Consider the following 72089-nt stretch of genomic DNA (forward strand, 5'->3'; position numbering starts at 1 on the left):
TTGAGCTCATATTGAGACAATGTTGAGATCTCTTCTGAAACTCTACAGGCGACACAATCTCTTAAAAATTCAATTCAGTGCAAGTTTATTTCTATAGCACTTTTCACTCTACAAATCGTTGCAAAGCAGCTTTACAGAAAATATTACGTTTCTACATTACATTTAGGAGTAGGTTATTATTGGCAGAAATATATAGTAAGAATCATGCAGTTAGTTACAAGTTACACCTAATCAAACAGACGGTGAACACTATTAACTCCATGATCAAAATGTTGCGATTAAACAGATTAAAAGGTGTTTCTGCAGTGATGCCATTGAAGAACAGTGCATTTTGTAACCATTTTTGGTTACCCAAAAAACCTTTCAGCGAACAGTTCTTAAATGATCCATTTTGAAGAACATTTTTAAAAACCTTAAACACCTTTTTCCAGTATAAAGAAGTTTTCCTGCATTTGAAAGCTTCCATTGATGGACAAGGCTCTTTATGGAACCATTGAAGCCAATAAAGAACCTTCATTTAAAATTTAAATTAAATTAAATGTATGCATTTAGCAGACGCTTTTATCCAAAGCGGCTATCAATCATGTGTTCCCGGGGAATCGAACCCACAACCTTGCGCTTGATACGCAATGCTCTACCACTTGAGCTACAGGAACACTAGGAGTGTTTTTAGGAGTGCAATGAGGACAATCCTCTGAGATTTTGCATTAGAGGTCTCCATTTGTTTTCAGTGCAGTGTAGGAGAAACATTAAAGACATTAGAGAGATCTAATTAGGGATTTTTCTCGACTCTCGATGCGTTTGGAAAGCTTAGGAACCTGTTTGAAAAGGGCAGGGCGATTTTACAAAGGTTATTGTGAACGAGAGTGTGAGACCAGCACCGTGTGATTGGGTGTTTCCCATCAGTCGTCATTACCCACAATGCACTTTGGCCCTATTGTTGTTTCATGAGGGTGCTGAATCATCTTTAGTCATCTGTATTTGAAGTCATTCATTTCGACTCCGGACAGGACGGGATCAGAAATGACACAGTCCAGTTCAAAACAAATAAAACAATAACATTCAGTATATAGGGATCTGAATGGAAGTGAACGGAGTGAAGCGGATCGCCGGCCCGCCTTAACCGAACCAGACAGATGGAAAGAAGACTATATTACCCATCATGCACCAGATTAGATCAGACTAGACCGACTACCTGAACTAAACAAGACTCAAATGGAAAAGCCCTTAGATAAAGCCCAGTGAGCAGATCTAACAGTAAATGAAGGAGAAAAGCAGCCTCCTTTGCACTCAGGAGACCAGCGCACAAAAACAGGAAGTAGCTCTGCCTGCACTTCCTTACAGACATCAGCATCTGTCCAAAACAACACGAGCGAAGCTCACTCGGCCTTCGAAGTCAACATCCATGTTCATCTGCTTTAATTCTGCTTATATCACTTACGTTATCAGGGTTATTCTGAGAAACTGAAATATCAAACAACATTGGAAAAACTAATTGATTTAAATGAATACAAATCACAGCAAAAAGTCATTTTCCTAAAACAGTACATAAAAAAATACTCTTAAAACAAGATGAATTTATTTGAGCCGCAAACTTGTATAAGATAATACAATTATGTATTCAGAGATGTATGCTAGATTTATGCTTAAAACAGGGGGGGGGGGGGTATTGCTAGTCGGATAACAAAAAAAAAACTAGTAAAATAATAAATAAAATAAATAACAAATTGTAAAATATCTTGTTTGAAGATAATAGGGTATTAAGTAATAACAAATAATAATAATAATAAAATAAATGAATGAATAGCAAATCTGCCTTATTTAAGAATCATAAATAATAATAAAAATAATAATGAATAGTAAATTTACCTCAATAAAGGATGTTAAAGATGTGAAAATAATAAATAGCAAATCCACCTTGTTTAACAATGTTAAATCATAAATAAATCTACTTTTAATGATATTAAACAGTAATATGTACAAAGTACAGATTTTTTGCATTTATCATTTATTCAATGGCATTTAAACTAAACCTGCGAACTGTGGTAAAAACAAACCTACAGTTGACTGGATCAAGAAAAAAAGACTAGAATGAAGGAAGCTGAAAAACAATGATTGATGACGTCAGACAGGTTCAGAGGCGGTTTGTTCTTCATAATACCATGATGATTCACTGACATTAAGACCAGCAGCAACACCAATTAAGAGAGTAAACAGAGCCGTTTTTGATGTTGACTTTACACTCGTGACATAAGCGCTAATCAACATGCAGCGAATGTTGCGTCTGCACCCGTCCCAAACAGTTCGAGCACAAATAGGTCCAAGAGCCCCATTTCCAGGTCAAACAAACAGCATGTGAGAGCCCAGACCGGCCTTATCAAAGCACACAGAGATAAAAAGCTATTCACAAACACACACTCGCAGACATTTAATCACAAAGGAAGTGGGCTACAGGACACAACAATGTCAACAGAGCGAGAATCCAGCCAGCAGCGCGGTGGGAAACAAACTCTGCTGACGTAACTTTGGAGGACACACAGAACAGCACGACTGGTTTTTGGGGGGGGACGAGAAGCAAACAAGTGAAAAACAACAGAAGCTTTTGTGCCGTTCTGAGGCCCATGAAGGGCCGCTCTCTCATGCTAGAAATTCACTTTTTATTAAGGGTCACTTCATTTTTAGGGGTATTTTTTTACCTTCATGAAAATATTTTTCATGAGAATCTGACAGCTATGCATGAAATATAATACTACTTAAATTATTTTTTTTAAGAATTTTATTTTAAAATATAATTTTCTGTTAAAAATATAATTTATTTCTGTGATGCTCCGCTGTATTTTCAGCATCATTCCTCCAGCCTTCAGTGTCACATGATCTTCAGAAATCAGAATAATATGCTGATTTGCTGCTCGAGAAATATTTCTGTGATACATTTTTTCCAGGATTCTTTAATGAATAAAAAGTTCAAAAGAACAGCATTTATTAGCATTCATATCAATGTCTTAACTGTCACATTTGTACAATTTAATGCATCCTTGCTGAATAAAAGTATTGATTTATTTCTGTATTTTCAATCTCACTTACCCCAAGCTTCTGAATATATCACAGTTTTCACAAAAGTATTGTGCAGCACAACTGTTTTCAACACTGATAATAATCAGAAATGTTTCTTGAGCAGTAAATCATCATATTTTCATCCTTTCTGAAGATCATGTGACAGTGAAGACTAGAGGAATGATGCTGAAAATACAACTGTGCAACACAGAAATAAATTATATTTTAACAGAGATTCACACAGAAAACAGCTGTTTTAAATTGTAAAAATATTTCACAATTTTACTGTATTTTTGATCAAATAAATGCAGCCCTGCTGAGCAGAAGAGACTTCTTTCAAAACATTTGACCAGCAGTGTATATTATGAAATATCATTCTGACTATGGGGGCATTTTCAGTGTCATTTTTGCCCTAAGCCCTGATTACATTTACTTTCAGCAAGAAAAAAGTTAAAAAAAACAGTAATTTTGGGACAGATGGTATAAGAGGCCAGAAAATCAGAGCAGCTGAACAAAAGCAACAGGAACTGAAGATCCTCTTGATCAAGGATGAACTGTTTTCTTATATAAAGTAGAGATGGTTCATATTCTGCATCCATTATTCTCTGTATTGACATCTGTAAGGTCATCCAGGGACTCAAACGGCACATTCACATGCTGCACAAATAGAGAAGACAGCCGATTCTGCTGCAGTGAACTAAACAGATCACTGAGACAATGAAAGTGAAGTGAGATTTTCCCCACAGCGCTGACGTAATGCTGCCATTCTGGCATCTTTTCTCCACGAGCTCAGTGTGACATCTCTAGACGGCTAATAATAAAGCACAAGCATTCTTAGCATAGATGCTACAGCGTTTGGAGGGAATGGTGAACTCAAGTGGCCTAAATGACTAAAGAGATTCATATTTTCAAGTTCATTCAAAGTTTAAAGGATATGATTGCGTGAAGATTCAGACTGATTACTGGCACACTGTTCAAATGCATTCACCGTTTATCTGACAGAGACACTGATGGACAGTTCAAATTCAGCACAAGGCATGTTAAGTTTCCTACGAGCAAAGAAAACGAAGAAAATAAAAAACATACAAACTGCTTTAGTGACTTGTATCCTGAACCACCAAAAAAAATTAATAAAAATAAAATAAGATTGTCAATGCCTCAGAAAAGTAAATAAATAAATATAGTAAATAAATGCATTAAAATATTTTTAATAATTTACATTTTAAATAAACGAAAATATATTTATGTATTTATATATTTATGTATTCAAATATTTATATTTATTTAAATTTTAAATAAACATATTTACTTAAATATTTATATTAAGTGTCATGATACGAATATGAGCATTACAAATATATAGCGTTATACATACACAGCAATTAATCATTTTAGTGCTGTTAAACGATTAATCGCGATTAATTGCATTCAAAATAAACGTTTTTGTTAACATAATTTGTTTGTGTTGTGTATATTTATTATTTATATATTAATACATGCACATACAGTATATATTTTGTATTTATTTATATGCATATGAATATTAATTAATTTTATAAACAACATTTTTCTTAAATATTTACATGCATGAGTATTTATATTTACATAATATATTACACACACACACATTATGTAAACTAAAACTTTGGTGCAATTAAACATTTGACAGCACTAATAATTTCATATAGATATATATAATAAGTGTGTGTATTTAAGCACATACCCATCTTCTGAAGTCATATGTTGCTGAGATCATTTAAAAGCATACAGAGATCACTGATTTTAATGAGATGCAAAGCAAGAGACCTGAAATAGAGTGCACAAGTCATATAGACCGCTTCTGCATTGTAAGTTTTGTCATTCTAACCTGAAAAGTGTAGTTAAAAAGTGATTTTATAGTTGCTAGAAGGACCTTTTTAGGCAACTTTATCTCACACAACCAAAAAGATGAGCAGAAATAACCCCAGCAAGTCAGAGGCCTGAAAATCAGACTATTATAAGCCGGCTCATTATTAGCATTAGATAGCAATAATATTGCTATTACAAGCTAAAGCGCTCATTAATTCCTAATCTCAGGCACAATTAAAGGGTTTGATATTCCTCTGCATCTCTCCCCCTCGCCGCCTCGGCTCCTTTTTCTGCCGTCGTTCTGCTCGCTAAGAGAAAGACAAAGCCACTCTGAGAGGTGCTGGATTGTGGGAGGAGAAATCTTCTCTCTCTTCATCTCTGCACTTAATGCAATCGCCGGCGTTTGACTGACAAGCATAACCAAAACAGAGCGATGCAAATAGCAGCAGGCTTTGCGCCCAGCACTTTTTTCGGCCCGTGCACAGGCGCGTTATTAAAATAACCCCACTTTTCAATGTGGCTTAATAAGCTACGGATGTTAGCAGAACAAATGTACTCCGCACCATCCGGGCCTATCCTTCGTTAGCCGAAATCTCCGAGACTGGCACGAGATACGGGCTCAAAACGGATAAAGACTACGCAAATTTAGCAGCATGCCCACACGCTCCTGTTATTTATTTAATACGCGGTCTCTTTCCCCTCTCTTTTCTCAACGATTCACACTTTTCCCAGCATTTCCAAGCCAAGTTGCATGGCAACAGACTAGCTGTAGTTAGCAGACCCCCCTTCACCCTCCTGCTCGACTTTCCAACAGCGCAAAACTGCAACACAATTCAGGCGAAAGTGCAGGAACCGAGGGGTAAAGGAAGGGAGGGTGGCATGCAAATGATCGAACCCTAAACAACACTCAAGTCTAAAGAAAACAATAGCAGGCATTGAAACTAGTGAACGCCATCTCTGCCCTCAATCTGTGCATTCGGATCACGACTGCAATGCATTTGAACACAAACGCATGCTGGAAAAAGCATGCACGGTGTTGGAAACTTCCTGAACGCACCTCCAGGGTCAAGGTCATTTTTTTTTGTCTGCAATTATTTATTTATTTGCTGCTGCCGCAGGAAACATTCATCAGAGGAGGAATTCAAATCAGCTCCTGCATGCAACCCAAATGCAAACCAGGGTGTAATAAAAAGTCACGTTTTATAAAACGCACACTTTAACAATACAAATCTAAGGAAGGCTGCAGGTGCGGCGTCCATATTGCACAAATTATGCATGAGCGTGTTTGTGCAGAAAACAAGCCCAATGCCATCGTGCGGCATCTCAAAACCAAACATCTGCCACAACAATCAAACTCACATCACAACGCAAAATTCTCACAGACTGTGCATGTCACACACACACACACACACCTGAAGTTTGCAGGTCGAGTTTTCTCCACACACACATGCATTGCATATTTAAACCAAGCTTATAATTACTCAGCGGGCCGTTACACAAAACGACCCCTGGCAAAAACACAAGGTTGGGTTGCATCGACATACTTGAGCCAGAGAAATGTCCGCTTCCCAGGGACGTCGGTCCATTCTTCCCGCTGCTGACAGGAGGGGAAAACATCTACAAAACAATCATGACAAAACATTAAAAACTTTCATAACCCACCTTGAATCAAAGAACATAAAACACACACTGGTTAAAAGCATTTCAAACATGCTAATCACAGCATAATGCATTGCTTAAGATCATAAATGCATGCAATTTCATGTTATTAACCTACGTTAAACTCAAATATGATCCGACTGCAATGTCGAAACCTAGCCAAATTGCATATAATCAAGTGTCCTGAGAGCAGAAGCTAGCCTGACTGTCACTTCAGCCTCTGTCTGTCTGAATAGAGTCGCTGCACACAGACAGCTGGAATATTTTTGGATCTGTGGCTTCATAAAAACACATTTCCTGAGTGAAAACTTCCCAAAAGCATTTCTCACAGGATGCACATTTAGCTCTTTTTTTTTTTTTTTACTGAACCAGATGAACCCCTAGAATCTACTCTAATCTTACGTTCCCTGTCAAAAATCATTCTGATGGAATTCCTATCAGAATTTGGAAGAAATCCTAATGGGATCAATCTAGAATTCGTCAACAGAATTGCATTAGGAGTGACTCCAAAATTATATTGACGAGAAATTCCATTAGAATCATTTTTTTTTTTTTACGGTTCAACACAACATATATATGTATCTAGTAAAGAAAAGGGAAAAAAGCACAAGAAAAGACTGAATAAAGTGGGATATACTACCATTGGTGTGGGGAACATTTTCAAATCGCTGTTTCGCATCTATAAGACAACAGAATTACTAATGCAACATCACATCTATCAAATCCACACAAGCTTTTGCAACTTTCTTAGATTTCAAATGCAATTTACGCGGCGCAAAAGTCATCTTACAAGACTTCTACTGAATCATTTGCGCGCACAGAAACACAATGAAATGTGACAAAACGAAACAAAGTGTGATCATTGACCTCCGGCGTGCAGAAACGCGAAGTGACTTACCGCGCTGAAATCCAGCAAATCGCTCAGTTCTTTATCCGTCCCTAACGCGGCCATTCTCTGATGATGATGGTGATGATGATGATGGTGATGCATTTTTTAGAAATATCACATAAACCTAAAAACATGGAAACAGATCGCAATGAGAAAACACCCGATCAGGAGGAGCGTGTCTGATCTTCAGAAACACACACACAAACACACGCGCGCGCACACACACACACACACACACGGACCCACGGAACGATCGAGTCCCAAAAAATCCACTCTGCGTGAAAAAGATACTGTTGTTCAGTGCAACATTTTGGCAGAAGGTGAAGCGGACGCGCAGGTGTCCAGTGGCGCAAACGCGAACAAAGTCTCTCCAAGTGTCCCTCTGGCTTCAACAATCCCGCTCGAGACACGCGTTCGCTAACGGAGGGAGAATGTGGATTAAATAAACACGCAGATCAGCCTGTGATGCGCTTCTCTCGGCTCCTGGAGTGTTTTATAGACAGAACGGTGAAGTAGCGTTCCTCCGGATCAGTGCGCGCTTACAGACATCTACTGCACGAGCGCTCCGAGCAGACACGGCGCGCGAGGAAAAACACAACTTTGACTGCCTCGAGCTTACAGTAGACGCTTGCTTCGAGATACAAGAGTTTTAGTAAATGTTCAATATTTGTGCGCGCAACGTGGAGAACAAGTGACAGCTGAAATACGCGAAGAGTCAGCTTTTGGTCACTTCAGTTTTTTTCTGCAAGGAGAAAAAACGTTTTAAAACACTTTTGATCTTCACATAAAATTGAGGGGGAAAATAAATTAAGGGGAAAAGAAAATGGAAAGACAAAAAAGATTTTTAATTACTGTTATCATCTTTCGAAATGAAAAAAAAATTTACTCATCATAAAAAAATTACTGATATATATATATATATATATATATATATATATATATATATATATATGAGAGAAAAACGGTTTTAATCACCTTTTGTGAAGTTTGAATGAAAAAGAAATAAAGAAATAAATAAATCAAGGGGGAAAAAAATAAAAAGAGATGAATAGAGACATAACACTTTTGACCTTTCAGGATGTTTACATATAAAATATATATAAATAGAAAATAAATCATTTAATAAAGCGGGGAAAAAAGAAAAAGAAGTGTAAAGAGTAAAATCTTATTGAACAGGGGGATAAAAACGTTTTTAATCATATTTGACCTTTAAAATCAAAAAATACAAAATTCATTAAAAAAAAAAAAAAATATATATATATATATATATATATATATATATATATATATATATATATATATATATATATATATATATAAAGATAAAAAGATAAAAGTAATTTAATTAATTTGACCCTTAGGCTTGATGTTAAGCTTCAGCGCTCATGCATATGCACATAACTAGTAATATGCAGGTAAAAATGGTCTTCTAACATGATTTTAGCTGTTAGGGAACAAGGAGGCCTCGGCTGATCTTTCCTCCTCGAACGCTTCATGCAAACACAAAACACTGCAGCATTTTCCCAAACACCTGTAGTGCTGCAACAGATTGTTTTGTATGAGTGGAGACGAATGGAGGGGTTTCCCCCCAATGAATGTGCAAAGTCACATTGCAGAAAAATACATATCAACTAAAACTGCAGTTTATGATGGACACAGTTTGACTGAAACACAAAGGATAAATGGGAGATCAGAATCTGTAGCTCACACAGTATTGATTCATCTGGGTCAACAGATCAGTTCATTTCTTCATCTCGGCCTGTGTGCGTTAAATGCATCGTTGTGCTTTCATAACAAGGGTTTAATATGGTTGCATTGGTGGAAGACGCACACGGGCCTTATGAAACCCTGCAGAAAAGTCTCTTAAAGAGGTCTGATGTGTCACTGTGTCACTCTTTTAAACTCCTGATGCTGTTCAGGTGGGTCAGGAAACTGATCTGTGACTCAAACAGCATCACTTCCTGTTTGAATGCAGCGCCTCCTGGTGGTTTTGCAGATTCTGAAGTTGCACTGTAGCTAAAATTGAAGCTTTTAAGTTCTAAATTGACAAAATATGGAAAAGTGACCGTGCATATCCACAGCTAGATTTCTTTGTTGCATCTCTGATGGATAATATCGAAAAGCAAAATCATCTGGTCATTTTTGTGCAGCATGATCTGAACATCATATGACCTGAATTTGACAAACTGTTTAACAGTATAATAAATTATTTATAATAAATGGTAAACTTTATAGAAGGAGTGCAAGGGAAAAACACATCCAGGTGTGACTCAAAAATAGTGATTGAAAAGCTAATAATGGAAATCAGGGCCGATGTATAATATTGCAGTGTGAAAGGATTTTAGTGGCAGATCACTAAATTGGTTATTTTCAGGTCAAAGGCATCATTCTCCGTTGACATATTTTAAAAAGCTATATATTTTTGATTAATACGATACAAATATATAAAATAAATATTATATAGAAATCTCTCTCTCTCTATATATATATATTTTATCACATTATAGTAGAGGTTTTACTGGAATACAATTTTTATGTTATTTAAAAGTATGAAATTGATTGTTTCATTATCATAGGGCCAAATACATCCTTCTCCACTGACATTCGATTTAAAACTCAAATTTAACTTATAAAATAGAAATATACATCAAATATATGATTACATAAAAATATAAATAAATACTAATATTTCATTATGTTCTAGTTCTTAAAGCATGGAACTGCTCTTTTTCCCCAGTTGTTCAGAAGCATGTGAACTACAGGATCAGAGCAGGTTATCCTGTAGCATTAATAACCATAAGAACAGTACAGTATGAAGCATGAGCAGAGCCACAGGGAAGAGCAGATGTGATCCAAAGCAACGGGCTGCAGCTGTGGAAACAAAGAGCCGTGTGGAAACCGATGGTGAAACTTCACAAAGATTCCTCCCCGATCATGCAAAAATACCACAATAATCAATACGGGCAAACAGAGCCGATCTGGCTTCAGTCTGGAGTTACGAGAACTCAGAGGGGTCTGCATGTAAATCAGCTCAGGGGTGCACGAGCAACAATCGATTTCTGTCAGCTCTGTGCACTCAAACACAAACCAGACCAAGTGTGTTTAAATCTGTTGCATGATAAATCCAAATCGTTATACGCATGTAATCATGAAGAGTGAGGATAGCAATGCTTTCCCATCTCATCCATTACTGACATGTATTTTGGTAGAATTTTGACAAAATCCTCCAAATAATGACTTGAAGGAATAGGTCACACAAAAATAAACATTTGCATAAAATGTGCTCACCCTGCAGTTCATTCAAGATGAGGATGAGTTTGTTTCTTCATCAGATTTGGAGAAATGTAGCATTGCATCAGTGTCTCATCAATGGATGCTCTGCAGTGAATGGGTGCCGTCAGAATGAGAGTCCAAACAGCTGATAAAAACATCACAATAATCCACAGCACTCCAGTCCATCTATTAACGTCTCAAGCAGAAACAAATGCATCATGAAGACTTTTTTAATTAAAATCCATAGTTCAAAATAACACTTCCTGCAGTGAAAAAGTGGTCTGGGTTGCATAACCAAACAGCATCGTAAGCCTTAATTGATCATAGCTTTATCGGTTTCAATGGCTCTGTGATGTACTTAAGCTTACAATGCTTTCAGCAATGCTACATTTCTCCAAACCTGATGAAGAAACAAATTCATCCTCATCTTGAATGAACTGCAGGGTGAGCACATTTTTGGCAAATGTCATTTCTCGGTGAACTGTCTCTTTAAATTCGAGTCTGTTCCTCAAATAAAGCATGATATGAGTTCAGAACTGCTTCTTTACAGCTATACCTTTTTAATTATTTATTTATTTATTTTTTGTAAGACATGATGGTGAATGAATACTGGTTTTGCTTGAACTATCCCTTTAAGCAAAACCAATAAAGCAAGTTCCTCCTGAGGAGATGAAGATTAATGCATAAGTCTCTTTCTGAAGCACACAATGCTAAAACATCTTAATTCAGACACAATGAGGATGCACACTAAGCCTTTAAGCCCGCGACTCTCGATGTCTGGAGACATGGCAAAGCAGATTTGAGATGTCCTTTATTATCTGCACTTGTTCAGGAGCAGATCTACATGTGATGTTGATGTGTAGCTTGAAGGTCTCTTGTGTTTGAGGGGTTAAAGCTCAGACAGCCAGCGCTGATCCGCGGCCGCAGATTTAATCAAGGATCAAATGGATCTCTTCCTCGTTAGAGTCAGGCCGGCAGGGTCTATCTGGGTCAGTGGAATTACTGAGGGAAGTGTTTGGATATCATACATGGATATTAGTGATTAGATGGGAAAGGATTGGAAACACATGATGGACAGAAACCAGAGAACGACATTCAGTCTGAGCTTGGTCTATCGATGCGTTCGGCAGACGATCTTCAGAAGAGTCTGGAGACGCATGCTTGAGTTTATATTGAGATCTCTTACTTGGGATTGCAGATCTTAACTGTGTTTGAAGATCAGAGACACAGTTGAGATCTCTTCTGAAACAAAACCCATGTGAGATTACTGAGAGGTTTTTTTCTAAGGAGATAAACTAATTAAGCAAAAGTCTCAATTTCTTGTACATTCAGTTTCATTCCATTTTAGGACATTTCACAACTTAATTGTATACTCTCTCTCTCTCTCTCTCTCTATATATATATACAAATACTGCTTTAATTTCTTTTTTATTTTAAAAACAATTTAAATATTTTTATATTGAATTTTTACAAATAAATAATTTACAAAAAATAGCTTTATTTCAAAAAGCAATAATATAAAATACATATATATTGGAGGTGAGAGAGAGAGCTGTTCTGAAGAAAGGACATTCTGTCCCAAAAGTCAAGTAAAAATGTGAGAAAAGGGAGTCTGAAGGAACAAGAAGTACATTTGGTTGAATTCCTCCGGTTTCCCAGTTTGCGGGGGAGAGAGTGAGTCGCAAGGCAGGAATGATGACATAAACACAGCCTGCAGCTTTTCCTTCACAAAACACAGTATTTGCCAAACACCTGTGGCCTCGGCCGAGGGGCAGCGAGGGCCAGCAAAACGCTCTTAATACTCTTTGATTCTCTTCATTTACAGATCAGGTTACAGCGCATTCCTCCAGACAGAATCCCCCCCTAAAAATTCCCATCCCGACCTCCCCGGATAACCGTCCCGCTCCTCCCAGCTCAGCTGGGGCATCTTCACATCGCAATTAAAACAATGTGTCTAACAGACAGACCTCTGTCGTTCTTCACCAGCGGTCGGCCCACCAGTCTCTGCCTGAGTGTGTGTGTGTGTGTGTGTATGTGTGAGGGAGTTTATCCCAGAAATGTGTTATTGGACGCTGAATGCCAAGCAGATGGTCCTGCGGTTGGTACAGGTGCCACGGGCTTCACAATCGGAAAAAAAAAATCCTGTCCGAGTTCAAGTGCGGGGCACATCCACTCCTAAAAAAGAAAAACAGGTTTGTCTAAATGAAAAGGTTTGTAGAGCGAAATGAAACCATGCCTCATTTAAGACTCCAAGGCCAAAGTTGAAAGCTGCTTACTAAAATATTTCATAAGCTATAGAGTAAGCTGACATATCAACACTACACTGGCCTATTTTACCGAGCACGTGCATTATAATGCATGTAATACAACAACGACTTCATAAATACATCATCTGTGTATACTCGTAATGGCCTGTTAATCTCTGCAAGGTTTTGACATTAAGATTTATTTTTAGATAAATCTGTCGTTCAAAACTTAGGGGTCAGCAAAGATGCATTAAACAGATAAAAAGTGGCATTTATAATCTTACAAAATATCTGGATTTTAAATAAATGCTGTTATCAACTTTTTTTAAATGCATCTCATTATTTCTGCTCTGAAATGGTGAAACTTTGCCAATTACAATCAAAATGTAAAAATACTTTTTTCCCACTAAATAAACACTAAGCATTTACCAACTCTAATGCCATTTATTGCTCTAAAACATTTAGAAAATAATACTTTAAAATATATTAGATAAACCCAGTGTTGCTCTATTTTGACAATCCTTGAAAAACATCAATATTTGTGCTCTGAAATGGCAAAATTTTTAAAATAAAATACATTTCAAGCAACATATTGAATCATTTAGACTGTTTGAACAGATTCGTGTAAATTAATCAAACTTATTAACTATACTGGCATTTTTGCTCTAAATAAATAATACAAATATAACAAATAATATTAAAAATACATAATAATCAATCACACAGTTGGAAAAATTAAACCTAGTTTTAAAGAGCAGGTCATATGGGTTTTTGAAGAATATCTGTTTTGCAGTTTGCAACAAAGATATCCTCAAATGTAAACAGTCTGCAAATTTGTTTATCAAAAAATGCATGATAAATAAAGATATTGACTTTCAAAAGGAAAGAGTCGACTCTAAACTGCCTTTTATGGGGTCATCTGAGGCAAAATTCACTTGTTTGAACAATATACAGTAAATGTGTGTTGGCAGTGATTGTACACATCCACCCCATAATGATAAAAATTGTCCCAGTTTAAAAAAAAAAAAAATCCCTATAAATAATATCCCCTCTCATTAGCATTTAAAGAGAAATGCACCAAAACAGGTCGCTGAGAACAGAGCTGTTTTTCAGGGTAAAAGGGTGATGTTTTACACTACCATTGAGAAATTTTAACCAAAGCATGTTATATACTTTTCATTAAGACCCTAAATACCCCTAATAAATAAAATAAATTGGCATGCGATGACCCCTTTAACGGGTCGTCATGTTTTCGATTGTTCTGTCTGTTACCAATATACGTCACTGGATAACACATTTGCATAATCCCCACGAAATACAAACACTCTGCCCCGCCCACAAACACTTACATCATGTCAAGAAGACACGATGTGAAAACAAGTTTGTTTGGTTATCAATGCCGAAAGATCATGATGTGAAGAATCAGTTAAAATAATTTTTTCCCATGAAAATATGCAATACAGCAAAACTTTAGCTGTGGGCACAATTCGCTTGAGCACTAAATTATTATTTTGTGTAAAGGTGGTGCTAGCTAACTTGCACAAGTTCTCCTCTCTTAACCAATCACGACAGACTTGGCCAGCTGACCAATCAGAGCACAGTAGGCTTATGGAAGGGAGGGGTTTAAAGACCTTAAACTCAGAATTGCTTCGAACGAATCGTTTAGAAATCATTGACAAATGACTCTCATATTAAATCTGATAATTATTGTTATTTTTTTCCCCTGATCTTATATGCATTTAAACCTGTTGTAGGCAACTTTAACAAAATATTAATATTTAAAATACTGCATGACCTGCTCTTTAATGTTTTTTTTTAATCATAATGTTGCTCAACTTATCCCCAATCAATATTTTTGCTTGCAACACCTTTTTTTTCCAGTCAGATGAACCAATTGTTACCAATTAGAATGAAAATGTTTAATATCTACAGCACAGTAAAAACAGCTAAAATAAGACATGTTTCCCATACTCTTTCGACTAAATGAACACTAAAAAATAATGTTTAATTTTTAACTACATCCACATATATAAATAGCAACATTTTGCACATGAATCATTGAATCAATTCTGAGCCGATTATTGTAAACCAATCAAAACTCGCCAACCAGTTTTTGCTCTAAAGCAGAGATGCAGTTTAATAAATAACACATTTAGGACAAATAATAAAATGCATTAAAAATACATTACATGTTGCTCGATTTCTGTATATATATATATATCGGCAGCAACATCATCACAAATATACAGTGCATGTTCGATAGATTGGCCAGCTGTAATCCGCGCGCGGGTCACACGTCAATCACGATTATCGGGCGTCTGACAGGTTCTCCTCTCGGGGACATTTGCATCTCACAGGCCTAAAGCTGCTCATAAAGTGCATGTTGAAAGCGGGAGCATCGTGGGGCGGCTGTTGAAAGGCGGGTTTGATACAGGAAAAGTGCGGGCTCAGCAGATAGGCCTCTTTTTGAAATAATCTTCCTTTTGGAAGAGCGGCAGAGAGCGGCGCACTCCTCTGCCCGCAGAAATGAAGGGCCTCAAAGCTCGCTGTGCCACCGCATCGTGTATAAAAAGAGCGGAGCAGATAAAAACTGCTCTCCGTGCCGTGGTTAGGAGTCTGACAGCCATTCGCTGCGCTTCAGATGAAGGTCTATTTACTCTGGAGGCAGAAGAAAGAGGAGAGGGCATCAGAAATGAGGTTCTGGGGTTAAAGCCGCTGAAGACATTTGCAGGATGTTGGTTAATCTGTGAAGATCCTCAGTGCCACCTACACATTATCCAACTTCTGCGCACTCCTCAAACCAGCAGAGCAAAACAAGACTTTACTGTACAGTACAGACATGACTATGTTTATGTAGGAGCTCAGACCGGGAACACATTTACTTTCTTCAGTCGGTTTCTTAGTCTTATTGAGAACTGTGCATATTGTAAAAAAAAATTAACTTTTTAATCTTCTATCAACATGTAGGCCTACCGTATTTTCCAGAATGTCATGTTTTATTTATTTTTTATTTGTGCACATTATCCCTGAAAAATGAAATGTACAGTCTCTTCCAGAATACAAGTCAACTTTGTTTTGCACGTTATTCCAAAAATAAAAATGTTTTCTGAAATGTTTTCTCATCACAATTTTTTTTCTTTTTAACATAGATTTGAAATCTAAAAAAGGCCCAAATGAGTCGTGTGGAGAGCAGCTCAGAATATTTCATATTTTTTTTATTTCATTTTGAGAGAATTATTATTTTAGTATCATCAAGATATTATATTTTTTTATAGTTTTTATTTTATATTTTTATTTTAGTTAAAGTTTTAGTAATTTTGCTGTTTGTTTTTTTTTTTTTTTTACATGACTTTTTGACATTTTTATTTCAGTTTTAGTTTATTTTAGAATATCAAGTTGGCATCAGCTAAAAAAAATTTTTTTTTATTGTTTTCTTTTTTATATATTTATTTATTTTGATCGTATTTCAAGAAACAGGAGTTTTTGATGGTTTTAGTTAACTCTAATGACCTTGTCTCGTCCAGTCTGAGCAGAGTTTGAGGTCTCTGAGACTCCAGAGGAGACGTGTTGATCTCACTGAGGTCTCTCTGAACTCTGAACTCTGGAGTTTCTCGTGGGGCGTCTGTGCTGTGGTCCACTGACCCCTGAAGGACGTCCTGTGCCCAGAACCCCTCCTGCCCGTCTCTGCCCAAAGCGGCAGGAATTATCAAGCCTAACGAAGCGTTCGCCCACTCTGACTGATAAATATTTATTTGGAGAAGCCAAGTGAATGTGAATGTATGCGGTAAAGTGCGGCCAGCCTCATTGAACTGCTCTGGCATGTCCAAAGCCCATAATAATCATAATAATGACAATAATCTCACGTCACCATGGACACAGCAACCTGCCATTCCCAGCAGCCCAGCCTCACAACACACACACACAAACTCTCTCTGAGGAAATGATGGACATTCTACCAATCATCTGTTTACCATCAATAATTACTAACAAAAGTGTGTTCTGTTGAAAAGACTGTCCGTTCTCTTCGTGTTAAGCTACACTAAAATTGTAGAATTTCTTTTACAGTAAAAAAAAAAAGCTATAGTAAAAGAATAATGATAAGTTAAAGATAAAAAAATTATTCAACATTGAACTATATGTAAGTTTACCATAAAATATGGTCAAAATCATGTTTGTTTGTTTTTTATGTAAAAAAAAAACATATAATTTACAGTTATTTATTTACAGAAAAAAAGAAAAATGGTAAAAAGGACATTCCAGGATTCCCAGTGTGACTCATTGCATATGATTTTATTTTATTTAAATAACTTTTTGTTGTTGTTATTTTTGCTATCAGTAATGTAAATGCCGCAGCTGCTGATTTTTACTGTAAATATCAATGATTTTCTTACGGTGCTGCTGCCAGTTTTAATTGATATAAATGAGAATAAAATCTGAATTGCAAGGTATGGATTCATAAAAGTGAGTTAAATGCAGAATTGCAAGAAAAATACATAATATTTCTGAAACAAACTCAAAATTTAGAAGAAAAAAAGTCAATTGCGAGAATGAAAGGAAAAATTTTGAGAAAAAAGTTTGAATTGCAAATTAAATGGAAAGTCAGATTTGAAAGATAAACACAATTGCGAGAGAAACGCCGAATTGCAAGATAAAAGTAGAACTGAGAGACAAACTGAATTCAACAGTGAAATATAAACATAATTGCAAGAAAGTCAGAATTGTGAAATATCAATTCAGAGGGAAAAAAGTCATCATATCTTGTGATTCTGGGAAAAAGGTTGGAAATGTGAGATAAAAGTGACAACTGTGTCTTGTTTTATTATTTTATTCTGTGGTGGAAACAGACTTCTGTAGTCCTCTGATGAATTTAACCGGAGCGTGGGACAGGAGAGATGATCTGAACACTGTTCCTGAAGCTGCAGATGAATGCATGTGTCTGTCCATCAGTTCCTCAAGCTTTGACTCGACAGCTGGGACCAATTTCTGCCCTGAAGCCCCCCGTGCTCAACCCTAAACCCCTGATCTGACCACGCAGAGAGCAGCGCTTCCAATTATATCTCCATCCACAGCACACACACACACACACACACACAGGTGGAGGAATGTGCAGCATACAGACACATGCAATTACTTCCTCTTACAGCCGTCACATCTGTGAAAAATGGCACATGAAACCGGGAATGTGTTTTACTGCAGCGGAGCTAATGCAGGTGTGAGAGAATGACAGACTGCAGTCACTACAGGACACTCATGCAATCGACAGCACAGCCACTGTCAAACATCCCAACAGAGACCTAAAGATTCAGTGCAGGGACCCCAGTCAGATTTAGAGAGCAGAAAATATCACAAACGTGAGATTAATTCATCTAGTAACCACCCGAACAACCACATAGCAACACCCAGGCCAGGCTTAATGCAGCAGTGCAGTATTTACAAATTTTCCCTTTTTATTTTAGTTAAAGTTTAAAGTTTTTTTAAATAATATTTGATTTCACTAAATGTTTATTTTATTTCAAGTACGGATTTATATATTTCTATAGTTGTTCATTAAATATCAGTTCAGTTTTGGTTATTTCTGTACATCACGTTGGTGACTAGCTGAAATAAAATAAGTTTGTCTATATAAATTCTGTTATTAAACTATTTTTTGTTTGTTTGTTTCTGTGTTTGTTATTTCAGTACATCAAGTTCAACTTAATTAAAATGAGAAATATTTCTTGGGCAACTTGCTGAAATAAAATAGTATATTTTTATGTTATTTTATTATGAATTTTTTTGTTAATAATGGTGAAAATACAGAATTAAGTTAACAAAAAAATGTATTTATTTAATAAAAATAAGAAAAAAATTAGATTCTTTTCTTTATGATAAATATTAAAATGAGAAATATTGCTTGGGCAACTTGATGAAATAAAATAAGTATTTTATATGTTATTTTATTAAAAAAAATTTTTATTGTTTTAGTTTTTAAAAATACAACTGTTCTAAAACCTAAATAAAATGTAATAAAAAATGAGAAAAAAATGAAGTAAACAAAAATGTGTATATATACACTAATACTTTAAAATTAAAACAGAAAATCTAATAATAAAGAAGGCTATGAAATATAAACACTAATACTGTCTGGAAACACAGGCAGATCTGTGTTTTGTCAGATCAAACAGTGCTCACATCTAGTTTCAGACACACAGGAGTGTAGTTCATGCGCCTCATTGTTTCCCGAGTGAATCTTACAGATGTTTGATCGATTAGTGACTCAACAGGAGCATAGACTCAAACTAAACCGAGCCGAGCGACAGCAGACTTTACTGATCTGTGAAACCGAAGCATAAATGAAGATTTATTAGGGGTTTTATTACAATAACAAACCTTGAACGCTCCATTATGAACTAACTGTGAAGAAGAAAGACTCTGGATGTGATGCTTTAATAAATTTTCTTTACTTATTTTGTTTCTTGTTTAACTCTAAAGCCTTTCCTGTGTCAAATCTTGACTGATTTCCATCAAGTAAGCGTCAGAATAAGGTCAGTAATATCTCCAGATGAACTCTTTCTGGACTGAAGCAGCTCAGCTTCACTTGATTCTCCATCAATCATGTTTTAGAGTCTCAAATCTGATCCTCGGGATCTTTAGAGAAGCGTTTGTTTCCAGAAGTTTTACTTTCACTGTTCCTCAGCGGAGGAATGATCTTCACAAGCCTCCAGAACATCTCACATCTTCTGAGGAGCCTTGATTTCTTCAGCTCTCCATCACTGTGTTATATGTGCAGATCATTTACGTCTCATCTTATTATTGGAGATATAGAGTGATGGCCGATATTCAGTTTATGTCAGTATCTGCTATATTTGGGGATGTTTGGTGTCAGTTCTGAGCCCAGCGGGACACTAATGACTTACACTGTCCTCTGCGTTCAGACGCTCCTGAGTCGAGCTGATTGTTTGGCTTCGAGGAGAGAAAACAGCAAGAGCAACACTGAAGCTGAAGGTCACTGGAAAAAAAGAGAGGGACTCTGACTGTGAAAACAGCCACAGTAAATCAAATGGCATGTCCAAATATTTAGGGGCCGCAGAGCGACAGTGGGGCCCTTCAGAAAAACACAGCAGTTCAGAAATGCAAGAATCTGGCTGTTATTACAAATGCATATTATGATTTGACACTATAAAGTCATTGGGCTTCATTCAGGGAAGGCGAGCTGAATATATTTCAGCATAAATTGCCTATAACTTTTAAATCAGTTGACTGAAATAAATCCACCTAAATGCACCTAATATCCTGAAATAATAATAATAATAAATTAAATAAAAATTTAATAAAAAATAACTTCAACAAAGAACATTTAACATCTGAGTGTCAAAACAACGTCTTCAAAATCTTATGAAACAAATGCACTTAAACGTAAATGCACCTAATAAACTGAAATAATAATAATAATGGAAATAAAAAATAAATATTAAAAGAAAATATTGAAAAAAATAAATAATAAATAAATAAAATTAAACAAATGAAAAAATATAAATATTCTGAAATAAATGCACCATAATAAACTTAAATGAACCTAATTAACTGAAATAATAATGATGATAATAATATAAATGGACATAAAAAAATATTAAAAGAAAAACTTCTGAAATAAATGCACTTAAATGCATTGAATAAACAGAAATTATCAAACAAAATAAAAATTAAACAAACAATAAAAATAAGTATTAAAATAAAATTGAAAAAACAACAACAAAGGAAACAGACATGAAATAAAAATATATTAAACATTAAACATAAATTAGCATGCTTTGTTTTTCATATGCAATCAATAAACATTTTAGTTTTTGTTTGCATTCCTTTTGCTTTGGGTTTTTAGCATGAAAAGTGTTTGGTAAAAAGTTTTTAAAGTAATTATTCAAATTGTAAACACTGGTAAGTTTCATTTGTAAAAATATTTCAATTAGAATTTGTTATCTTTGTTCGTCTGTCATATGCAATCAATAAACATCAATGTTTCAGATTTTTTGTTTTGTTTATATTCCTTAGTGCTTTGAGCTCTAACCATGAAAAGTGTTTGATAAATAAAGTTTGTTTCTTAACAGAGTTCTTATCAAATTGTAAAAACAAATTGCAAATACCGGACAATTTTAATTTTTAAAAATATCATTTTAATTAGCAAGTGTTTTCTGTGTTTGTTTGTTACGTGCGATCAGTAAACATGAGTGTGTTCAGATCCATTACTGGTGCTCTGAGCTTTGAGCATGAAAAGCATTTGGTAAATAAAGTTTGTAAAATAATTCTTTTTATCAAGGCAGATCAAAGCGTTTTTAAGGATGACTCTTTCCACGAGACCCCCAGCTGCTGCAGTCCTCCCATGATTCATTGCTCCAGACATCAAACCCAGTGAGTCAGTTCCCTTCCACTATTCCCAGGAATAAAACTCTCTGTAAATCACAGGAGGATCAAATGCAGAAGTTTGCACGTCAATCACACAGGTGCAAACAGGACTCACATTCTCTCTTTCTCGTGCATGTTGTTCTGCATGAAGTGTGTGTGTTGCTTGTGCGTTTGAGTAAGTGTTGGGAGCGTCAGAGGCTCCACACACACTGTAACCTGCTGCAGAGTCACATCTGTTTCGTTTAAAGATCCTTTTTTCTCTTCACGTCCAGAAAGCATTCGGCACTTTGCAGAGAATGAATGCAGCTGTAGGGGAAATACCAAAGCTCTCGTAAACGTTATTAAAACCATTAGCTGCTCTCTTCAAACACACACACACATACACACGCTGGACTGCTCTAAAATGAGCGTTAATCAAAAGAGGATGTTGGTTTTGAACTAATAATCCAAAAGGTTAATTGAAAGCATCGTGAGCATGTTTCAGTTCTCTGGTGTTAAAATGCAGACAATGGAAGGGGATTCCTGGACATGTGCTCGGATGCATCGAGCAAGACAGACTTAACAAACGAGTGCAAACGATCTGCCGTGTGTAAATAACAGAGGTTTGGACCGCGATCGTTCCAGAACCGACGGCTCTCGCGACAGGCTGCCAGAGATTCAGGAGTGTGTTTGATTTGGAGCAGAACGCAGCCGGCGGAAAACACAGTTTTCATTCAGACTACTGTGGATAAAATAAAATAAAATATTTAATAATAAATGTAATTCAATAAAAAAATAATATTAATAGCAATAAATGAAATATCTAATTATCTGTGAATAAATATCTTAAATATTACATTTCAAAAATATATTTCTTCAAAGTAAAAAAATCCACCATTGTTGGCTTTAAGAGTTTAAAAAGGTTTCAAAAGTAGAATATAACCATATAATCATGAAAGAATATTTCATAAATAAAAAAAATAAAAAAGATACTCCCAGAAGCACTTTTATAAAAAAGAAAATACAACAAAAAATTAAAAAAAATTCAATAAAATGTGAAATAAAGATAAAATATAAAATAGTAAAATAAATGAAACAGAAATAAAATAAAAAAACATAACATAATACATTTTATATATATATATATATATATATATATATATATATATATATATATATATATATATATATATATATATTATTAACTTTCCAAAATATATTTTAGTTTATTTCATAAAATAAAATTATTGTTATAAGTAAAATTTTAGAGCCTTTCACATAGTACCCAAAGGTAAAATATATGTCTTTATAAGAGTGAAATATTATTAAAATATGACTTTTAAAGGTTATATATATATATATATATATATATATATATATATATATATATATATATATATATATATATATATATAATTATTAATTTTATAAAATGTGGTTGTTTTTGTGAGTGTTAAAAATCCCAGAAGGGCTTGATTCTCACAAACTTAAACCTGCTCCGGCCCGAAAGATGTTGTCTTTCTCAATCTTAGTCTCTCTTTCTCTCTCTTTCTCAGTCTAAGTCTCTCCCTCTCTCTCTCTCTCTCTGTCTCTCTCCCTCAGTGTTGGAAACACAGTAAAGCGGGCCAAAGTTCAATAGGGTTGCTAAGCAACAGGCTTGTCAGTGCCTGGAGCTGATTGTCATGGCCTGCAGTGATGCCTCTCTGTGCCAGCCAATGCCAGCCAATGCCAAGCGCGTCACCAGGACATTGGCACGGTTTCGCTGGAGTTAGTGGAGACGCTGCTCCTCTGCTGGGACCCGGAGAGGAAACACTAATGTGAGAGAGACACACATCCCTCCACATTCACATCTGTCCCGCTTCACAGGCGGAGGACCAGACTCACACCAGCTTCCACATACTGTACAACTGGGGTGGCCCTAAAAAAATAAAGCATAGCGACAAAACTATAACCAGTGTGAGAATTTTCCCTCCTATAATAAATAAAAAAGAAAGAAATAGTCTCAAGGTTACGCATGTAACCATGTTTCCTCGAGGGAACGAGACGCTGCGTTGGAAACGCTATGGGGAATGCACTTAGTGTGAGCGACACTGAATATAATTTGTAATCTGTCCAATGGAAGAGCATGACGTCACCAGCGGGGTGACATAAGCAACCAGGAAGCTTTAAAAGCGCAAGCAGGGGTGCCGGGGGTATGGCATCGAGACGCAGCATCTCGTTCCCTCGAGGAACCATGGTTACATGCGTAACCTAGAAACGTTCCTCTTCATGAACTCGAGCTGCGTCGGAAACACTTTGGGGAACAAGGTGCCAACGCTGCCAGACTACCAAATCCCTGCCTAGTGTGTATCCGGAGAGCACAGTTTAGGACAAGAGAACAGAAGCACCTGGAGTAAGTGGCATATCTAGGCCATAAAATCTTGCAAATGTGGAGGGCGTGGACCACCCCGCAGCATTGCAGATGTCCAGCATGGACACACCTGCAAGGAAGGCCTTGGAGGCCGCCATACCCCGAGTAGAGTGAGACTTGGCTCCCAACAGCGGAGGAAGACCAGAGGACTCATAGGTGGCATTGATAGTCTCGACTACCCAACGACTGAGAGTCTGCTTAGATACAAGAAAGCCCCTTTTGAGGGGACCATAGCACACTAACAATTGGACCGATTTTCTCCACAGGGCAGCGATTTGGATATATGTGTCCAGCGCTCGAACGGGACACATAGAATTTAGCTTATCTTGATAGGGCTCCTGAAAGGGAGGAGGCCGGAAGGCCTGCAGCACTATAGGTTGTAGCGTGACAGAGGGAACTTTAGGAACATAACCCGCTCGAGGGTATATGAACGATTTAGCCATGCCGGGCGCAAAGTCGAGATAAGTAGGAGGAAACGTGTAACTAGGTGGTGTCTTCCCAAAGACTGACCACCGAGAGGAACATGGTAGGCTGCAATGGCCGCCACGTAAACCTTCAGTGTGGAGTGGGTTAACCCTGCAGTGAACCTGGCTTGCAGAAACTCCAGAACTGTACCCAACTGGGCAGTTAGCTGGGTCAAGCTAATGGCCTCTGCACGATGAGGTGAACTCTCAACAGAACTCCCGGGAGCAGAGCAATAGGGGGAAATGCGTACAGATGAAGCCTCGGCCAGGTCTGTACCATAGCGTCCAGTCCCAGGGGAGCTAGATGAACTAGAAAGAACCAGAGGGGACATTGTGATGTCTCTCGAGTCACAAAGAGGTCCATTTGAGCAAAAATTCTCCATATCTGTTTCACCACCTCGGGGTGAAGCTTCCATTGCCCGGGCCTCTGCCCCTTCCTCGACAGTATGTCTGCTCCCACATTTAATTTCCCAGGAATATACACTGCTCTGAGTGAGAAGAGTTTGCCCTGGGACCACAGAAGGATCTGGCATGCTAGCTTGTACAAGGGGCCGAACACAGACCTCCCTGGTGGTTGATATAAGAGACCACCGTTGTGTTGTTGGTGCGCACCAACACATGGTGACCTCTCAGGTCTGGGAGGAAGTAATTTAGTGCTTGATAAACGGCTAGCATCTCAGACAATTGATATGCCATGTCAGATGGCGACTGCTCCACAGACCACAGGCAGGGTGGCCACTCATGATCGCACCCCAACCAGTGAGGGATGCATCCATCACTAGCATTACAAAGCGACATGGAGCTTCCAGCACTGGGCCCTGATTCAAGACACAAGGTTTCTTCCACATGTCTAAGGCACAGAGGCATCGCCGTGTGACCTTGAAAGTTCGAAGTGGATGCCCCCTCGGGGAAAATCCCTTGGTCTTGAGCCACCACTGTAGGGGTCTCATGTACAGCAGGCCAAGAGGTATCACGTTGGATGCAGCTGCCATCAGACCCAACAATCCTTGAAATTGTTTGACAGTGAGTGACTGGCTTCTTTGACTATCTTGACTGACATGAGGATTGACTCTATACGAGCGCGGTACAGACGTGCCTGCATTGTGGTCGAATCCCACACTACGCCTAGACAGGTGGTTCTCTGAACTGGAGAAATTACACTCTTCTTGGCGTTCAGTCTCAAACCCAGCTCCCCCATGTGTGCAAGAACGACATCTCGATGTCAAACCGCCATCTGCTCTGATTGAGCTAAAATCAACCAATTGTCTATATAATTGAGCATGCGGATGCCCTGCATACGCAGAGGAACCAGAGCCGCATCTACCTATTTTGTGAATGTGTGGGATGAGAGTGCAAGGCCGAAGGGAAGTACTCGATATTGGTAAACATCACCACCGAAAGCGAACCTCAGAAACTTCCTGATTTGTGGAAGGATGGAGATGTGGAAGTGTGCATCTTTGAGATCTATGGTGACAAACCAGTCCTCGGATCTGATTTGAGCTACAACATGCGTGATTGTGATCATTTTGAACTTCAGTGCCATAACTGATCGATTTAAAACACGTAGATCTATGATCGGACGCAACCCCCCATCCTTCTTCGGAACTATGAAATACTGGCTTTAAAACCCGTTTTTGAGACCCCTGAAGGGGTGGCGAGCCTCTCAGCTCCGCTACGCACGCAGGTGCAAAATACCGAGAGCGGCGCTCGCTGGAAGCCGCTACACCCTGGAACTCTGGCAGGGTTGGCAGACTGACCTCCCGAGGGCACTGAAGCGAGACAGGTACAGTGTAATGTGGTGTACCCCGCTCTACCCCAGCAGGGGCTGATCTCTGAAGCCCTGAACCCCTGGCGTCAGGACTTCTTGGCCCATTACTTCTTAGCTTCAATCACTACTCTAAGATCTTGTTTGGGCTTAGAAGTTCCCGACACGAGAGGCGACGCTCTGTTTTTGAGCCTCTCTATATGAGGAGCTGGCATGCGGCTGGGGCATCTCCCACACAGATGCCCCAAGAGAGTGACAAGGGAGGAACTTATGGAACGCTGCCCCCTTTTTTGTGCCTCCTGAAACCTGTTGACAACTGAGTTGACAGTTTCGCCGAACAGGCCAGAAGGCTGGAGCGGGGCCTCCATAAGGCAGACCCTAATAATCAGATGAGGGGATGTAGAGGCAGGCTCAAAATGGGCGTTTCCACGATCTGGCTATTTCTTCGTGCAGATCGGGAAAAAAGGGAAGGCCCCAGCTTGGAAAGTGTTCATCGAGCTTGCTTTTCAGCAGTTCAGATGTTTTCTCAGTGGGCCAATCGATGTTGTGCTTGGCCACCGTGCAAGTAACCACCTCTAAGAGTTCCTCATATTGTGGTTGAGTAGGGTGGCGAATCCCCGCCGACAGTCTCCACGTCAACCTCCTCAGAGGAAGAGAGACAGAGTGTCGATCCCTCTCCCTGGGGGGAAGAAACTGCAGAGCATGCTTCCGAACCCAGGGTTTGGGCGCCAGATCTGGCCGAAGTGGATGGAGATAGGGACTTTCCCGTCTCCATTCCCTCTGCCAGAGACATTAGCAAATTCTACGAGTGCAGCTGCTGCTCTGCCGCTGCAGAAGCGGTGTCAGTATCGCGGGGAACGCTGGCGAAGTCTCCCTCCTTGAAGAGAGCCCTCCGGGATCGAAGGAGCCGCATTCGCAATCATTCACAATGCGGACAGTTGGCCCCCTCGAGAGCCGACTCCCTTGAGAGCCACTCAGCGTGCTTCGACGCACAGACTGTGTGTATCCCCACTCGTTATATATCACGGGCAGGGAGGAACACACAGTCTCAAATGCGATCTGGATTCGCCTTTTAAATGCTTGGATTTCCCTTGCTCTTAGACATGTTTTGGAGCTCTAAAGAGACAGACAACAGTAAATAAGACTCACAAGACAAGCTGAGGACATTCACACACACTGTGCAGCATGTGCTTTTATAGCTTCCTGGTGGCTTATGTCACCCCGCCCGTGACGTCACGCTCTTCCATTGGACAGATTACACACGATATTCAGAGTTGCTCACGCTAAGCGCGTTTCCCATAGCATTTCCGATGCAGCTCGCTTTCCTGAACAGGAACTATAAAGATATATTTACAAACATTTAAATCAGGATCATTTTTTATAACCCCAAATCTATAATTACCAGTGAAATAAATTAACTTTTGCCACCTTAAACTAATTTGCATTTTTCACTTTATATATTAGTTTAAGGTGGCAAAAAAAAAAATTAAGGGCAAATTCTTTTAATTAACATAAAGACGCTTCAAGAAAAAGTCATTTTTGTTACTTAACTGTTTTAAATTATGGGGGGAAAATAACCTTTTTGAAACATTTGTCATTTTCTTTTATTTTAAAATAAACTATTAATAATAATAATAATAAAAATAACTATATGGAAATATTAAAAACACGGAAAGAAAATACTAAAACTTTAACCAAAATTAAAGTGACAACATAAAACAAAAATAAAATCTAATTAAAATATTAACCAAAATTAGGATAAAATTTTAACTACAAAATAATTCCAAATCTATAACCCATGAAATAAATATTTGTTACTTTAAAATAAACATTAACTTAAATAAAACACTTAACACTTTGTGTTCCTGTAGCTCAATTGGTAGAGCATTGCGTTATCAAGTGCAAGGTTGGGGATTCGAATCCCCGGGAATGCATGATAGGTAAAAATTTATATCCTGAATGCACTGTAAGTTGCTTTGGATAAAAGCGTCTGCTAAATGCATAAATGTAATTTAAATTTATTTAATTTAAATTTATTTACATTTATAAAATATTTACAAAAAGAATTAGTTACAAACTAGTTACTGTGGACTTTACATTTCTATGCTTAAAATTATAAATGGATGAAAAAAAAGGTGGTTTGCTCAAGAGCAAACAAGCCAGATTTTAAATGACTTACATCCGACTGAATCATTGAAATGAATGACAACAGACTCTCCGTCTCCGTCTCTTTGCTGCACTTTCTTTTCAACTTTCTATTCATCTGTGAGTCCTGATGTGACGAGTGGGGCAGGGCCGAGAGACGTGGGAACAGGAGCGAGGCCGGTGGAGTGATTGGGAATGAGCGACACCTGCTCGACCCACTGGTTTTGAGTCCCACAGAGGAGATGGATATAAAACCGGAGCAACAGTGACGGACGAGAGAGGACCAGGCCTGGATTTTAGTTTGTGTTTTGATTTGTGCGCGTCAGTCGTCCGTGAGGGGCTGATGTGCTGTTTTGCCTTTATTTTGATTATTAAAGTTTGATTTGATTGTCCGCCGGTTCCCGCCTCCTTCTTCCTGATGATTGTGAAGGTTAATTCGTTACAGTGGTGCCGAAGCCCAGGTCCCTGTGAGCGGTCCCCCCCGGAGGGAGTGGGGGGGGGGGGTAGAGCGCAGTCTCGAGGGTACCCCCGGCCTGCGAGGGGCGATGGGGGTATGTGACGAGTGGAGCGGGGCCGAGAGATGTGGGAACAGGAGCGAGGCCGGTGGAGTGATTGGGAATGAGCGACACCTACTCGACCCACCGGTCTCGATTCCCACTGAGGAGATGGAGGGATATAAAACTGGAGTGACGACAGTGACGGACGAGAGAGGATCAGGCCTGGATTTTATTTTGTGTTTTGATTTGTGCGCGTCAGTCGTCCATGAGGGGCTGACGTGCTGTTTTGTCTTTATTTTGATTATTAAAGCTTTCATTTTGATTGTCCGCCCGTTCCCGCCTCCTTCTTCCCATAGTTATGGAGTTTAATTCGTTACACCTGAAAAATAAAATGTAGCATGGTTTCCACAGAAATATTGTGCAGCACTACTGTGTTCAACATGAAGTATATGAAGTTGTTATGAGTGATTGCTAAGGCAAGCTTTTTTTTTTTACAGACTGAATTTTAAATAATACTTAATGTTTAATGTTTATGACATTTCAACAAAAGTTTTGTCATTACTGTCGTTGGATGAAATTAATATAAACATAATACATAATATAAATATATGGGTTTAACTCTCAGCCAAGCCACATCTCACATCAAGACAGCTTCAAAACTAGTCGCCGTGGTCCAAGAAGCTGCTGGAACCGACCGAACCAATTAGGGGCCTTCTCTCGCCTGCATCATCAGTTCCCATGGCAATGGAGTTGCACATGATGATGAAGACGTAGCAAACAATCATCAAAGCCTTCATCAGAGTCTTCAAACTCTGGGAATACTGTGAAAAATCGTTGTTAGAGACGGCAAGGTGGAAAAAGTTCATGAAAAACATGGCTGTGACTCCTCTTCAGAGTTTAATACAGAAGTCCAGTTATTCACATTCTCCAAACACTCACGACAGCTTGGGATAATAATACAGCTTTGCATGATTCTGTTTTGATCTATTATTTGATCTTTCCACACACACACCGATTCTTCCAGGACATACTTTGTGGATCATCTGATTTTTGGCAGTGTGAAAGGTCACTGCAAATGACCAGAGAAACCCGTCGAAATCCAGACATAAACACACACAAACTCTGATCACACACACACTCACTCTAGACCAAAGGCTTGTGTTTACATTCCAGTGTTCGTTTACTGTGTTGTGTGAGTGTTTCATGCAGGTGGACATCTGAATTTATAAGAGCATTTATTTTAGAACATGTCAGGTCAGCCGCCCTCTCTAACACACACACACACACACACACACACACACACACACACACACACACACACACACACACACACACACACACACAGGGGAGTTTTTGTGAAAAGTGTGTTCATCCCATAGGTGTAATAGTTTTTATTCTGTACAAACTGTATATTCTCTGGCCCTACACCAACCCTACACCTAACCCTAACCCTCACAGGAAACTTTGTGCATTTTTACTTTCTCAAAAAAACTCATTCTGTATGATTTATAAGCGTTTTAATAAATGGGGACATGGGTTATGTCCTCATAAGTCACCCTCTCCTTGTAATACCTGTGTCATACCCATGTAATTATACAGAGTTGAGTCCTGATATGACACAAAAACAAGAGCACACACACACACACACACACACTCACACTCACAAACACACACTAACAATCATACAGACACAAACACACACTCATACACACACACACTCTCACACACACTCATAGACACAAACACTCTCACACACACTCATACAGACACAAACACACACTCACACACACACACACACTCACACAGACACATAAACACACACTCTCACACACTCACATACAATCATACAGACACAAACACACACTCATACAGACACAAACACACACTCATACACACACACACTCTCACACACACTCATAGACACAAACACTCTCACACACACTCATACAGACACAAACACACACTCACACACACACACACACTCACACAGACACATAAACACACACTCTCTCACACACTCACATACAATCATACAGACACAAACACACACTCATACAGACACACACTCACACTCTCACACACACTCACACACATACACTCACAGTCCATAATTTGAAGTTAACACACACCAAGTACCAAATGTGAATAAAAATAGCGCTGGCAAGTATACTCTAGTTAGGCAAATGAGTAGATAATTTACAAATATTAATCAGTTAATGATTTCAAATTGCACTGTGAGTGTCTTCTGATAGGTTATTCTGGGTAAGATGTTACTAGGGTGTCCTGAGTGGTTGCTAGGGCATTGCTAGGCAGTAGCTGAAGTGTTTTGAGCCATTTCTATTGCACTGCAAGTGTCTCTAGCTGTTTTTTCTGAGTGTGGCGTTTCTAGGGCGTTCTAATTGGTTGCTATGCACTTAGTTGCCTGAGTGTTGCTGGGGTGTTGCTAGGCAGCTGCTAAATTGTTTTGAGTTGTTGCTACAGCATTGTGAGTGTCTTCTCTGACAGTTACTAGGGTGTTTCTAAACAGCGTGTTCTTAACAGTTGCTAGACAGTTGTCAGATGTTCTGAGTATTACTAAGGCGTTGTTAGGCAGTGGCTAAAGTATTCTGAATCACTATTTTGTAGAAGTAAAGGTGTTTTGTCTGGTTGCCAGGTAGTTCCTGGACAGAAACACAGACAGATAGATCTGCCTTTGACAGGTGTGGAACAAAGCGAATTGTTGACTCTCTCTCTACACACACACACTCACACACACACACACACACACACACACACACACTCACACTCACACACACACACACACACACACACACACACACACACACACACACACACACACACACTCACACACATACAGTTTGGCTACACCTGTGACCACCATCAGACCTGACCAGATGCTGACCCCAGCTGACCTCACAGGATGTGTTTGTCTGTGTGTGTGTGTGTGTGTGTGTGTGTGTGTGTGTTTTAGTAGGGCCTGCTACCCAGATGGGTACAGTACACCACCCTGAAATACATTGCTCACTCTCACACACACACACACAGAGAGAGAGAGAGAGACATCAAAACACACAAGTCTCCCACATTCTCCTGCTTTCAAGTCCAGCAGCTCAGATGGGTTTTGGGAGCAGGAGGTGGAGGATTGTGCTGTGTGTGTGTGTGTGTGTCCTGTTCTCTGTGCATTAGTCGTGTTTAGTAGCGGTAACTTTCCTCTGTTTATCTGACATTCCCACAAGTCACCTGCACACAGTCTCTCTATAATGATTTTAAACATTCATAAACAGTCACTGGTTATCTAAATTATTCAAGTTCACATGTGACGTTTCGGTAAATAATCTCCTGTTAAACATGTTTGGAATTAAATGCAAATTCAGAAAACTAATACCATTTTGTCTTGGACATGAATATGCTAATGGTGCAAGAATAAGGTAATTTATTATCATGGTACTTCCACAGTATTTAGTACCATGGACTTTGAGCATGTACCGTGATATTCTTTGAAATTATCTTACACAAAAGTACCATGGTAAAATGACTATCAAATGGTTAAAAAAATATAATTATTATTTATACACTGACATAAAATCATTCATTATCATGTAAAAAAGTGCTATTTATATATTTTACCAAAATTCCATGACACTTTGACTGATACAAGTAAATAAATGTTAAGAAAAGAAAAATGTAATATGTAGTAGTCAAATACAAATTTTGAAAAGAATTTGTATTTTCACGTAGACAATTTTTTGTTATGATTTTTTTTTGTATTAATAATTCCATTAAATTTGTGTTGTGTTGTAAACATATATTAAGAATTTAATGAACGTTTTATTAGCAACACCTGATTTATTTAACTGTCAAATACTGAAAGAAATTGTATTTTCATGTAGAAAACTATATAAAATATTTAAAAATATATATTTAGAAACAAAACAATTTTTTTTATTAATTTATACTTTTTGCATTTATTTAACATTTCTTTTTGAATAAATATATGTAAAATACACTTTTATAAAAGCAAGAATATCTTGTTTAAATTGCTGTATTTAATAGTCAAAAGAATTGTGGGGAAAAGAAAAAAGAAATCAATTATAAATATTTTATATTTCAAACATATTTGAAGAGTTCAGATACAAAAGCCTGAAATTTTCAAAAGCATTTTATCCGGCTTTTATGTGAGGTTCAGTAATTTCACTTTAATGCAATGAATAGGTTCTTTTCATTGATATTAAAGTAAAATACCTGAACATAAAACCAGGAGCTAGAGAAAAAAATGCTAATTAAAAAGAAAATTTCAAGCAGCACTTAGAGGCTTTTGCTCCTGAACTCTTCATTCAGAAACAATATATACACCAAATTTTCTTTCTTTTTTTTTCTTTATACAAAAGAAGTTAAAGCGTCTAAACGTGTCACGACAGGTTTGAAGTCAAGTTTATATAACGGCGGTAACACTGTAGGCAGTGAATGGACACCTGTGCTCTGGATTGTCAGATGAGCACGAGGGAGTGAGGACTCTTGATGGAAGATGTCTTTTGTGTCATGATATGAAGCACCAAATTAATGTCTGTCAACAGCACCTTCTGCAGCTGGAGTGTGTGTGTGTGTGTGTGTGTGTGTGGTTGGGGCCACATGGTGCAGGTTGTTGATGTTGGATGTTGAAGTTGAGGGCTAACAGTGCCCCCTGGGGATGAATAACACTCTCACTCTCTCTCTCTCTCTCTCTCTCTCTCTCTCTCTGCAGCCGCACACCTGCACCGAGAGGATAAGCATGACAATCTCATGCTTTATGTCAGTGGACTTCTGAAAACAGAAGAAGAATTGCTTTATAATAAGCCTGTTTGAGCCATTCCATCATCATCTGACATGTTGGCATTATCGAACTGATCCGTGCAATTTGATCACACATGACGGAGTGATATTAACTAAGTGAACATTTGGGTTTAAGTTCGATCCATCTTTACTTTGCTCACTGTCCACCAGCACTGTCCTGCATAAAGGTTAGAAACAGCAAAACTGAACTATGAACTAATAACAAACAGTAATACTGAATCTACCAGCATTAAAGCTGATTAATAAATAATAAACAGATGTATCGCTCATTCTTAGTTCATGTGTCTTGCTTTGGTCCTACAAGTTACTTTGCATTCTGTTAAATCAAATCAAATGTAAAATAAAACTAGAAAAACCTATAAAAACAACAACTGGTGTTTGTGCTGTTGATTTCACTCTAAAAACGGTGTCACTTCCTGTGGATGATGTCATATGTAAAAGGGATTTATAAAAGGAGGGAAAGCGATATTGAGGATTTGATTGAAAAAAAAAAAATTATTATTTTTCACATGAAAACATATTCACGAAGTACCAGTGAGATACTAGTACAGTCTATTACCATTTTGAATTAGATTTTTATTTTTGTATTTTCTGTTTATTGCAATAGTAAGTTAAGTTTTATGTATAATATGTCAACATAGTTTTCATTCTTTTTTGTCTTCAGTTTTAGTTATTATTTTAATAAAAAGTTGCCTTGGCAAGTAGATGATTTTTTGTTTTCCGTTAAAGCACATTTTATATCAAACAAATAATAAAGTCTTTAATATATAAAACTATAACAACCGTGCTACGCAATATATATAATTTATTTTAAAAGGTTTAAATTTACCATAATATATATAACATAATATGTATATATATATATATATATATATATATATATATATATATATATATATATATATACACACACATATATGACTCTGGAGCACAAAAGCAGTCATAGCCAGCAATAGCCAAAAATACATTGACAAAAATGTTTATTTTTATTTTATGCCAAAAATCATTAGGACATTAAGTAAAGATCATGTTCCATGAAAATAGTTAGTAAACTTCCTACTGTAAATATATCAAAACTATATTTTTGATTAGTAATATGCATTGAAAAGAACTTAATTTGGACATCTTTAAAAGCCATTTCCTCGATTCTTTTTCTTTCTTTTTTTTTCACCCCTCAGATTCCAGATTTTTTTAAATATTTATATCTCAGCCAAATGCTGTCCTATAACAAATCAAACATCAATAGAAAACGTATCTATTAATATGCATATAGCAATTTTTTATGGTTTCAGTTTTAACTATAATACCCTGCTAGGTACTTAACATACGTATATAAATATATACATATTTTCAATAACTTTTAAGTTTTAGTATAACAACTATAACAATAACCTTGCTAGGTAGTCAGCATATTAAATTATGATGCTGTGAAAGCCTAACCCTGTTCAACATAATAACTAAACTCAATCCTGAAACCTGATCTGAAATCAGTGGATCTGTGACACAGCTATAAAACAGCAGTCAGAGGAGAACGTGTGAACACGAGCCGGAAACAGAGCGAAAACAGCCAAAGAAAGGCCGTCTTCTCTTAAACAAATTCCACTGGCATCTTGTAGGTTTTATTTGGTGTGTTTGGCCGCGGGCCGCATCTGCGGGACAGCTGTTAGCGGGGGAGAGACGGGCCGCAGCTACACACAACAGCCAGCAGTAATTGCTAGTGCAGGATATTAAATGTAGTCGATGAAAATGTTTACTGGCGATGAATATGCATAACATTGAGAAGAAAATGGCAGCGGCAGATTAAAAAGAGAGGCAGCTTGTTTACAGGGAGACGAAAGAGAAAACAGGCGAGAGAGAGTGTGTGTGTGTGTGTGTGTGTGTGTGTGTGTGTGTGTGTGTGTGTGTGTGTGTGTGTGTGTGTGTGTGAGGAATGCTGCTTGGCCCGTTGCCTGAAATAGGAGAGAAGAACCTTTGGGCAAGGCATTAGGGAGTAAAACAGATGGTTTGTGAACCTTTTATTAGGCAGAAAAAAAAGCATTAATCAAAGCGAGGCAGAAAATGGCAGCAGCTCTTTGTTGCAGCACTATTTTTTTGCTGGATTTGTTGTTTTTAAAGGTGTTTTTCTGTCAGAGCTGTAGCAGCCTGTAATGACATACTGCATGTCTAACAAACGTGGATCGAGTAAAACGCTCGCGCGGCTGAGATCTCCTGTTCACGGGTTATTAATGTTATGTAAAGTCAGTAAATATTAAACTTACAATTTTTAAAGATGGAGATGATGTCAGTTTGCATGCAAATTTTCAATATTGTGATTTTGGTTATGTCTCCAGATACTGATGACATTGCTAGCTAAAACTAAAAATATTTAAAGGGCATCAGAAATTAAATAGAATAATAAAAATTAAAAAAAGTTAGTTGTTCCAGTTTCAGTTAGATGTAAAGGCAAAATTAAGTTGAAGTACAAAAAATCCTAAAATCTGAAATAAAAATGTAAATAACAAAAACTAATTTTAAAAAGATTAAACGTTTGTTTATTTTTACTAAAATTAAAAAGCACTTTTCGTATTTAAGTTTAGTTTACTTTTTATAACGTCAAAAATATTAATAAAATAAAATGCATGATAATTAAATAACACTGCCACTAACATAAACAAACGAAAAACTTCATTTATTTAATTACTATTTAAATAATGTTTTACTTGAAAATGAATTTATATTTTGTCTTGTGTCCTAAATATCTCTTCCTATCCTCTAAATTATTTGTTAAACCCCTTTAAAACTAACAAAAGCCAGTGACATCATTGAGCAGGAAGTGACATCGTTCTGGAGGGAAAAGAGCAGCACAAACTTATATCACAAACACTAATCAGGGGTGCATTTGCCAAAAGCAACTATGGCTGCAAGTTCCGTTGTTACCAATAGAGTTCAATGGAATTAACCACCATAGTTAGCTAATGATGCTTTTGGAAAACGCACCCCAGATTTCCAAACAATATAACTGAAGTTAATGTCCTTATGTAACCTGTCAATCAAAAGTACACAACTGAGTCTCATCTTAAACTAAAACACACGCAAATTCATGTGTTAGGAATAATGAAGTGAAATGACCCTCATCTATTTATAAAATATTTGATGGGATGCAAAGCTGCTTCAGACCTGCTACAGTTAGGTGTGTGTGTGTGTGTGTGTGTGTGTGTGTGTGTGTGTGTTTCTGGTTCTAACAGCACAGTATTATTTTTGTACCTGTCTGCTGTGTGTGAAACAGAGATGACCTACTTTAAGAAACCAGCAGAATCTCAGAGTCCAGTTTTACTGTTCACACCATGACATATCTAGATTGACACGGGAAATAAACACACACACACACATGCACAAAAACCCTCTTTAATGTCTCAGCAGTTTCTCCTAGAGAGCAATGTGATTAAAAGCAGCTCAAATGGAGACCTGAGAAGATTTCCAGATCTTAAAAACGTCTCAAACGGTGCTCAGATTTGATCAGAAGTCAGAGATCTCAGTATGAACTCGAACATTCATCACCACATTTATTAATCTTACTAATTCCTTATCTTACAATACTGACTCAAACATGGATGGATTTCTTGGAGAAACAACTGGGACAAATTGTATACATCATGAAGTGTTTGAGCCATAAAAAAAACCCTCCAGATTTAATCCCTGGCCATAATATGAATAAAATATTACTAACTTTTATTTGTATGTGTACTTACATTTGAAACAAGGAAGGATAGCAATGTGAGATCAAATGGAGACATGCTCATTTCTCCATGAAGTCTCTTGAGCTACAAAAGAGCAACCTATGAGAAAAAGCTTCAATATCATGTATTATTTTCTTTTATGTGTACTGCATCTGTTGCATTCCATTAGATTTTGTATAATGTGTTACTTGTTCTTGTCTAGGTTTTCTAAGGGCAGCTTTTGTTTGTATTTCTGTTTTTTGCACATTACAAACCTGAAAATAAAGCAGCGTTTGACAAGACGTCTTGTCTCGATGCGTTTGTACCTGTGGATTTTACGCTGCGTTTGATGCGTCTTTCCTCTCCAAGTTCTGGTCCAAACAGGGCGACTGAGGGGGAATCTATTTGGATAAACATAAGAAACAATTATTCATAATTAAACATCACAAAAGCACACTGGCATATTCCTATTAGCGAAGCAATTTAAGCAATCGCGAACCTTGGCATTGCTTTAAAGTCTATTAGAAATTACAAGCTCAAATTGAATTTGGCTGGAGTTTGAACGGACCAACCTGCCAGCAATAAGAGTTTTATTTATTTATTTTTTATTATTTAAAGTGATACACTGTGTGTGTGTGTGTGTGTGTGTGTGTGTAGCACACGATACACGCCTCTCTCGTCCTTTTTCTTTGATGTCTTTCCCAAAATTCATTTTCTTTCATTAGATAAATGATTAAACGTCTCATTTACGCCTCCTGGTTTCCTGCCACAAAAAGACCTGCAATGTTTAAACATGTTATTTTAAAATGTAATCGGTGCACATTAAATAGGAAATATAGAAAGCTGACATATTTACATGCACTATGTATTTTAGACCCTATAATGCCATCACCACTATATTTTACAGCTTTCTTTTGAAATTTTATATATTAAAAGCAGTCGCAGTTTTCTGTTGAACACATTTACGTTTATGCATGGCAGATGCTTTTATCCAAATTGACTTACATTACATTTAAAGTATACGTGTTTTTCCGGTTCATGCATTCCCTGGGAATCGAACCTATGACCTTGTCATTGTTAGTGCTGTGTTCTACTGTTAAAAAAAGCATTAAATGAATAATAAAAAATAAACAAAGATTAACATTGCTAATATATTTTTTATGCATATTGTAAGATGTTGCATGAAATATATCATACAACCAACACAAACACACACTGCCCAGTTTGTGCACTTTTATTCACTATTCAGTCTATTTATTTCAAGTACTTCTCACAGCTGAAGTTACATTTACATTCATGCATTTGTTAGATTCTTTCATCTAAATCGACTTGCATTGCTTTCAAAGAATACATTTTTATCAGTTTGTGCATTGCATGGGAATCAAACCCATGACCTTGGCATTTTTTAGTGTAGATTCTACATTTACATGCATTTGTCAGATGCTTTTATCGGAGCAGACTTGCATTGCATTCATAGTGAATCAAATCCATGACCTTGGCATAGCTAGTAACATGCTTTACTTTTAAAACAAGCAATAAATTAATAAAAAAGTAGATTAATATTGTTTATTTAACATTATATTATATATGCATATTACTGTAAAATGTTGCATGTTACATGATGGAGATCACACACACTTCCCAGTTTGTGCACGTTTGTCACAGCATGTAGCCGGTGTGCTGCTCAGGTTAGTTTTATTGGGGCTTTATGATCCTCGACCTGCTGTTAGACTCATAAAACACAAGACGGAGGATCCTATTTACAGCGGAATAAGAGATGGACAGGGAAAGCGTCTCTCTCATTGTCAGGCACACGCCATCCGATCATCGATCACACGTTCTCAACACAGACTCTCAGAGAATAAATAGGTATAAACTATTTCCAGCATCGCATCAGTCCAAAGTTAACCGGGTCAAAATCTGGTGCTGAGCATCTCCACGTGTGCTGATGTCATCGGTGATAGATCTGCAAATGCAACTCATATGTGTTTGAAGATGTTGAAGGAACAGGCTATTATATAAGCGATCAATCAGGTTTAGAGTTAATAACAATTCTGCATCACACATTTATTCTGTCCTTGCTCATCACATGACAGGAAAAGAGTTTTCACTCTTACTAGGAAACAGAAAAACAGCTTTGTGAAGCGATAATCAAACACAATGACACTAATATTAAAGGAATCATCAATGGATGCTCTGCAGTGAATGGGTGCCGTCAGAATGAGAGTGCAAACAGCTGATAAAAACATCACAATAATCCACACTTCTCCAGTCCATCAGTTAATGTCTGGAGAAGATAAAAGCTGAAACAAATCCATCATGAAGACGTTTTTGTCCATAATCCATAATAACGCTTCCTCCAGTGATAAAGTGTTCTGGTCTGAATCAGGAGAGAAATCTGCACAGATCAAGCAGCGTTTACAAACCAAAAGAGCTCTAAACAAATATTTGGCTGGATTTTGATGTAGGAGATGCACTTTTCTCATGTCATTATGGATTATGGACTTGTATCAGAGTTAAAAATGTCTTTATGATGGATTTGTTTCAGCTTTTGTCTTCTCCAGACATTAACTGATGGAGTGGAGTGCTGTGGATTATTCTGATGTTTTTATCAGCTGTTTGGACTCTCGTTCTGACGGCACCCATTCACTGCAGAGCATCCATTGATGAGACACTGATGCAATGCTGCATTTAATATTAGTGTCAATGTTTTTGTAATAATCCTGCAGCCATACTTCTATCATAAGTGTTTTACCGTACACTGTTTTTCCTTCTCTGTAAAATGATAAAGAACTACAGACTTATTTTCTATAGTAATCAACAAAGAAATAGTCACTGAATCCAGAAGGTTTCTTTAATCACAGCGGTTTGCATACACTCCATGTTTGTTCAGAGAACATCTGACAAACACCAGCATTTCTGAGCATTTACACAGAGATATTCTCTGACAAACACAGATGTTTCCAGTGACACATCTGCACAAGATGTAGCTCCACCGCTGGAGTTTATCTCAGAGGTTTCTGAAGCGCATCTCCTCTGACACTTCCGAGTTCCCTCAGTTTACCTGCACAGCCTCAACAAATAACACAAGACACACCACAAATGAATGAAAAGCAGAGATCAGTTACACAAACAAGCACTGCGGCGTGTGTTTACTGACAGATCTGTGCTCTGAGTGTCTGCTGAGACTTTAGTCTCAATCTGGAGGCAGAGAGGAACATGTTATTGCTCAAAGGTTGCTCAGTCATTGCTCGGGAGACTTTATAGAGGTTTTTCTGCTCCCTGCTACCCTGGAGCACAGATGCAGTAATATGGGACATTTTTTAAAGTTGAGATTTATACGTCATATGAAGGATGAATAAATAAGCTTTCCATTGATGTATGGTTTGTTAGGATCGAACAATATTTGAAAATCTGGAATCTGAGGGTGCAAAAAAATGTAAATATTGAGAAAATCACCTTTAAAGATGTCCAAATGAAGTTCTTAGTCATGCATATTACTAAACAAAAATTACGTTTTGATATGTTTAGGGTAGGAAATGTACAAAATATCTTCATGGAACATGATCTTTACTTAATATCCTAATGATTTTGGGCATAAAAGACCCATACAATGTATTTCTGGCTATTTCTTCAAATACACCCCAGAGACTCAAGACTGCTTTTGTCCTCCAGGGACACACGCGCACAAAAGAGTTAATTGTTTACATACAGTACAGTAAAAGTCTGTTTTCTGTATGGATTGTAGTATATTTATTATAAATGTGGTAATTTGGTATGAATAATCTTACATTTGTAATAAATTTTAAAGGCATATTCATAAATTAAGTTACTTTATTTTCTTCTCAAATCCAATACATTTGGATTTCATTCATGAATAAATTTGTCAATAAAATTGTTTTTTTAAAGCATCAAATTTTAAGAATTCAATTTTCAAAAACTCAGTAAATAAACAGATAACTTAAAATGACAAATAATTTAATAAAAGGTTTTTGAAGTTTGATCAATCTTAAACTTAAGTTCATTAAAATCTATAGTATCATAAATGAGATAAAACTATTATGTATGATTAATATTACTTTTTAAATCGATCTTAAATTTATTAATTTAAAATTAAAAATTCATTTTCTAATCTCAATTTGTTAAGCTTCAATGACAATTAAACACTCCAATTGACTTCAAATCCATTAGATTTGGATATAATTTAATTTATACATAAATTAGCTTATTATAAATAAATTAGTCAGTAAAATGATCTTTAAAAATGTCCTTGGATTTCTCTCTGAATGACACATTTTACATTTGTCCTTTAAACATATGATAGATGAGGATATTCGGCAAGTCTTTAAATCATCCATGCAGACGCTTCACAAATATTTCATTTCTACGAATTTGTACATGGGTAGGTGACATTATATACAGAAATATATATATTAGTTAAATGCATAAAAAGTTCAAATATTGTTAAATATTCCTTGTAGGATTTCTATGTGGTCATCAAAGCTAAATGCATTATAATTATACAAGAATTTGCAATAACAAAACAAAAAGTTAACATTTAAATGCAAGTACGTAAACAGTAAACCTAAACTACAGTACAAAAAATGCACTTTACAGATCTAAAAAACAAAGGGAAATATTGATATGAATAATACTTAATATTGATCAAATCTAAGATATGTAATAGAGTTTTTCCCTTTCCTGTGTGGTTTTCTGTCAACAAGCTTCACAGAGCAGAAACGCTGAGAAACTCTAGAACTTCCCACTGGAGCAGAACTGATGTTTGTCACACATATGAAAGAGTGTGTGTGTGTGTGTGTGTGTGTGTGTGTGTGTGTGTGTGTGTGTGTGTGTGTGTGTGTGTGTGTGTGTAGGCGGCTGGTGAAATGAGGTGTCACTGAGCACTTACATCCCTCCATGGTGCCATGAACACCTTCACAGGGCACACCTGCACACACACACACACACACACACACATGTAATGACCCATGTGAGACTATCCTCCCAGCTGGTGCTCCCTAAATAGGCTGCTCCTACAGAACCAGTGACTCCAGCACCTCCTCTCCTCCCCTTTAGCACACAACACACTCATGACCTCCTCCTCACACACACACACACACACACACACACACACACACACACACACACCCCAACAGAAAACTGTGTACATTTTACAATTAAACACACACACCCTCTTTAACTTTATTTCTATACTGTTTTTCCAAAGGAAAGTTTGGGAAATTGTCAGATTAAGCTCCCAAATATAGTTAATTAGGTACACAATAATAATAATAATACTAAATACTAAATAATACTAAAACAAAAATAAAAATGATATTATATAAATACAAACACAAACAAACACACAGATTTTAACAGATTTAAGATACCTTGATTCTGATTGGTTGAGCCACAGTCGAAGCTTGTGTGAATTACGATACAAAGTAACATACACATTTGTTTACTTTTGTTTGTTGCTCGGCAACCACTTTGTCGGAACCACAACTGTTTTTGAGGAACTACATCGTTTGGTGGAAGAATACAGTTTTTATTTGTATCATTACACTTCATTTGCTCTGTTTTATTACGTGAAATCTTTACTATGTAAATAGAATTACCATTTTATAAAAGCAATAAGCCCTGTGAAGCTGTGGTTTACAGTGAATTTATAACTGCTCCACTTCACGTCGTGCCCCTTAGCAGTTATAAATTCACTGTAAACCACGGCTTCTTGGAGCTTATTGCTTTTATAAAAGCTGTAGCAGTATCTCAATGATACTAAAGTAACAATTAATCTACAGGTGTTCATCTTCATGACTTATTCAACTGTAAATGTTAGTTCTCAGTTTCACATGTGACGTTTTCAAACTAATCCACAGTTTGCGTATCACAAATGCTCAACAGGTTCTGAAGGAGAAAAAAAATGCTTCATTTACAACAGGAACACGAGTAATTACATAACGCTCACATCCACACAAAAGTGCCATTTCATCGCAATTACAGCCTCGTTTTCAGATTCGTGTGTGTGTGTGTTAATGGACTGGATGGTTAAGTTGACCTCGCTGCAGGTGCGTGAACATCTCTGACGCTGATGGGGTCAGTTAACAAGAGAAAGCGAAAAATATAAAACACAAATAAAATAAACAAATAAAGCCAGCGATTTCGACAGCTGCCAATACATCACTTAGCATTTGCTGCTTTGACTTTTAGTGTGACAATCTGAAGCTGCCAAATGTGTAATTAGGACGTCTGATTTTAACGGACGGCCCGTTTAAACACAAGCTACGGTTGAAAGGTTAATTACAGCCGCAGCGGCAGACGTTTAGACCAAATCAATGTCTATTACAACGCAACGCCGATGGATTTTGATTAATGTGAAGCGTGTGTCTGTTCATCAACATAGCAGGATTTTACTCGGTCAAAGACGCAACTTTATAGCTTTCTCTGGCAATTTATATTTCAAAAACATAATTATATACCAAATTAAATAATACAGGTGCTGGTCATATAATTAGAATGTCATCAAAAAGTTGATTTATTTCACTAATTCCATTCAAAAAGTGAAACTTGTATATTATATTCATTCATTAAACACAGATTGATATATTTCAAATGTTTATTTCTTTTAATTGTGATGTTTATAACTGACAACGAGGAAAATCCCAAATTCAGGATCTCAGAAAATTAGAGTATTACTTAAGACCAACACAAAGAAAGGATTTTTAGAAATCTAGGCCAACTGAAAAGTATGAACATGAAAAGCATGAGCATGTACAGCACTCAGTACTCAGTTGGGGCTCCTTTTGGCTGAATTACTGCAGCAATGCGGCGTGGCATGGAGTCGATCAGTCTGTGGCACTGCTCAGGTGTTATGAGAGCCCAGGTTGCTCTGATAGTGGCCTTCAGCTCTTCTGCATTGTTGGGTCTGGCATAACGTGGATTGTGTGCCTCTCCTCTCTTCCTCTCGACTCTGGGACCCTGATATCCAAGGCAAATGCAAAATGTACTTTCATCAGAGAACATAACTGTGGACCACTCAGCAGCAGTCCAGTCCTTTTTGAAGCGAGACGTTTCTGACGCTGTCTGATGTGATGTTCAAGAGTGGCTTGACACAAGGAATGCGACAGCTGAAACCCATGTCTTGCATACGTCTGTGTGTAGTGGTTCTTGAAGCACTGACTCCAGCTGCAGTCCACTCTTTGTGAATCTCCCCCACATTTTTGAAAGGGTTTTGTTTCACAATCCTCTCCAGGGTGCAGTTATCCCTATTGCTTGTACATTTTTTTCTACCACATCTTTTCCTTCCCTTCGCCTCTCTATTAATGTGCTTGGACACAGAGCTCTGTGAACAGCCAGCCTCTTTTGCAATGACCTTTTGTGTCTTGCCCTCCTTGTGCAAGGTGTCAATGGTCATCTTTTGGACAACTGTCAAGTCAGCAGTCTTCCCCATGATTGTGTAGCCTACAGAACTAGACTGAGAGACCATTTAAAGGCTTTGCAGGTGTTTTGAGTTAATTAACTGATTAGAGTGTGGCACCAGGTGTCTTCAATATTGAACCTTTTCACAATATTCTAATTTTCTGAGATACTGAATTTGGATTTTCCTTAGTTGTCAGTTATAAACATCAAAATTAATAGAAATAAACATTTGAAATATATCAGTCTGTGTGTAATGAATGAATATAATACACAAGTTTCACTTTTTGAATGGAATTAGTGAAATAAATCAACTTTTTATGATATTCTAATTATATGACCAGTACTTGTATATTCGTGGTAAATAAAACACAAAAACACATATAAACCATGGTAGGTTCATTGCAACCTGTCATGGCTTTAATGAAGTACAACAAAAACAACAACAACAAAAAAGTAAATCAAAATTTTGGAATATATAGAAATAAAACAAATATTTATAATAAATATGAGTTTCTTAATCACTATTTTGTTTTGTTTTGTTAAAAACCTACAACAAAATATCACCTATAATGATTTTTAAACAAACGTAAACCCAAATGTGTTTAACTTGTATTAAAATAAACATTAACTTAAATAATAAGTAAAATATTAATAAATGTAAACATTTTATTTCAGCTAGTCACCAAAACAACTTTGACTTATTTTAATTTAACTACTAAAATATCTAAAACTGAAATAAGAGACATATTTAAAAACTCCCAAAACACACAAAATCACTTAAACATTAACTAAAATCAAAACAGAAAATGTTAAAAAATTACATCTAATTCAAAATATTAAAAACTATAACAGTATCTCACTGATATAAAAAAAAAATCACACAGCATTTACAGCTTTTCCTATCAGTTAATATATGAAAAAAAAACTATTATATTACAAAATAAAATTATTTGTTTGCTGTTAATAAATTGTAAATGAAAGCAAACTTTTTTTTATAGATTTTTCATTTAGTTTAACTTTATGTACTAAAATAAAATAAAAATTGAAAAAAGCAATTTAATAAAAAAAGGCAATAAAATGACTAAAGAATTATTTCAAATGACAATACAAATGGAAAACAGAAATAAAAATATTCTTTAAAAATTATATTTAATAAAAATAATTGTTAAAATTATACTACAATTACACTGTTGCTAATAAAATAAAATGAATGAATTAAAACTATTTTAATGTAGAATTTGTATAAGCACATTTCCATGCTCCAAAATCATTTCTGTTTTCGCTCACCGTATAAAAACGTATCCATCACGGTTCATAATTGCATTTAAATATGATCACTTTTATAGTTATTGCAGTGTTGGGGATTATTAACACGCATATGAACTAACTGGAGATTCAGCAGCACTTCAGATCTTTCTCTTTCATAATAACTCATGCAGAATTACACAACATCCATCCAGACCTATTTAACTGCATGATGGATGCGTCCCATCAGACACAACCCAAACTCTCTGACCTTTCGATTCAGCTGAGGGTTGCACACGATTGCAGCAGGTATGACGACAGGATAGTGCTTCAGTTTTTAACATGGGTTTGTTAGGATCAAACTTATTCAGTTCTCTCACTATTTGTGCTCATAACATGCACAAACACTGGATATTATCTGGAGAGTGCATATACATATACACACATTTGTACACATGCACAGCGAAACACTCGGCTTTTAACATTAAACTAAAGGTGCAGCGTGACTTTATCTGCAAAAGGGATTACAGCACAAAATAAAATCACTGAGATGTATACTGATTACACAAATTAAACAAAACTTATTTGACTTATTTTCCCAATAAAATAAACATTATCTGAAATAAAGTGAAATATTAATCAATTTAAACCTAATTCAGCAAGCATTTCTCATTTTAATTTATTTTAATATTAAATATAACTAAAAATATGCAATAAAATAAAAACTGAAAAAGTAATAAAAACTATAGATGTATTTAGAAAAAAATACAATAATAAAAATTACACAAGCACAATAAAACGACTAAAACATTCATTTAAATTACAGGTTTAAAGGTTAAATGATTAGTTTAACTTGATGTACTAAAATAAACTAAATCTGATAAAAAAAAGAAATAAAATAAAAAATCCTAAAACATTAATTAAAATTACAGGTTTAAAGGTAAAAATTATAAGTTTAAGTTGATGCACTAAAATAAACTAAAACAGATGTTTTTAAAATCCAAACCTAAATATATTTAAAAATAAATAAAATGAGAAAGAGACAATAAAAAGTCTAAAACATGTTAAATTAAAGGTTTAAATAAAATAAAAAAAATATTAGTTTAACTTGATGTACTAAAAAACTCAAACTAAAATAATTAAAAATAAATAACTTATAAAAATGACATGATAGAATATCTAAAACATTACAAATAAAATGGAAAATAAGAATAAAAACATTCAAAACCCTGATAAAGACTATAAAATCATCTCAATTAAGCTAAAATAACACTGATAACAAAATTTAATTCACTTAAACAATTTAAATGACTTTTACAGCTTAAAATATTTGTTATAGCTTAAGTTTAAAAGCTATAATATTTTTTTTTATTAAATCAAATTCAACTATAAAAACCTTGGTGCATCTGAACATTTTAATTTGGTGTGTGAAAGGAAGTGTACTTGTACCTCTGTAAAGTTTCAAATGTCTCTACCAATGCAAAAACCAAAACCACACTCTTGAGATAGTCAAAATAACCAAATATGACCTAAATTAGACATCAGACTATCACAATTTATAATGTTCCTGAATCCAATGCATTTTAGGATGTGTAAAACACACAGAGCGCATGCAGTAAGCACAGAGACAGACAGATCCAGCCTGTGAAGCATTCAGACACACGATAAGCTAATAACTCAAACCTCCAAACGTGTCAAACACACTTTCTGATGGTTATCAGTAGGAAGAAAGAGAAGAGAATTGAATTGAAGAGAAGAGGGGGTGAAATCACACATGTGAATGTGTGTCATTGAAGCCGCTTTCCTGATAATAGCAGCGGTGCGCGTTTTGACAAGTCAAATGTGTTACATTTTACCCAGAGTGCAACGCTGCAGCCGGAGTGTGACAGCTATGCAAATTACAATAGTTTGATCCGGCACACAATTCTCAGCGACAGAACAAAACCAGACCTCGACGAGACCCACAGCAACGAGAAATCACAGCTGAGGTCTTCTTCATCTATCAACAGCGTCTCAAACTGCTCAGATTGACCAAGATCTCAATATGAGCTCACACATTTCTCAAATAACAACCATTGACTCATTTGGGTTTCTTCCATTGTTTTTGTTTTTTTAATAAGGATTTTTTTTGTAGCATTGTAAAACAATATATACTTGTGATGCAATTTTGAGAGAAATGCATCAAATGTATCAGTATGTTTAAAATTTGTACGAATATTTTAATTCAAAAGGTGGTTTATTTTTTATTAAAGAAAAAAAATGTCATTTTACATCTCAAGTAAATGTATCTTAATCTAAAACAAACTCTATATGAAAATCACTTTTTTTCTTACTACAAATCAGCTAGTAAACTTATTAAAAACTTGCAATCTGTTATTATAATATTGTAATAAGTCGGTCAGATAATGCAATTTTTTTTGGCCAAATGTGCAGGATGATTAATCAGGGATATCATTTCCACCATAAACTAAACCATATATATATATATTTTTTTTTTTTATTATTCAAATAATGATGAAATAAAATAAAATATTATGCAAATATAAAATAAAAATATATAAAATATAAAATATATTATCCATGCAGTATAATAAAAAAGGCAACATTTGTAATTTGCTTTTAGTTGAAATTAAAGCACATCAATTATTCACTGGAAATAAATTAATTAATAAGCCTAAATAGTAAAATATATATATATATATATAAAAAAAAAGGCAGAAGCAAAAACTAACACTAAAATTTAAAAAATATATATAACAGGAAAAATTAAAACTGAAAAAAAAAAACGAAATAGTAAATTGCAAATAAATAAAAATGTAAGAAAATTTTTTATTTTTTATTTTATTTTTTATTTTTGTCCGATTCAAATATTCATAAAAACTATAACACACTGGTCAAAAAAAAATATATATATTATTTTAAAACATACTTCAATGATCTGTATTTGCAACTTTGAAAAGTGTTTTTTCCACAGTATGACCCTCTCAAAAGTAAACGTGATTTCTGGGCCATTTAGCAGGAATCTGCTGGCTTTGACCTCGGCGTGACCCCGGCGTCCCGTCCTTGTTTCCCTGCGTTTGGGTGATGCTGTATTACGAATCGCGTGTAAACACACACAGGTGGAGCGCTCAGGGACATCTCAAACCTACACCTACAGAGGGACTCTCATATATTCAGACAAGAGAGGTTGTAATGACCCGAACGCATTATTAATGAGAGCGTCGCGGACACACGCTTCCCGCTGTAAAGGTGAGCCTCTTCATCAAAGGGAACGCTTTGGAGCCCGTCCAGAAATGACAAAAACATCCGTCCGAAGAGTTGCTGGAATCACTGAATTAGCATCGCCTTCAAGTTTCTCCCCCTTGCCGTCTGTCACATGCGCAGGATTATTATTCATTAGAGCGAGACTGCTGACACCCGCTCTCTACCCACACTGCACCGGGTCACTGAGTGGCGTCCCTACGGTAGACACGCGGGCCATCTGCTTATCAAACGCTGACATGTCACAAACACACACCAGAACCACTGGATAGAGACACACACAAACACATACCTGTTAGTGCTCAGACGACGCTCTCTCATTGCTCAGACTGAGACTTAAAGGCACAATGCAGCCAGAAATGACCAAACGGTTGACGGTAGCCATTGACTTCCAATGCATGGAGAAAAATACTATGGAAGTCAATGGCTACCGTGAGATGTTTGGTCATCAACATTCACCTAAAGTTTGTATTTTTTCCATGCAGATGCAGATTTTCACTCACTGCATCTAAAACACAATGCGAAGTCATATGCATGTATTAAAAGAGAGACAATACTTTAACGTATGATTCAATGCATTGCATAATAGAGCAATATTAATAACCCATGGATAAAAGTGTCTGCTGAATGTAATGGGATGCAAATATTGCACGAGGAAGACATTTTCAAAAGACCTCACCTCTGATCTTTCAATAGCCTTTTAAATCTTAATTCATAAAACTCTATAGTCCTGTAGTTATTTTTCAGCAATACCGTGAGCGTTTGAACCTCCTGAACTTACTCAGACACTTCAACACAGAGTGTATCATTTATTTATCTGGAAACCTTCAGGGGGTTCCTTCAGAGCTCAGAGGACTGGATATTTGTCAGTCTGTAAGTGAACAAAAGCAGTGAGAGATGTGTTCTGTCAGTGTTTGTGTGTTTATAACAGCAGAAACAGCCACTTCACCTCTGTTCAACACTCTCTGTGTGTGTGTGTGTGTGTGTGTGTGTGTGTGTTTCCTTCATGTTAGCTTTAGTATTTAAGTGCTTAAAGTAAATGAAAATGAGAAATGTTTGATTAAACTAAACATCTTATGCCGTAATGTTTAATGGTCAACTTTTCTGAAGTCCACAACTATTCATTTCCATCCTTGTTACAGCTAAGATTACAAAATTAGATTTTTTTTAAACTAATGCACATTTAATACTTTTATAAATTATGACAGAAAACGAAAACCTGGCGCCAAAAAAGCTTGTCTTTGTTGTGACAAATTATTTTTAAAAAATAATTTCAAATTTTTTCATGTGTTTTATTTTGTCTTAATTGAAACGTCATGGCTTTTGGTTGATTTGGCTGTTCGATGTCAAAAAGCGCTTCTATCACATCACTGAATTGAGTTTGTGACATCCAGTGCATTCTGGAAGACAAAAAAAATTAAATCAATGCAATTTTTTAATTCTAAGTAACTTATAAGTTAATATGAAAAACTATGAAAAAACATTTACATTTATGCATTTAGCAGACGCTTTTATCCAAAGTGACTTACAGTGCATTCAGACTATAATTATTATTAAAAAAAAAATTAACCTGTATGTTTCACTATTTTTTTATTGAAACTCCTTGTTTTGCTTTTGTTTTTTCTACTCTTTTATGGCAAAAAGCATCAAAATGTCAGTATTTTAATTCACTAATGCTCATGAAAACCAACATGCAAAACATACTGTCATTTCAGAGTCTGGTGGTGCATAAGCAAAGTTCAAGCTTATAATTCAGTCAATATTAAAAACTAAAAGTATTTCTAATCAGAAATGGACTATTTCACCACCACAATATCTTTTGTTGAGCAGCACTAAGAGTACAAGTCACTGTCTATGTAGTGCACTTAAAATCAGGTCACTGCAATTGCTCAGACCTCCTCATTAATTGATTGACAATGAATTGCTGCAAGCTCCGTCAGTGATAACGCTAATGGAGGGATAACGCTCTGCCATGAAGAGTCTTGGCGCAGAATTAGCACACTAATCTAATCTGGGAAGAGAGCGTGACAAACGTGTCATTAATGCCGCAAACGACGATCACACCTGACACAAGCTCTCACCTGCCAAACCAGAGACTGTGTTCACACCTGGATCCGAAGCGGCCGCGCTGAGAGCCAGAAGCACCTGAGGACGGCAATTAGAGGATTGATTTCAGAATAATGATCTCATACCTCTATCATTAAACGCAAACGCCTCGTCTGATCCATCCTTACTTCTTAGCATGCTTCAGACGCCATTTCTGGTGTCAAAAGTAGCAACACCATCAGTCTCTAGATGATCCCAGATCAAGAGTGGCTTTTCTGGATGCATAAACACCATTTCCTGTCATGGAAACCTGTCTGAAAACAATTATTTATAATATTCTGTTTGGTGCATATTTTTTGTTAGGCCTATTTGAAGAAAAAAAAACTTTAACTGAAGGATAACAAAATATATTTTAACTTATTTTATTTCAACTAGTTGCCATGACAATATTTCTCAGTTTAACTAAAGCTGATGTACTAAAATAAGTAAAAAATAAAAAAATTAAAATAAATAGACAATAAAACTTTAGTTAGTAAAATTAAATGACATTATAGTTGCTAAGTTTCATTTAACTTGATGTATTATTAAATAAGTAATAAAACAGAACAAAATAAATAAAACTTCATTTTAAAAAGCGATAAAAACTATATACAATAAAAACTAATTTAACATAAAAATAAAAACTATAAAGTATCTTAATTGTAACATATTTCAGCTTGTTTCCACGGCAATATTTCTTATTTTCTTATTGTTCAACTTGATGTTCTCTAATAATAGTCAAACTAAATAAATGGAGCAAAATGTATTAATCTTTCATATTAAAATTTAACAAAAAAATAGACAAAAATAAGCAAAAGTAAATTTAATTAGCAAAAAACACAATGAGAAAAATAACAAATTTTAATGAAAAACATATATATATATATTAAAAATATAATTGCATCTCAATTATATAAGAAAGCAGCAGAAGTATTTTTTTTAACACAAGATAATAAATTCACAACTATGAATTAAGACTTATCAGGTGTTTTTACAGGAATAAAAAAAAGATTCCTTTAATATCAGAATGGGTTCAGTTTTACTATAAAGCCCCTGTGAGACAGAGATGAGTGGGTAAAATACTCCAGGGACCCAAGCCGCGAGGGTCAATGTACTAATCGTGTCTCCCTGATGGAAATACATGTTCTTTATTTCTAATACTTTAATGAATTTTTAATCACATCATTTGTAATTAAATTAACAGGGATAAGTGAGCAGAAAGAGAGAGAAACAGAGAGAGAGAGAGAGAGAGAGAGAGAGAGAGAGAGAGAGAGAGAGAGAGAGATTACTGGACATGAGATTATGTTGCAAGCTGTAACTCAGCAGTCAGAGATTAACAATCTGTTTATTTAATAATCAACTGAAAGGCCTGGAATACAAACGTACATTCAGAGATGCGATTAATGGATAAACTGCACAAGACTCAATTAACTAGACTTGATAAAAGTAGATAAAACTAGATACAAATTAAATGATCTTGTAAGAAAGCCACATATTTGATAAATTGTCTGTTTACTTTGAGTTGTTTCAAGTAAAGACAGACAGACAGACAGACAGACAGACAGACAGATAGACAGACAGAAAGATGATAGACAGACAGACAGACAGACAGATGATAAACAGACAGATGATAGATAGACAGACAGATGATATAGACAGATGATAGACAGACAGACAGACAGATGATATACAGATAGATGATAGATAGACAGACAGATGATATAGACAGATGATAGACAGACAGACAGATGATAGACAGACAGACAGATGATAGACAGACAGAAAGACAGATGATAAACAGACAGATGATAGACAGACAGACAGATGATAGACAGACAGACAGACAGATGATAAACAGACAGATGATAGATAGACAGACAGATGATATAGACAGATGATAGACAGACAGACAGATGATAGACAGACAGAAAGACAGATGATAAACAGACAGATGATAGATAGACAGACAGATGATATAGACAGATGATAGACAGACAGACAGATGATAGACAGACAGATGATAGATAGACAGACAGATGATATAGACAGATGATAGACAGACAGACAGATGATATAGACAGATGATAGACAGACAGACAGATGATAGACAGACAGACAGATGATAGACAGACAGAAAGACAGATGATAAACAGACAGATGATAGATAGACAGACAGATGATATAGACAGATGATAGACAGACAGACAGATGATAGACAGACAGAAAGACAGATGATAAACAGACAGATGATAGATAGACAGACAGATGATATAGACAGATGATAGACAGACAGACAGATGATAGACAGACAGACAGACAATGATATACAGACAGATGATAGACAGACAGACAGACAGATGATATACAGACAGATGATAGACAGACAGACAGATGATATAGAGACATATGATAGACAGACAGACAGACAGACAGACAGATGATAGGTAGACAGACAGACCGACAGATTATTGATAGACAGACCGACAGACAGACTATAGACAGACAGACAGACAGATGACAGAGAGACAGACAGACAGGCAGGCAGACAGATGATATACAGACAGATGATAGACAGACAGACAGACAGACAGATGATAGATAGACAGACAGACAGACAGATGATAGATAGACAGACAGACCGACCGATTATTGATAGACAGACAGACAGATTATAGACAGACAGACAGACAGATGACAGACAGATGATAAACAGACAGACAGATAGACAGACAGATTATTGATAGACAGACAGACAGACAGACTATAGACAGGCAGACAGACAGACAGACGATAAACAGACAGACAGATGATAGACACACAGACAGACAGACAGATTATTGATAGACAGACAGACAGACAGATTATAGTCAGACAGACAGACAGACAGATTATTGATAGACAGACAGACAGACAGATGATAAACAGACAGACAGACAGATTATAGACAGACAGATGACAGACAGACAGATTATAGACAAACAGACAGATTATTGATAGACAGACAGACAGACAGATTATACAGACAGACAGATGACAGACAGACAGATGATAAACAGACAGACAGACAGACAGACAGATGATAAACAGACAGACAGACAGATGGCAGACAGACAGACAGATTATAGACAGACAGACAGACAGATGACAGACATACAGATGATTAACAGACAGACAGACAGACAGATCATAGACAGACAGATGATAGACAGACAGACAGATGATAGATAGACAGACAGATTATTGACAGACAGACAGACAGACAGACAGACAGATTATAGACAGACAGACAGACAGATGACAGACAGATGATAAACAGACAGACAGATAGACAGACAGACAGACAGATTATTGATAGACAGACAGACAGACAGACTATAGACAGGCAGACAGACAGACAGACGATAAACAGACAGACAGATGATAGACACACAGACAGACAGACAGATTATTGATAGACAGACAGACAGACAGATTATAGTCAGACAGACAGACAGACAGATTATTGATAGACAGACAGACAGACAGATGATAAACAGACAGACAGACAGATTATAGACAGACAGATGACAGACAGACAGATTATAGACAAACAGACAGATTATTGATAGACAGACAGACAGACAGATTATACAGACAGACAGATGATAAACAGACAGACAGACAGACAGATGATAAACAGACAGACAGACAGATGGCAGACAGACAGACAGATTATAGACAGACAGACAGATGACAGACATACAGATGATTAACAGACAGACAGACAGACAGATCATAGACAGACAGATGATAGACAGACAGACAGATGATAGACAGACAGACAGACAGATGATAGATAGACAGACAGACAGACAGACAGACAGATTATTGATAGACAGACAGACAGACAGACAGACTATAGACAGACAGACAGATGACAGACAGACAGATGATAAACAGACAGACAGATAGACAGACAGACAGACAGACAGATTATTGATAGACAGACAGACAGATGATAAACAGACAGACAGATGATAGACAGACAGATTATTGATAGACAGACAGACAGATTATAGACAGACAGACAGACACACAGACAGTCAGACAGATTATTGATAGACAGACAGATGATAAACAGACAGACAGACAGATTATAGACAGACAGATGACAGACAGACAGATTATTGATAGACAGACAGACAGACAGACAGATTATAGACAGACAGACAGATTATAGACAGACAGACAGATGACAGACAGATGATAAACAGACAGACAGACAGATGAAAAACAGACAGATGACAGACACAGGCAGACAGACAGATTATAGACAGACAAACAGACAGATGACAGACATACAGATGATTAACAGACAGACAGATCATAGACAGACAGATGACAGAGACAGGCAGACAGGCAGGCAGACAGATTATAGACAGACAGATGACAGACATACAGATGATTAACAGACAGACAGATCATAGACAGATAGATTATAGACAGACAGAAAGATGATAGACAGACAGACAGACAGATTATCGATAGACAGACAGATGATAGACAGACAGACAGACATATCATAGACCGACTGACTAAATTCCAGGTTTTATTACGAGTTTATGAACGAGTGTTTACAACAAACTCCTGAAAAGTTAGTGTGTGTGTGTGTGTGTGTGTGTGCTGCTGTCCGCTCCAGTCTCTGCAGGATGAAATTAAGGCCCAATTATTGATAAATGAAGAGTTCTTTTCACGGAAGCTGTGCCTGAAGATACACACTGCATCTGTCACATAGCAACACACACACACACACACACACAGCCCACTCAAGTGTGACATCGCATCCTGTGCATTCATCATGCATCTGTAGGAGATCAGTTTGTGTGTGTGTGTGTTATTCTAGTCTGATGTTAGTCTGCAGCTCTTCTCAGAATATTCAGCTTTTTTCAATATCTGATCAGAAATAAACATTTCTGTGAAAATCATTGACTGTGGTTACATATAAAGTGGGTTTATTTAAGTTATTTAAAGAAATAATTCAGCCATATATGAAAATGTTGTAACTTACTCACTCTCATGATGTTACAAACCCATTTGACGTGATTTCTTTTGTGGGACATAAAAGTAGAGATGTTAAACATAATATTCAATAATGTTCAATGAAAGCAGACAATGAAAAAGAACAAAGAACCACCAAAAACAATAATTCTTCTTAAGCCACATGATGCTTTATGTGAGAAATGGGCTCATATTTATAGCAGGAACGTGGAACTTACTTTACTACTGTTTTTTGATGCATTCCTGAGTCGAAAGACAAAAAAATGATATGCAAAATATGAAATAATATATATTTTTTTAACATATTAAAGTGCATGCACAAATTAATGTTTTTGTTTATAAAAAAAATCTAATTAAATGCATGCACAAATGATTAGTCTGTACTTTTTAAAAAATTACTTAAATGTAAAAAATGCATGCACAATACATTTTTCTGTGCTAAAATGTAATTATATATTTAACCTCATGCACAAATGAATGGTTTGTTGTTTAAAAATAAATGTAATTAAATGCATACACAAATGAATTGTTTGTTGTTAAAAATAAAAAAACAATACATTCATACATAAATTAATGCTTTTTGTAAAATAAATAAATGCACTGGAAAACAAATATTAGTTTGTTGTTTAAATAAATATAATGAAACAAATAATAAAAAAAATACATGCACAAATGAAATGTCCACAAAACTGGTCAAATGAATTCTGGGGAAAAAAAAAAAAAAATATATATATATATATATATATATATATATTTAGATCTTCTCCATATATTTACTATCCTTATATCTTTTTATGAGTTTTTTTGTTTTTGTTTGTTTTATCAGGTGGCAGCTGAACAGATTGACTCTTTCCACAATACACTTATCCCTGCATGACTCTGAACGACACAAGACGTCAACAAACATCTCCCATAAGAACTACTGCACCCACAATGCATTGCAAAGCCCCGACACCTAACCTGCCCTTTAGAGCAGAACGCTGAGAGCGAAACACCTGTCAGACGACCGCGGTGACGCCGCTCACACCCTCATCAGCGTGTTAATTGAATGTCAGAGGAGGCTGGTGTCAGGGCAAATTCACTGCTCCAACAAAACAAAAAAAGCTCAACCACCACATTTTACAAGTGTTAACTACATTAAAAGCTAAAAGTATAAGAGCAGTACATATGGCACGGTTGCCTTAAACAGATAACTTTATAATAAATACAACCTCATTTATATAATATAGCTGAAAATCAGTAGCATTCATTTAAATATCTCACTTCAAAACATAAACCACATAGGGACAGAAATGAACTGATCAGTTATTTCTGATTCATACGAATGGTCTGAATGAAGTAATCTGCAAAAATGAATATTTTAATAATCAGTGACTGGACAATGCATTTTAAGCACATGCATTGCTTTATGGCATTTCAGAACATAATGTATAAGCTGAGCTACAATCATATGCATTATGTATTTGCAGAGAGTATGTTTTGGGTCTTAAGCTGCATGTGCAACAATGCAACTTAAAAACAAGGAGGTTTCCTTTTTACATAAAGTTTAACAACACATGATCTACTGAAAAATGTAGTTAAGTTAGTCACTTCCACTTGCATGTACCTGCAATGAAACATGATCCTCAGCCCATTTTTATCAGTTCAGTTCATAAATGACAGGAGGTAATTTAGCTGAGGATATCACATCACAGGAGAACTAGAAACGGACTCTGTCGGACTCTGACAGTAATTTGTGTGCTCTGGATGAGCCGCTATCAGAGGAGGGAAGCGATACGGATACGCTGTCAGGTGACAGAGCGTCTTCAGCGATAAAAGCCTCAAACTGTTTCTGTAATCCAGAGTTCTGGATCCTACCAGGAAACAGTGATGGTGTGAACAATGCCCCTCGCTCACAAAGACCACCATTCATTCTGTCTTTCCTTCTTATTTAGTGACTGCTGTCTGTTTGCTTTATGATCTGCCCTTATTTTGTCATCTGTCTGTCTGTCTCTTATTCAAGTCTATAAAACCTCATATTTTCTCAAATCTCTGGATTTACAGTAGCTGATGTTTTTTTCATTACTTTGCATTTACATTATGAGGAGTAAAATTGATAAATGTACTAGTGAATTGCTTGACTCATATGAATGGTCTGAATGAAGTGATCTGCTAAAATGAACCTTTTCGTGTTCAAATATGTAAATATATAACATAAAAAACTAGCTTGTTGGTTACAAATATTGCTGAATCTTTAACAAATTGCTTTCGTTCCTCTTTTATCAGTTGCTTTGGATAAATGCATCTGCTAAAAATAAATGCATACATTTTCAATTATTGAGAAAGCAGGAAATAATTAACAGATAATGAACTGAACAAGAATTAAAAAAAAGTAAAATAAAATTAATTTGCAACTGCTAGTTTATTTTTTATGTATTTCTGATATAAGTTTATTTTTTATGTATTATGAGTTAAAGAGTTATTGAGCAAATGTAAAATAAAATAAATGCATGTGCAAATGAGTTGTTTCTTGTTTTAAAAATATACTAAATTAAATAAAAAAATACATAATGCATACACAAATTAATTGTTTCTTCTTTTAAAAATATGAAAGAAATTATATCAAAAATACATAATGCATTCACAAATGATTTGTTCCTTGTTAAAAAAAAATGCATGCACAAAAGAAATCTTCACTACTGGTCAAGACTAGTTGAATGCATTAGGAAAATAAATAGCTTTAAAATCTTTAAAATTACTTCTATTTTGATGTTTTTTTTAGGTACACCAGTGTAAATGCAAATGGATAAAAAAAATTATTTATTGCCCAAATTCCCTTGGATGTGATGCATACACACAAACATTACATACCTGAGCATTGTTGAGATATTTCGTGAAACTCTAGAGGAAGCATGAAATTATGAAGTTGTCTAAGAAAAAACAATTGACAACTGAGATATAAAATAGACAAATAAAAGAAAAAAAATCAACCCACTAAACGGACAACTTAGTAGCAATGAATCTTCAAATAAAAGTCAAATAAAAATAGAGCCAAAGTTACAACCTGCAGTGAAGTTCAGTGAATAACTTTAAATTTAAGCTCAATTTTCTTTATGAGTAATTCAATTCAAATTTGAGTAGAAATGTTATACGTATGAAACCAGTGGCAATGCAAAAGCAAGTTAAACTGAAATGCTTTGTGTGATTGAGACACTCATGCTTGTGTTTGTGTTTATTTCAGTGTTTAGTGGAGAAGGCCTCACCAGGTTTCTAATAATAACCAGACGGCGATACCAATCTTAAGATAAATTAATAGACTATAATATTCCAGCTTGCATTAATAATCATTTGGATGGGCATACAGAGGCAGTTTCCTGTAAATAGTGGGGTAATTATGTCTGCGAGGGAAAGGCTTGTTATCTGCCCACAGAGCCTGTGGCTTCGGCTTTGAAATATAGGCCTGCCATCAGCAGCGTCACCAAAGCGCTGCTATTAGTCCTGATGAAAGAGCCAATGCAGTCTCTTCTGTTTACACTCGCACCGCTGATCTGGGTTCAGTTTAATTACACTCAACCGCTCCTGGAGGAACTCCACATATAAACTATATCAAGAGCTGGAATCGATCAGCGATGCAATGATCCACTGCCATTTTACTACCAAGTTCAATTTTATTGCCAATAATGATCAAAGCAAACAAATCTTGGACCAATTAAAACAGGCCGTTTACGACTGCCAAACAAACCGCGCATTAAAGTTGTGATGAAACAGAAGAACGTTCAATATATAAATGTAACAAATTTTTTAAAAAGTAGGGCGGGGAGTTGGTTTTATGCATTGGTTGCTGATTGGCTGTTGAGATGTGGGTGTGGCACGCAATCAAGGAGGCGTGGCTGAATTGGAAAGGGCGGGGCTTCAGCAAGCGAAATGATTGGATAAAGAGAAGAGTGTCATTCCACTAGAAGCTCCAGTAATGAGATTTGAATTAAACATCACGAGGTAGGACAGAAAAAATATGTTTAAATTAGACAAAAAGTCGGTAGGAATGCAAATGAGGAATCAAATGCTTGTCTAACGTATAGTTTAAAACCTTATTGGATGAGCCACATTTAAAGCAGAAATGCAAGTGCACATAATCAGTTGCATTCTGTAGGAAAGTCGGCATCAAATGTATTTGTGAACAAAAAAAGGTTTGTTTGTTTGTTTTTTCATTTGAAAATTTCAACCACAGAAATATGGGTCAATCCTTAATACACTATTAAAGCCCTATTAAAGTATGTTTTTTTAATCTTAAATCAACATGAGGTGAATTTTGCATCATTTCATGTTTGAATTACATGTGACATCTTACAGTAGAAAGACTGAAATATTATTAGAGTATAATTCTTTATTAATTATTTACTTTGCAAACAATAGTTTTTTATATTTTACCAGTGCATCAAGACAAAAAATTAAATTAAAAAAAAATATTTTATATATAAAAGTTTACTATATAATTCTGAGCAATTTTATGTTTTGTAAATAAATAAATAAATACTACAACTAATTAAGAAATAATTATAAAGTATATTTCAATAGCACATTAAGACAAGGAAATGTGCTTAGAATTGCCCCATAGATCTTTTATATTAAAATATATATATAAATATAAAAGCAATGTATCTCCAATACTGTATATTAAGACAAGAGAACACAGGCTACTTTATAACGGGACTAACCCATATATTTTGTAAATAAATGAATGAACGAATAAATAAATAAATGTTTTAATCCATTTTGTAATTTAAAAAAAATATTATAAATTAATATAATATAATAATATAAATTATTAATATAAATAATATAAAATATATTTTATTATATATAAAAATATAAATTATTATTATAATATAATATAATAATATTTTTAATATAAAATCTTTTAATAGTATATTAAGAAACATAAAACTGGCTTTTTAATAGGACTGACCAATATATATATATATATATATATATATATATAAAATTGTAGTACTCGAGCCAAGACCTGCAGTGTTAGTGTGACATTGGCTCTGATAATCCCTCCGCGTTTTGACGATCAGAGCACAACGAACACAGCGTTAATTAATCTCTGGATTTATTCTGAAGCTGCACAGCAACAAAGCTCATAAATCAGGAATGATTTCCCTGTCGCTGGAGCTGCGGAGAGAGAGCCGTGCAGGTGTGTGTGTGTGTGTGTGTGTGTGTGGATGATGTATCGTAATACACGCTCAACTGTGATCCGACCATGTAACAAACATCAATCAAACAGCAACATGTTCATTTCCACCGTCTTTATCAAGAGCACAGATGAGGAACAGGAGCAGAAATCCCTGCGTTCAGGGAAAAAGTTTGCAGCGATTCCTCAACTAAAACTTTCAGGACGGTGTTCCTGAAAACGTACATTTATAAATATTTTTGTTTTAATTTAAAGGACGTATTTCTATAAAGAGTATATCAGACTTTCAGAAATAGGCTTTAATAAGATGAATATTATAACCTTATTATATATTTTACCAGAACATTAAGGCAATCAAAGAACTTTATAACAAATAAAAAATTTTATAATAAATAAAAAATAAATAATATGTTTTATATTTTATCAGAATATTAATACTTATAACAGCATGACCCACATATTTTGAATGAATGAATATACAGGATAATATATATATATATATACATACTAGTAATATTAGAAACCATATTATTATTATTACTGCAAAAATTGTTTATTACAAAATATAGAAGTCAGTCCTGTTACAATGAATAACTGAATGAATTAAGTGTTTGTTTTTTTATTATTACTATTATTATATCAGTATAAAGACACTAAAATGCATTTTGTAACAGGACTGACTTCTAGGCTTTGTAATGAACAAATACTGTTTGCATTAATAATAATAAGGTTTCTATATATATATATATATATGTATGCATATATATATATATGTATAGCAGAACTGACCCATATATTTTACAAAATAATAAATAAATTAAGATAGGAGAATATTTTTTTGACATATATATTTTGTACTTAAAGAATAGTCATTAACTTATATACATGCTAATGATTAAAATCAACTAATTCTGGATTCTATTTAAATGCATTTAAAGCATTCAGAGTATTAAAGTTGACTTGAGATGCGGTTTTGGAGGTAAACAGTGTGGTAAAAGATGAACAGACCTGATGAGATGCACTTTATTAACTGCTGGTCATCGAGCGTCTGATTAATATTCAGTGCAGCGAGGTACGTTTGTGTGAAGAGGCTCTCATGCACATCTGCACTGCTCCTCTGCCACCGTCAAGAGCTCTTCTCCACTTCCCTTATTAGTGCACTGCTTTGTAGTGCACACTGCTTCATGCCATTATGAGCTTTCTTTGATCCCGGCCTGCTTTCATCATTAAGGGTGTCCACATAAGAGCGCTACGCGACGGGCTGATCTCCTGAAATCAGATCTATTAGATTGATTCTGTCAAAATCATTTCTGAAGCAGATCCTAGTGAACATATATGAGGCCAAGAGGAGGCTGAATCACATGAAGAGAACATTTTAGAAACACATGTCACACTTAATGGGGTAAGTTGTCACAGTCTATTAGCCTAACTCATTCCCATGTGACAACTAGCCCCGGTCAAGCTACAACACAGGGTTTCCCAAACTGAGTTCATGCGTTGATGAAAGCATTAAATTAAATTAAATTAAATTAATGTTAAAGTCATAAATATAATTACAATAAAACAATCAAAATAAAACACTAAAGTTAATGAAATGCTAATAATTAAATCATAACAATGTAAAATTAAAACAATAAAAATTAACCGCTGAAAAAGTTGATGAAATGCTAATTTAATCAAAAACTCAAAAATTAAATAAATTAAAATAATCAAAATAAAACTCATACTAGAAATGCTGATGAGAAGCTCATTATTAAATAATAATACAAAATTTAATTACAACAAAAATAACAAATAAAACACTTAATAAAAAACAATAGATAATTCATCATAATGTAAAAATGTCATTATCATAATGAAAATTTAATTTTAAAATAATCTAAACTTCAAATGTATACAAATCTAATATTTTTAATGTAAAATTAATATTAAAAACAATTAAAATAAAACCCAAAAAATCCAACTTAAGTCAATCATAAAATGTGAACATAAATTTTAATATAAAAAATAAAAATAAATCGATGAAAAGCTAATTATTTATGAAACAGAAAATTAAGAGACAATTTAAAAATACAAACAAATAAAAAACACAAAAGTAAAGGAGTATTTGAAGCAAACAGATGAAAGCAGAAAGAGAGAGTTGTTCTGTAAAGAAGGACGGTTTGTAAACGAGTGGCAGGTGTGTTGCAGTGTTGGGGTCAAAGGTCACGCTCTCAGCCTGTATCATCTCAGAAACACCCAGCTTCTGCTTCCTGCTGTAAACAGTGACATCTGAATTAAAAGTAGTCATTCTTTGGTTGTACACATGAAACATTACTGTGAGGATTATTAGTTATCAGCATTAATTACAGCTCAATCCTCTCTGTTATCTTGCCTTTCTCTGATTCTTATCAGTCATGAATAAAAGATGACGCAGAAAGTAGTGACTGTTGTTATCGGAGAAGACTAACGGCCCCTGACAGGCATAAAAACACACGCGGTGGCCGCAGGGAAGGAAATCACAAGCTATAAAATCAATCAGCTTTAAAGATGTAACATGTCTGTGTGTCACAGCGCAGGTCAATGCATCCCACAGCGCCTGGGGAAAAAAACCTAGAAAACACCTGAAAGTGATGAAAATATATGAGTGAGAGTCATATACAGTACATATGATGTTTATATGTGACCCTGGAGCACAAAACCAGTCTTAGGTGTCAATTTTACAAGATTGAGATTTATACATCATCTGAAAGCTGAATAAATAAGCTTTAGTTATGATGGGACAATATTTGTCTGAGATGCAACTTTTTGAAAATCTGGAATCTGAGGGAGCAAAAAAATCTAAATATTGAGAAAATCACCTTTAAAGTTGTTCAAATGAAGCTCTTAGCAATGCATATTACTAATCAAACAATATGTTTTTATATATTTACGATAGGAAATTTACAAAATATCTTCATGGAACATGATCTTTACTAAATATCTTAATGATTTTTGGCATAAAAGAAAAATCGATCATTTTGACCCATGCAATATATTGTTGGCTATTGCTACAAATACACCGCAGAGACTTCAGACTGCTCCAGGGTCACATATATGTATAATCTTTTAATGTAATATAATGTGTATACAGACCAAAAAAATATTTACAATGCCAATACATTCCAAATTTATTTTATACATTTATTATAAAGAAAAATACACATTAATGTGATTTACACACTACAATATGGCACTATAGCAAGCATTTGCCAAATTCATATGAAAAAAAAGAAATTAAATACTTAACAAAAAATTATTTAAAAAATATATTGACATACTTAACTGTTATTAGATTAAAATACATTAACATGTGTGATATTTTATAGGCCTTAATATATATTAAACTTATTAAATAAAAATATATAACATATATTATATACAATAGTACAGAAGATACATGCATATATATATATATATATGTGTGTGTGTGTGTGTGTGTGTGTATACACTACCGTTCAAAAGTCAGTAAGACATTTTTTAAAGAAGTCTCTTATGGTCATCAATGCTGCATTTATTTGATCAAAAATACTGAAAAAAAATTATATAAATCTATTATAATATCCTTTAAATTATTATTTATTTCTGTGATGCAAAGCTGAATTTCCATCATCATTACATTACAGTATAAAGTGTCACATGATGCTTAAGAAACCATTCTAATATGCTGATTTATTATCAGAATTATCAATATTGTGCTGCCAAATATTCTTTTGGAAACTGCAAAACTTTTTTCAGGATTATTTGATGAATAAAAAGTTAAGAAGAACAGCATTTATTAAAAATATTAAAATTTACTAACAATATAAATCTTTGCTTTAACACATCCTTGCTCAATAAAAGTTGTAATTTCTTTCAAAAAAAAAAAAAAATCAATAAATTTACTGACCCCAAACCTTTGAATGGTAGTTTATACTGTAAGAAAAGATTTTTATTTTAAATAAATGCTCTTCTTTTAAATTTGTAATCATCAAAGAATCAAAAAAAAAAATAGTATCACAGGTTCCAAAAAAATAAAATAAAAATTAAGCATCAAAACAGTTTCAACACTGATAATAAATCAGCATATTAGAATGATTTCTGAAAATCACGTGACACTGAAGACCGGAGTAATGATGCTGACAATACAGGTTAGATTTAATATATATTATAATAGAAAAAAAATTTTTTTTACATAATAATGATTTTTCACAATATTAAATTTTTTTTTTTCGAATGCAGCATTTCAGTATAGTGGTATAGTCAGTGTTATAATCCCCCAAATATGATTATAACAGACCTATATGGCCTATACAGACTGTATGTATATATAAATCTGATTTAAATAATGCAGGGCATGAACCACGAACATAAAAACAAGCAAAGAGACAAAAGAACGAATTTCCGCTGTTCACAAGTTCTGGTGTAAAAACTCAGATCCTGTACAAGCAAGTGTGTGTGTGTGTGTGTGCAGCCTGGACGTGTGTTTCTCAGCGGACGTTGATTTGGCGACACACGTGAGCTCACACATTACACAGCGTCACGTTTAGCACTGAGATCTGCTAGCACTGCCAGAACTGCTCCACTGCCATCTTCACTTCCACATCTCTCTCTCTCTCTGTGTGTTTCGCTGGAGGTAAAAACAGCCGCTCTTAGCACCCTGTCAGAGTCGGGCTAAACGCTACCCTAAAGCACTCACTGTGCTCTCACACACACACACACACTCTTTCACAGGTGTTTGAGAGTGAGAGGAGATCATATGATCTGTCAGTGTGTTTCTCACTCCTCCTTTTCTCTTCCAATACTACTTTTTCTCCATCACAGAGTTATTAAAGTGAATGTCATCTGCTCGTGTTAGTACACCTGCTAGTGAAAACACTTTTAGAAACAAGTGGCTTTTTTATTTTAAATAGTAATGGTTTAGCAATTAACATTTTGTCATCAGTTACTCACCCTCATGTCACTCCAAACCTGTATGAAGTGGAAAACAGATATTAAATTAGTTGAAAATGCCTTCACCCTCAGGCCAACCAAGATGTAGATGAGTTTGTTTCTTCATCAGATTTGGAGAAATGTAGCATTGCATCAGTGTCTCATCAAAGGATGCTCTGCAGTGTATGGGTGCCGTCAGAATGAGAGTCCAAACAGCTGATAAAAACATCACAATAATCCACAGCACTCCAGTCCATCACTTAACATCTGGAGAAGACAAAAGCTGTGCGTTTGTAAGAAATAAATCTGTTTTTTAACTAAAACTGTTGCTTTCAGCTAAAATATGACTCCATAATCCATAATAACACTTCCTCCAGTGAAAATGTGTTCTGGTCTGAATCAGGAGAGAAATCTGCACAGATCAAGCAACGTTTAAACATCTCTAAACAAATACGTGGCTGGATTTTGATGTGAGAGACAACAGATGCACTTTTCCCCTGGATGAAGCGTTATTATGGATTATAGACTCTTATTGTAGTTAAAAACATCTAAATAAGGAATTTATTTCTTACAAAGACACAGCTTTCATCTTCTCAAGATGTGAACTGATGGACTGGAGTGGCTGTGGATTATTGTGATGTTTTTATCAGCTGTTTGGACTGTCATTCTGACGGCACCCATTCACTGCAGAGCATCCATTGATGAGACACTGATGCAATGCTACATTTCTCAAAATCTAATAAAGAAACAAACTCATCCTCATCTTGGATAAACTGAGGACATTTTTATTTTTGTGTGCACTATTCCTTTAAACAATATTAAACATTACTGACCTTGTTGAAGAATATCCAACACATAACAAGCAAAGATTGACTCACAGGAACAGGTTAGTGAGTTTATCCACATAGAAAGTACCTAAACAAATGATATTACCCATTTACAACACAAAAAAACAGAAATACAAGCTGTATGTTTATGCTTTTAAGCTTCTTGTCTCATTGACTTCCATTGAAAGTGCATTAGTGGACAGACAATTTGTGCTTGTTTTTACCAAATGAGTGACATTTTCATTGCATTACTTTTTCTTAACCCATCAATAATAAACATCTGAAATCCCAGATCTGTAGGAGAGCATGTTCAGTATTGCAAAACATATATGTTAAGCACTGAAGTGTGTGACGTTTGGCTTTTCTGATGATCAGAGCTGCTGTATGAGTGTGTGTGTGTGTGTGTGTGTGTGCATTAGGACCCATCTGATAAAGCGCTCAATCACCTCTTAGCAGCGTCTGCATCTGAGCAGAAAAGGACAGCTCAATTGGTTTCATTAGAAGACACACAATACACTAATAACAGTTACAAGATACCAAATCCATCCGCTAATTAGAGCGAGATGATTGATATATCAGGACAAGGTTGTTTTTTGATCCTCTGACAATCCTGAGTCTGTGTGAAGCATCTCAGTAATTGTCGGAGGAGGAGGCAGTGATGACGTCGGCGGTAATTACTCCCAAATTAATCACACAATCAGCCGAACGCAGAAAATGAAGTTTGGACCCCACGCGCTTCTGGAGAAGTGGCCACACACACATTAATACAGAGCAGAAAGAACCAGCTGGAAGAATGACGGCGGTAAACAAGCCTTCAAACTGGATGTTTACCAGAAAAATGACAAATCATAATCCTGTTGTCACATTTATGGAAAAGGAGAGAAGAAAATAAGAGAAAAGAAAGAGGGAATAATCAGTATAACATTACAAAAAAGTCGTCCTTGTTCTGTGCTTGAGCTTTTAGTCTATTGTAAATTCAAAGTAAAATACCTTTTAAAATTATGGTAAAAAAAAAGGTGTGTGTGTGTTTTATATAATTTGAAATTTAAATTTGTTTGATAAATACAACATAAAATATATACACAGAGAGCGCAAGCATGTCATTTTTGTGTAAAAGACTGGAAAGTAAATAAATAAATAATGCCATAAAAATTAAATGCATATTGTGCATAAGAAAAATGTGTAAATGTCCAAGGTTTTAAAGAGGGTTTTTAGACAACATTAGCATTTATTGCATTAAATGCATTTATTTAAATGGACTGGCAATAAAACGTTTATTTTTAATTACATAAAAATAAGTGTGTTCCAGACAAACTATCAAAAACTAAAAAAGTTATTGTATTTAGTATTTATTTATTTATTTTATTTAATTCATTGCAATAATTTAAAGGATTTCTGTTGAAATGGTCCAAAAACCACAGTTTGTCAAACACTGGAATGGCATTTATGTCAACAAGTAACCAATACTATAATTTTGCCATGTTTATTATCATATACAGTTTATGGAACACTAGGGAATTTTAAAATATGGATTCCAGAGCAGGAAAAGTCATGGAAACATCTATAATGAATATCTTTTTGTTGTTGTGGTAAACTTGCACTTATTTACAAAATGCGTCCAAGACGATAACACATTTATTATTAGCTCCAATAACACTTATCTATTATCTGTTATTAATAGTCACCTTCTGCTGGGCTCTTTAGTCATCAGTAAACGTGATGATTAGACAGAGGTGCAGCTTTAATTTTACCCAAAACTCCTCGGTCACAGATTTCAAGCTCATTGTGATTCAGAGGTGAGCGAAACAGACCCAGTTTGACACGATATGAATCAGAAAACCACAAACGTGTGCCATTAGTGTGCATTAATGAACACTACAGGTGCTTTTTTCTACACCTGAACTGAAACAGCGAGCGATTTCTTTGTGTGTGTGTGTGTGTGTGTGTTTTAATTGTCTCTGAGTGAAGCCGTGGCTTCACATTACATGATTATGCTTTAATTACACATACTATTGTACTCTAATTGCTTTCATAGACACAATAGGAATCAAAAAACCCCAGGAATAAGCAGGTAATGAAGCTCAGGTCAGTAAAAATGAAAATGATTGACCTGTTGAGGAGTTACACACACCTGCTGGATCCTCAGCATTACAGAGAACAGCTGCAGACGGGAAGAGCCCGGCTATTCTGGAAAACAGATCATACACACGTGATTTTATTTTAAGTCTCTTCTGCTCACTGAGAAATACAGTAAAATCTCTAATATTGTGAAAAATTATTACTATTTAAATAGCTGTTTTCTATGTGAATATCTGTTTTAACTGTAATTTATTTCTGTGATGTGCAGCTGTATTTTCAGCATCATTCCTCCAGTCTTCAGTGTCACATGATCTTCAGAAATCATTTCTAATATACTGATTTACTGCTCAAGAAACATTTCTGATTATTATCAATGTTGAACACAGTTGTGCTGCACAATAGTTTTATGGAAACCATGATGCGTTTTATTCTTCAGGATTCACAGATGAATAGAAAGTTCAAAATAAACTATTTATTTGCAATAAAAATGTTTTGTAACTTTATATATGTCTTTTACAGACACTTTTAGATTAAATAAAATACTAAAAGTATAATTTTATATACTATGTATATAAGCTCCATTATGTTTAATGTATATATTAAATAGAAAACTTTATATATACTTGTGTAATTTATATAATTAGATTAATAAATTATAAATTGTAGTTCAAACATTCAATAAATTCAAATATATTAGCATTTAAAATATTACAATACATATATATATATATATATATATATATATATATACACACACACACACACACACACTATATATTTACATTTATATACATTAGTAAATAATTGTTAATAATTAAATTTGAACTTCCTTGGATTTACAAACAAACAGAATATGAACAATAAGACTATGGTGAAGAATATCAGATTGACTTACAAACACAAAACGCTGGCGTTAATTAAAAGGCTGACAATAGAAGTGAATAATGCATAACGAATTAATTAATGATGTTTTCATGTGCACTGATGGACTGCTGCAGTTTTCACAGATGTCGAGACATTAACAGAACTGGAGAAAGGAAGACGACCGGACAAATCCACACACAAGCAGCTTCGTTTCATTATTCACAGGGCTGTCATTAGATCGGAAGTGTCTTCTGTTTGTGTGTTTTGTTCAATTGAAATGTTGATTTGCCTGTCAGAGTTTTATTTATGGGTGGATGAAAGCTCCATTATGTTGAGCGTGCATCACAACTTCATCATCAAAGCGATGGTAGCGTCTCTCTGGCTGGTTTTCCTGCGGGCTAAATGAAACGAGTGGAGTGCTGAGTAGTTTTGTGGCTGTATTTTCTCTGCGGTCCGTCAGAAGTGCTTTGCTGCCTGATTAGCTCTTCCGTCCCTCTCAGCCGACGGCGGCACTGCGGGCGACGCCACAGCCGAGACACCTGGACCCACGCTTCCCATCGAGAGACGAGCACTCGAGCCAGAGCACAGCTGTTTCCGACCCCTCCACACACACACACACACACACACACACCAGACACACAGCGGCTACTGAAACTCACAGTTTGAACTCATCCAAAACTCATTCCAGATTCTCACACAGGTGAGTTTAGTTTCAGATTGGAGGAACATTAGATATGTTTCCACCCAAAGATGCAAATGTAATGCAAAACTGGAATAGTTGCGAATAAAGCACTTTTCTTGTTGTTTCCATCCAACAAGTCCAAAAAAAAAAAAATAATTGTATTACAAACCAGTTTCCCTTCTTCCTTTCATTGCAAAAACACTTGAATGAGCCGTGGTGAACCAAGTCTCTGCCTTTCTTACACAGAACAACCTCTTTGACAGCAACCAATCTGGCTTCAGAAGTTGACATTCAACTGAGACTGCCTTGCTCTCAGTTGTTGAAGGCCTAAGACTGGCAAGAGCGGAATCCAAATCTTCAATACTTATCTTTCTTGATCTGACCACTGCTTTTGACACAGTTAACCACCAGATCCTCCTGTCAACACTACTGACAAAAGGCATCTCAGGAACCACACTTCAATGGTTTGAGTCTTACCTATCAGATTGGTCCTTCAAAGTATCTTGGAGAGGTGAGGTGTCCAAGTTGCAACATCTAACTACTGGGGTGCCTCAGGGCTCGGTTCTTGGACCACTTCTTTTCTCTGTCTACATTGTATCATTAGGTTCTGTCATAAAAGCCCCTTTCACACTGCACGTCGGACCCGGCAAATTGCCGGAACATTTTCGGGTCGCCTTCAGTGTGAAAGCAAACACGTCCCGGGATTGATTCCGGCAATGGACCCGGGTCTGGGACCTAGTAACATTGCCGGGTTCAGTCCCAGGACGAGCGCTGTGTGAACAAAAGCCAGATCTAATGCTGTGTCGTAGTGATGACGAGCATTATCGCGCAACTCTTACCGGCTGTTTTGATGGAAGATCAATGTTCGCGACAAAAAAAATATGTGCAAACTGTAATGAAGCACAGATGAGTTTGTTCCTCACTTTCCGCGCTGACGCCGAGATCGTTCGCTAGCTTCAGTGAAAGTATAACGTGCCTAACGTTTTCGACTCGTATATTACACGTCAATCCCTAATGTCACGTGTCATTACGGGACCTTTACGGGTTGTGTGTGAAAGCACGCACATATCCTGGGTAATCACTGGCGGTGTGAAAGTGCAAAATCTAGCGACCCGGGAACAATTGCCGGAACACTTTACCCGTGTATTTGCCGGAATCACAGTGTGAAAGGGGCTTCAGAAACATGAATTTTCATACCACTGCTAAGCTGATTACACTCAACTCTATCTCTCATTCCATCCTGATGAATTGACGGTAGCTATTCGCATCTCAGCTTGTCTAACAGACATTTCTTGCTGGACGATGGACCATCACCTTCAACTCAACCTTGCCAAGACAGAACTGCTTGTGATTCC

General features: G+C 35.8%; 1 protein-coding gene and 1 long non-coding RNA gene across 3 annotated transcripts in view; both read right to left on the reverse strand.

Moving 5' to 3' along the window:
- tcf4 (transcription factor 4) overlaps nucleotides 1–8128 on the reverse strand; it is a 148061-nt gene extending 139933 nt beyond the window's left edge. The window contains exons 1-3 of the mRNA XM_059525733.1: nucleotides 7460–8128; nucleotides 7202–7240; nucleotides 6447–6519 (exon numbers count right to left, since the gene is read on the reverse strand). Of these exons, the coding sequence (XP_059381716.1) occupies nucleotides 6447–6519; nucleotides 7202–7240; nucleotides 7460–7552 (205 nt within the window). The 5' untranslated portion in view covers nucleotides 7553–8128. The remainder of the gene's footprint in view (nucleotides 1–6446; nucleotides 6520–7201; nucleotides 7241–7459) is intronic.
- A 13010-nt stretch (nucleotides 8129–21138) lies between these two features.
- Nucleotides 21139–51241, reverse strand: LOC132116617 (uncharacterized). Of its 2 annotated transcripts, XR_009425659.1 has the most exons (6): nucleotides 51140–51241; nucleotides 37460–37534; nucleotides 36715–36770; nucleotides 29250–29429; nucleotides 28146–28238; nucleotides 21139–21654 (listed from the first exon to the last, which is right to left on the reverse strand). It is a non-coding gene; the product is annotated as an uncharacterized LOC132116617 (long non-coding RNA). The 2 variants fall into 2 exon arrangements; XR_009425658.1 differs by lacking the exons at nucleotides 21139–21654; nucleotides 28146–28238 and having other exon boundaries at nucleotides 29018–29429.
- Nucleotides 51242–72089: the final 20848 nt, after the last annotated feature.

The sequence above is a fragment of the Carassius carassius genome, chromosome 36 (assembly GCF_963082965.1).
Source record: "Carassius carassius chromosome 36, fCarCar2.1, whole genome shotgun sequence".
NCBI lineage: Eukaryota > Metazoa > Chordata > Actinopteri > Cypriniformes > Cyprinidae > Carassius > Carassius carassius.